Here is a 72089-nt window from a genome sequence, read left to right on the forward strand (position 1 = left end):
ACGCTTTCTCAAGTCATATAATTATTATTAAGACAGTAGGCAGAGTAGGATATACTAAGATCAATAGAACAAAATAAATATTCTGATGCAAGTGCATCTGGAGAGACATCACATAGTACCTTTAAAACTTGCAGTGCTGCCAGTGCCTGCCCCTGAACCTGATCCACTACTGCAGGAACTAGGACCTTGCCAGGAAGTGTTTTAACAGCTGCAGAAACCACAGGAGCAGGAACACCTGCAGAAGAAAATAAAATCTCTTGTAGTTCCGGTTTGGCAGCAGTACCATTCATGACACTTTCATGATTTTTCTCTTGATCATCTGCCGATGGATAATCTGTGACAGAGACTAATGCTGCTTCAGATAATCCCCGTTCTATTCGCTGTTCTATGGTTGATGCAGTACACTCGGATAAGAACTGTTCAGAAATTTCTTGCAATGAAGAATCTGTAATTTCATTTACAGGACCAAGTGTCTTATCCTGGTTGCCAGAATTATAGTTTGATGAACTATCATCATACATTGGTAACTTCTTAGAGCTGAAATCATAATTTTCACCAGTGTCAGGTCTTTCATCCCCAATATCAGTTTTAAGGTTTAATGAATTAGTATTAGAGTTAGGCAAGTTGTCTGGTTCATCTTTCAATATATTCATTTCAGATTCAGAAGTTGAGACTTCTGCACCAGAATGACCGTTGTTTACATCTTTAAAACAAGAAGCTATGTTAGAATCAAACTCAGATTCAGGTGAGATAAGTGAACTCAAACTTCCAGGAGCAACTGATGTAACAGTTAATGAGGAATCAGATTGGAAATCTTCTTGCAAGGAAACAACATCATTGACATCGTTATTGCTGGATGAAGATTCAACATCATTTTCTGCTAACTCATCAACATCAACACTGTCACCAACTCTGTTTTTGTTGAGAGTTTCTTCATTTTCTGTACATGAAGAAGAGTCCTCTTGGTTACCTGTTTTACCAGTGCGAGTTTCATCATCTGCATTCATAATGTTCTCTTCCTTTCCATCTTCACCAAGCTTATCATTTCCTGTATCAGAGACCAACAATAATTCTTGCTGCGTACTTAAGGCCTCCATTTGCGGCTTTTGTCCTATGAATTATAATATACAGATAAGAACACAGATCAACTATAATTGTTGTAAGAAACATAAGAAAGCAAAATTAGATTAAAGAATTAGGGACAGTAAAGAAGAGTATCTATACAAAGCCAAAGAAAAGTTTACAAATAAAAGGAAAACATTCCTCTAGTCACTCTCTCAACTACTTCAACATCAAGTTCGTTATAGCTGCATTATACAAGAAAACTACTTACTGGAACTGTTCTGCTTGTTTATGGACCATGCTGCAAAGGTGATTCCAGAGAGAAGGATGAATCCAGTAATTCCAATCCCCACAAATCCTGAAAGAAACTAATTCAAAACCATTACTGAATAACTGATGTAGGAAATCTCAAAACAAAAAGAGCATTCAAGCACACAAGTTTAAAAATTCTAAAACCATATAAATGTCAAAATGTCAAAATGAAAATGTTTAAATTGATTCTAGGAACTAAGTTATGCCACTAAACATCATTACACGCATAACTAATCCACACTTCAAGAACAAAAGGACCCTCCACATGGAATTGAAATCCACCATGTCATCAGAACCACATTAACAGCAAAATAGTGTCTTATCATATAGAACTAAGATAACGGCAACGCAATCCAACATGGGGCGAGAAGAATTTCCCAAATAATTCAAATCCTGAATTGCCGGCTCTCCTCCAAAAAGAACAAGGAAAAAAAAGAAGAAGAAAAAAACTCAAGATAATAGAAAACAACAGCTCCACAAGATATTAAGCTTCTCGTTTTCCCCTTCTACTCAGCAATCAAACAGACATCACCAAGAAAAATCGTAAAATCATGAGGAAAATTTGAGAAGTGCAGTAAGTACCTCCAACCCACTTCTTTCTCCACAAGTCCAAAACATCCTCCTGGGAATCCGATTCCGACCACCCAGAGAATCCATCAGCCGTCGACTCCGATCCAGCAAAACAAACTCCTGTGCAACCCAGTCCATTTCCTCTCTCGACTCTGGCGCCATTATAAACAATAGGGTGACAAATTACCCGGAGTCGAGGATCCAATTTCCTGAGTCTCGCCCGAACAAGAACTGAAGGGAATTTGCCACAATTCTTGCAATTGAGAGCGAGACGAAGCTGGAGAGAGCTGGGAGAACACGTGGAAGGAGTGGAAGCCATGAAAAATCCTACTCCAATAAGCAGATTGAGTAGGGTTTACAATCAAATGAAGAAGAAGAATGAACAGAAGGGGTTTGAATTCGGGTATCTATTGCGGATAATTGAAGCTTGAAATTGCAAAAATGAAAATTTTAGGTTGAATTACAGAAAAGTATGAAGTAAAATGTGAAGGGTTAAAGGGTCGAAGAAAGGGACGACTTTTTACTTTTCTTTCTATCCGAATGGAAAAAGATGGATGTTTTATTTGATGTTCCAACTGGAAGCTCGAAAAAGACAAATTAATTGGATTTTTTTTTTTGGGGGGGGGGTTAAAATTAGTAAAATCAGGGTGTTTTCTTTGTTCGTGCAGTCAATTTTATACTTCATAATATGATCACAAACATCCTTTCATAATTAATTGGAAATGTGTTTTCTTAACATTAATTAAATCCGGAGATTTTGTTTCAATGTTTGGTCGACTTATACTTAGTGATGTGAGTTGAATATTAACTTATTGAACCATTTTTAGGTTGACAATAGGTGGTTTAAAAAGAGGAAGAAAATTCCATTCCACCCCTACTAGAAAAATTATATTTTTATTTGGGTTAAAATTGTGAAATTACCATTTAGAGTTACCAATTCAAAAGTCGAGTAAATGAGAAAGAAAGGGTAAAGTAATTTTATTGACTTCTCTTCAAATATACATACATGTAAATAATGTAAATAATGAAAAATTACAAAATATAAAAAATATATATATATAACATAATATGATTATACCTAATATTTCCTGTAAACCCCGAACCTTATTTTTCCTACTTAAGTATGATAATTAGTATGTTAATTAAAATTAAGTAAAAGCCAATATTATGTTTGTAGGGAAGCCTAAAGATGGTTAAAAAGAAGGAAAAGTTCTAAATCTTGAGAAACAAGGTTCTCGAGTAGTAAGGTATTAATGACACTTAGTAAGAAAAATTAGGCTAAGTGTGGAAGCTAGATGCGCCATGCGTTGAAGGTTGTTGAACTGTGCGGCAACCTTGTGTCTTAAGGTTAGTTGAGTGCATGATGGCTGTAAGGCATGGAGTGAGTGATTAAATGTTGGTCGTGAGTTACCATGCGATAGGCGTGGGCAATGCGCCAACCAAAGCCCATGTGAGGTTAGAGGGGCAAGGATGCGCGCGGCATGGCAAGGGCGTCTAGGCGATAGGGCTACAATGTGCGTTGGCTAGGTGAGGCTGCATGCATTGACCGGATGAGTTATGTGGGCAGACAGAACCGTGAGGTGGTCACAAGCCCAAGTGATGTGCGCAAAAGACACCAAGGTATGCATTAACTAGTCGGTTGTGCGCTGAAGTATTACCATGCGTTGGTAAGTGATTGAATATTAGGCTTTCCGTTGAGGGTGTGCGTTGGTTAAGGGGATGTGCCATTCAATGGTAAGAAAATGGTGAGCCATGTGTTGGTTTAAGAGGTGATCACAGCTTAACCACCAACTTGAGTGGGCCAGCTGTCAAGGTTAGGAGAACTAAACCCACTTAGTAAGTGAGTTGTCAACCTAAGAATGATTTGTGGGCATACAGTCTCAGCTACATAAAGGAAGGTCTCAGTTTAAAGGGTTAGTTTGAGCAAAATACTCGTGCTATTGAGGTGATTTCAATGCCATTTGAATGAGGGTTGAGTATAGTTAAAGCTCCAAGGCTGCCGAAAGGAATCTCCTATGGATTCAAGCTGAAATCTAAAGAAAACTTCAAGAAGGTCAAGCTCTCGGATGAATCTAGGTCAGTGGTGAAATTTGAAGTTTTCTAGCCGAACCAAGAAGAATTCAGAGCTCAAACTTTAAGGTAAGCAAGCTAAGATGTTTTTAAACAAGTTTGTAAAAGGAAGTTTTCTAAGACAAGGCCTGAAAAATTAGTTATTCGAGCTCAAATTGTAATATGGAATTTTGGTTAAACAAGTAGGCAGCTGCAACCGTTGAGCAAGCAAGCAGCTCAACCCAGGCAGGTGCGGGCGCACGCGAAGGGCAGGTTAAGCGCAAGGCATATGCTGGGCTGGGCATAAGGATGTGTTGGTATCCGTTAGACCATGCAAACGTGTCTTGAAGCCGTGATCACAAGGGGGGGCGTTGTGTGGGTTATAGGTTGTGCGCAGGTTGCGAGTGAGGCTACACAAGCAAGTGTGTGAGGCCCTGAGCGCAAGGTTGCGTTGGGTATGCATTGGCACACGGTTGAGTAAATGCATGGGCCATGTGTTGGCACATGATTTGATGATTGTTGGCCACGTAGGCTAGTACCATCGTTGGCACAAGGATTTTCTAAGTGTTGAACGCATAAGGGAGGTATGCGTTGAGCTAAAATGTGAAGTTTTAAGTTAAATGTTAAATTGCTTTATGTAAGTTAGTATCACAAGGAGACCATGAGTTTTGGCTAAACATGTTATTTATGTCCACATGATTAACACCAATAAGAAAAGCTTATCAATCCTAGGAGGAACACTCAAGGCTGTGAGTGACAAAAATTAAGTGTTTTCTAAATGTTTTAGTAAACTCATGTTTTACTTAAAGTTCAAACTCATGATAGCTTATTTTTAAAGAATGTTACCAAAAAAATAGCTCTTTTAATGCATGTCTATCTTTAAGAAGTTTGTTAAAGCATGTTTGAGTATTTATGCTCTTAATGCTCATGATGCATGCGTTAGAAATCATGTTTATATGTTGAAGATGTCAAGCTTATGTTTCATGATATTATGCCTTCAAGGGTACATATTTTTAATGAATAAGTTTTATGTTGATTAAGTTAAGCTTGATACTGAAGGACTTGAAAAGGTATCTGAGCAATAGTACCTAAAATATGACAATACGTAATCGTTTCCACGTGCACGTAGGTAGAGTTGACGTTGGTTGTGTTGAGAATACTCCACACCAACTAAGGATCAGACTAAGCTATGTTTTAAGCTATGTTATGTTTTGAAAGTTTTAAGTATGAGTTTGCGGTAGTTTTCAGCTTTAAGCATGATGTTTATGATTTATTAGTCACTCATTGGGCTAGTAGCTCACTCATTTTAAATGTTTTTTCCTTCCCAGGTAATGGTCAATTCCTCAGAGTTTAACCGCACTGCTGCTTCACCACTCAAAGACTCCAGTTTAAAGAGAAGTTTTAGGTGTTTACTTGTTAATATTTGTACATAAGTGTTGTTCATGTTAGGGACAAAGCTAAGATGTTGGGATCTACTAAACTCTGTATCTGTTAATGATGTAAATATGTTGTGTGCTTAACCCTGGTTGTGTTATTTGAGATTAAGTACCTTAAACTATTATTTATGTATTCTAGGGATTTCTAAGCAGGTTAAGGATGTAGGTTAGACAGTAAGTGCCACAAAAGGGTTGGTAACTGTTGTCGTCATATTCTCTTATAGATTAAGAGGGTAATATGAGAGGGCGTGTGATATTTCCCCCTCAAGTTGTGTTGTACAAATTCAATATACCTAACTTAGATAATATTGAAACGCAGACCGAAGCTGGAAGTGCTTTAGTAAAAACATATGCTAGTTGATGTTCGTGTAAGTAAGAGCTTGAGAGAGCTATCAACAACTTTGTCTCTAATAGAATGACAGTCAAGCTCGATTAAAAGTATTATTGAAGACTTTTTTCAATAAAAGTGTTATTGAAATTGCATTATGTTATAAAATCCAATGAACGAATCCATGCTATAGTATGAATACTGTGACTTTATATAGAGACATAAAAGAGGATAGAGTTATAGTATATAGCCAAAAATGTCTATAAACATATGGATGAGATTGGGTACCTTGTCCTGAGAACACTATGGATGCGGCCTACTTTGTATACTAATACAAACGATGTGATCCCGAAATTGATCATGTGGAGATATACGATTAGGGGTATCCTATGCAAAAGAGTTTTTACATAAGACAGGACCATGAAATAGTCACTTTTCTTTATAACGACTGTTTAATATTAAAACTGACTATTTCAATTCGATGACCTAAGGTAACTCGATCTCAATCCCAAGCTAACTATGAACTCTTGTTTATTCAGGATTATCCTTTGATCTGCATAGGTGAGAGTAGTTCAACAACATTGCTCAACAAGCCTCCCATGTTCGGGATAAGACTGGATAAATAGCTGGGGACATAGTTCTGCAAGATGGAATTGTTGGGGTTAATGCCCTAAATCTCATAGGGTATATAGTTTGTAAACACTTGTATGAACAAACATTTTTTGATTTATGATATTTTATTCACTCCAGTCTATAAAAAATTTGATGTTTTAGTTGCATTAACCACAAACCAATAAACTAAGATCTATGGTTATCGTTGTAATTTAAATATGTATATGGAGACATATAAGTGGATCGTGTTTTAAGTGATAATCTAAATGGTTTGTAGTATATGGATAAGGAGGGATACCTTATCCTAGTGACACTGCGAGTATGACTCACTTTGTAGGTGTTACAAATGTTGTAAAGTGCTACAAAGGATCTGATCCTAATCATTCATGTATTAAACATTCGAGTGGGGATATTCTATACAAAGAAGTTTGTATGAGACCGAACCACGAAATATTTAGTCTCATTATATAACACCGTTCATAATTGAGACTTTCATTTCACTAGGATGACCATAATCCTGAGTGAGTTGTAAACTCCTACCTATGAGGGCGGTCCTTTGATTTGCATGGGTGAGAGTCACTAGATCGCTGACTCAACAAGCCTACCATTTTGGGAATTCGTCTGATTGGGGAGTTGGGAAATTAGCTACACAAGATGGAATTCACTCCTTCTCCGATGCAGGGGTAAGTAGATAAATTGCTCCCTTAAAGTCTGATTTTGAGTCTTGAACAATGTGGTGCCACACCCTCTCTTGCCTCGAGAGGGGTTTAGTCATAGTGTGATTATGATTTATTGTTCATTAGAGGAATCAATGATACTTAAGGAGTGAGATGTAACTACAAGGGTAAAACGGTAATTTGACCCAGTTGTACTTATGAGCGATTTGTGAATGGTCATCGTATTGTTGATTGGTTATATCTAATGGACATAGAAATATATCTGTAGTGCGAAGAATGCAGCTGTCGGTCTTTAATAGAGTGCCCGATAGTTAACGGATGGTGGATAATGTGATTAAAGAGTTTAGTCAGTTATTCACGTACTGTTGGAGCTTCAAGTTACAGGTTCATAAGGTCCCCTTGGTAGCTCAATGGACTCAAGTTGATAATCAGTTTTTGGGTTAATTTGAAATGCTCAAATTAATAAGAGGGAATTTGATTATATATGATATAATTAAATTGATTCAATTATATAATATAATTGATATAATGTATTTGATACATTATTGTTTGATTGGAGAAACTAGTATCTGAATATGATTCAAATATAATTTCTATGAATTAGATTCATAGTTATTAAATTTAATATAAATATGATTTATATTAAATGCCATAAAATAAAGAAAAAGAACTATGGTTTATATATTGTATATGATGCAATATTAAAACTATTAGTTATAAATATAATATGATAAGTTAGTTATCATATTTATTTATATTTAGTAATTATTTGATAATTAAAAATCTATTTCACTATAACTACCCTTAGTAGGTAGTTGTACGGTTTTATGGCAATTGTGGGATAAAATGAAATTTGATTTCAAAATCTAAAAGACGACTAATATTACACTATCGAGTTTACTAGACGATAGTTTGAGAGACTAAACGATCAAGTATCTAGTTTATACGATAAACTTCTTCTACACGATAGTTCATCGCTTATTCGATCATCTCCTCCTCCACTATAAATCCTCCCTCCAACCAAAATAAGTCAGAACCTACCACTCCTGGATTCTCACATCGAGAATACTAAGGTAATCTTGTGGTTGTATCCGATTGTTTGAAGATCGAGTTTTTACTTATTACTGTTTGAGGGAGATTGTCTTGCTCGTTGCGTTCGAGTTGTTCGTGTGTTGCTAAACGATCGAGGGATATACTTGAAGAAAGGTTTTTCAAAGGTATAGTTTCTCATCCTTTGTATTTAATTCAAAGCATGTTGTAATTTATGATTTAATGCATAATCTGTTTAAGTATAATTGTAAATATATGAGTTATTTCATAATGGAGTTTTGACGATCTGCTTTCGCTCATAGGTCCTCTATAATTAGAGTTCTTTTAGAACTATAATTAGAGTCCCTTCAAAAATTTACTTTGACCCGTTTTAGAGTTAGCAGATAGTTTGTTCCCTTAAGTACTGATTCCTGGTCTTGAACAAAGGGGTCCCGCCCTCTTATGGCCGAGATGGACGTGGTTTATAAGTTAGACTATAAACCAATGGTTCGATAGAGGATCAGTGGGAGCTTAAGCAGCAAGATGTATTTACAGGGGTAAAACTGTAATTTTGACTTAGCTGTAAAATACGAACGACCTGTGAAGGATCGACTTACTAATTATGGTTAAATCAAATGGACAGAAATATATCTATAGTGAAGAGAGTGTAACCATCGAGCTATAGTGGTATGTCTCGATGGTTAACGAATATTGATTAATTTGGGGTTAAAGTGTTTAACTAATTAATCTCAAATCATTGGAGCTCATGAACTGTAGGTCCATAAGGTCATTCTACTAGCTCGTAAAAGATTAAACCTTGGATTAGAAAATTGAGCGAAATTGAATTGTTCAAATTCAAAATTAGGGTTTGGAATTTGAAATGTTCAATTTCAATTTTAGGGTTTGGATAAATATATTCGATATAATTAATGTTTAAATTTATCGAAATTAAACGTAATTGGATAGTTTAAAATATTTAAATATTGATTACATGAATAGGGATTCATGTTTAAATTTATTAAATTAATATTTTATATTAAATAATTAATTAATTAATTAATTAAATTTTTAATTAGTTAATTAAAATTAAATCAATTTTTCATTTTTAAATTCAATTTTTAACACCTTGCCCACTATCTAAATGCTAATTAAAGTGTCAATTAGCTGATTAACTTAGTGCTTGCATGTATCAACTGATAAAAAGGTTTAATTTATGAATTTGAAGACTTATGCAACCAGTTTTCTACATAAATTGTGAAAAATTAATTTTTCACTCTTAACTCTCTTAAACCCATCTCAATTTTCTCAATTTTGAGTTTTCACCACTCAATCTAAGGTTGGAAATAGTAGAGAAGCTCCTCTTAGTGGTCTGCTAAGGATTTGAAGTGAATCTACAAAGGTATACACAAATGAAACTCTCTTTGTATTGAAACTATTTTAAGCATGCTTTTGAACTCAAATTAAGTGTAATTAGAGTGCTTAATGATTCTATTTGCTTCCACTTTATGCATGTTTATCTTATCAGTTTGGTGCGCTTGTGGAATATCATATTTGTAGCAAGATATACAACAATCTAAGTATCACAATATACAATAGATGGTTGAATACTAGGTATACCCAAATCATGAAGTAGAGAAGTTAACCGAACCAATTCACATGTTGTAGATGCAAGTGCCTTGTACTTTGCTTCAGTTGATGACCTTAACACATTGTTTACTTCTTTGATTTCCATGAAACAAGAGAATTTCCCATGAAAATATAAAAAACCTGAAGTAAACTTCCTTGTGTCAAGGCAAGATTCCCAATTCGAATAAGCGAATGCTCATAATTGAAAGGAATTTGTGGGCTAAATAAGAGTACCTTGACCTGGAGATGATTTTAGGTACCTTAGTAAAAAATGAGTTGCTATCGGATGAGATTTACATGGCCAAGCAACAAACTAACTAAGTTTGTTAATAACAAATACAATGTCAGGTCTTGATATGGTCAAATAGAGTAATCTTTCAATCAATCCTCTATATTCAGATGAATCAGAGAGCACATCCGCATCATAATTCTTAAATTTCACATGAAGATTCATTAGTACATAAATAAGTTTAGCACCAAGATGACCAGTATCTTCAAAAATTTGTAAAGTATAATGTCGTCGAGAAATAGAGATACCTTTAGAAGATATAACGAGTTCAAGTCCTAGGAAATACTTTAGAGGATCAAGATCTTTCAATTTGAAATGTTCATTCAATAAATGTTTGAGCTGATCAATGAGTTGCTTATTAACACTAGTGATGACAATGTCATCCATATACACCAACAAAGCTATAAAAGTATCTCCAAATCCTCGAACAAACAAAGAATAGTCTGCCTTTTATTGTTGAAATCAAGGGAGACTAAAGCATTAGAGAACTTTTCAAACCACTGACGAGAAGCTTGCTTCAAACCATAAATCGACTTCTTTAATCTACGAACAAGTTTTCCATTGTTAATAGACACACAAGCCTGATATCCAAGTGGTAAGTCCATGTAAACTTCTTGAAATAAGTCATCATGGAGAAAAACATTATTGACATCTTACTAAAGGAGGGCCAATTGTAAGAGACTGCCAATGTGAGGAGAACTCGAACAGTGACTAGCTTTGCAACGGGGAAAAAAGTTTCAATGAAGTATAATTCTTCCTGTTGAGTGTAATCCCTTTTCTATGAGGCAAGCTTTATACCTCCCAATAGATCCATTTGCACGATGTTAATTTTTATAAATCCATTTGCAACCAATGTTGTGCTTCATTGGAGGCTAAGGAACATCCCAAGTGTGATTTTCTTCCATGGGTTGGAGTTCAAGGCACATGGCTTATTTTCAATGGTCATAAGGGACAACTTGATGATAGAATTGAGGCTTATAGTTAAATGCTATGGTCAAGGAGAGGGTTCTAAATTCAGGTGAAAGCTGATCATTTGATAGGATAGAATGAAGGAGATACTGAGTTGGAGAAAAGAGTAATGAAGCACCAAGGTAAAACTACAATAATAGTTTTGTAAGTAGGAAGGGGGCTTGATAGATCGTAATGTTCTATGAAGGGGAGGTTGTGAAGGATTTGAATGGTGTGAAACATATAAAGAGTTTGAAAGTCATGAAAAAGAGGGATCATTTTGAGAAATGGGGGGAGAATGATCAGGATTATTAGAGGAGGATTTGGTGGAATTACTAAAGTAGGTAGGGTATTTGAAAGGATGGGGTTCAAATTTTGGGAAGAGGAATTGGTGATTTCAATGTTGATGGGATTGTTCAAAGGTGAAGATATTGAGATAGGATTTGGTGAAGTGTCCAATGGGTAATGGGGAGGATGAGTTGGGATGTCAATGTCAAAAGTTTTTGGTAGTACTAGAATGGGGACAAAGTCAACAGTTTCATATTCCAATGTAACTTTATGAAAAGGGAAAATGTTCTCATGGAAAATCACATCTCTAAAGATGAAAAAAAATGGTTGTTGGCAATATCAAATAGCTTATAAACCTTCATGCCTAATGGATAACCAATGAAAATAGCTGGTGTAGCCCTTGGAGAGAATTTTGAACGACCATTGAACAAAGTTGATGCAAAACACAAGCAACCAAAGGTTTTTAGTATTGAGTAATCTGCCACTTGAGAGTATACTAATTCATATAAGTTTTCTACTTGAAAATAGGACAAGGTATCTGGTTAATGAGATGCATTGTTGTTAAGACATATTCATTATAGAAATGTAGAGGGACTTAAGACTGGAAAAATAATGCTCTAGCAATATTCAGGATATGTTGATGTTTCCTCTCTACTACAAAGTCCTATTCTAGTATTCCCACATAAGAAAATTGATGCACAACTCCTTTTTGTAGAAAGAATTCAATAAATTCTAATGAAAAACTTTAATTTTCTTACTATACTGAGTTTCAACATATTCAAAAAAACTGGGGTACAATATGCAATACATAAGATTTGTTCTTCCGCATAAAGACCCAAGTGAATCTGTTATGATCATCAACTAAAATAAGAAAGTACTTGTCGAATATGGAAAATCTCCTCTTACCTTGTACATATGATTTTATTCCCTGTAATTTGGGTTTACTTTTATTCTTTCCATATGTACATTTTTTGACTGTTATAAGTTTTTCCATAATTAGCTATCATAGTTGTATATATAAAGGATACACCCTCTTGTAAAAACATCACAAGAAATATAGAAAAAGTTTTGTATTGTAACATGGTATCAGAGCCAACTCTATTAATCTTTTCTATAGGTTTCACGTCTGAAACCCTAAAAAAGAAAACAGAAAATCTCAAACATACCTAGTAGCTGGAATCAGTGCACCAGAAGAAACCTCCATCGATTCCTTGTGTGAAGCTTCACATCCGAAGAAAAATGCATCAAACCTAGCCATCAATCTGAAAATCTGAAGAACAAAGTCTTCGACCGACGAAACACAGCCAAAACATAGTCTTCGACTGACGACCAAGAACATGTTCTTCAACCGGAAGTCATCGATCGATGACCAAGAATACGTGGGTGCTGATTCCCAAAATCTCATCTCCGATCGTGAAGATTTTTGGACCATGGGTGGAAAATGAAATCGCGGCAGTCATAATCATCGACAAAACCTCGAGTTAACGGGTTAAGTTGCGTCAAGTCGTGCGAACGAAGTTGGGCCAAAACTGGGTCAACGTCTTCTGGGTCGGATCGGGTCAACGGAACCTCGAGTGAATGGGTTAAAATTGCACCGGGCCACATGAACGAAGTCGGGTCGAACCGAGTCTGAGTCTTCTAGGTTGGATCGTGTGAAATCACAGGTCTGGACAAATTTTGATCAGTTTTTTATTTTTTTTGTTTTTGTTTTCCTATTTCTTGCTTAATTAATTATTTTGCCAATCAACAATTTTTTTTATGGCATCCATAAATTCTAACAATACTGAAGGGACCGTACTTCCAATTACTAATCACAAATTAAATGGAAGGAATTACCTACATTGGTCACAATCAGTTATGATGTTCATATGTGGAAAAGGAAAGGAAGATTACCTATCAAGCAAAAATCCTATCCCAGACCAAGTTGATCAAAGATACAAGAAATGGAAAGCAGAAAATAATATGGTTATGTCATGGCTAATCAACTCCATGACGACAGAGATTGGTGAAGGTTTTTTTTACTCTTCTCAACTGCAAGCGAAATCTGGGAAGCAGCTCGTGAAACTTATTCTGACTAAGAAAATATTGCAAAGTCATTTGAAATTGAAGGCAAAATTCATGAGCTACGACAAGGGGATATGCAAGTCACTCACTATTTTACTCAACTATCTCGACTTGTTCAAATTTTTGCTTGGCCTTAATAAAGAACTCGATGAAGTACATGGTAGAATCTTAGCTATTAAACCATTACCTAACATCAAAGAAATTTTTGCAAAAGTGAGAGAAGAAAGCAGGAAGAAACTAATGTTAGGAGTGACTGCCAGTTCAAAATCTGAAGGATCAGCCTTACTTGCTCAAAACCTCGGTAATGAGGTACATACAAATACTCATGATAACCATTACAATCGAAACCAGAACTACACAGGAAATGAGAATCGGCAACAAAAACCAAGACCATGGTGTGAATACTGTAAAAAACCAGGACACACTAAAAAAGTGTGTTGGGATATTCATGGAAAACCTCCAGATTGGAAGCCCATCAAAGGTGCAAGAGACAGACGTGGAAAGGCCTATTAAACAAGTACATCATCAGAATGTAACGTCAACCCTGAATATAATGTGTTTACTAAGGAGCAGTTGGACCTTCTCTAAAAACTATTCGGTTAACCAAAACCTACTAAAAAAAATCAAAAACCAGCGTAGCAACAATGGCACAATCAGGTAACTTTCTTTGGCCCCTTAATGCAACCAAAGAAAATTGTAGTACTTGGATTATTGACTCTGGTGCATCAAACACATGACAGATAACATCTCACTTTACACATACTGTAACAATCAAATTACTGTAAAGATTGCCGATGGTACCTATTCTAAAGTAATGGGAATTGACAATATGTTTGTATCTAAAGATCTAGTATTAGAGAATGTGTTGCATGTCCCAAATCTTAAATGCAATCTTCTTTCCATAAGCAAACTAAAATTTATGAAAAACTACAGTGAAACTTTTTACTCATATAATTGCATATTTCAGGATTTGAATTCGGGGAAGATGATTGGCAATGCTAAGGAAACCTCAGGTCTCTACATACTAGCCACAAGTCAAGAAGTTAGGTCTTAGCAAATCTCATTTTATTTCTAAAGACTATTATGATAGTACATCTAGTACATCTAATTTTATTGTCTCTAAAGATAATTATGTTAGTACATCTACTTTTGTTGCTTCTAAAGACAATTATGATAGTACAATAATGTTATGGCATAATCGTTTAGGACATCCCAATTTTCTATATTTGAAACGAATGTTTCCAGATATTTTCAATAAAAGTTCTCAAGTGTTTCAATGTGAGTCTTGTGAAATGGCAAAGTTGGCTTGATCCTCATATCCGGTAAGTGCATATAAACCCTCTTATCCCTTTTCTATGATGCATAGTGATGTTTGGGGACCTAGTAGAGTTCATAATGTAACAGGAGCTAAATGGTTTGTTTCATTTATCGACGATCACACTAGACTTACTTGGGTGTTTTTAATGAAAGAAAAATCTGAAGTTACTTCCATATTCCAGAATCTGTTTGTCATGATTCTCAATCTCTTTAGCACGAAAATCCAAATCCTTCACACTGACAATGCTAAGGATTATCTTAACATTTCCTTGAAAAATTTTCTAAATGAAAAAGATATTGGCCACATGAGTACATGTCCTAACACTCCCCAGCAAAATGGAATTGCGGAGAGAAAAAACAGACATCTCCTAGAAGTTTCTAGAGCTTTAATGTGTCAAGCTAACACCTCCAACATTTTTTTGGAGAGAAGCGGTTCTAACCACCACCTACCTTATTAGTAGAATGCCCTCTCGAATATTAGGCTTCAAAACTCCCTTACAAAAACTTAAGGAAGTATTTTCACATGATAGATAATTTTCTCAAGTCCCTTTAAAAATATTTGGTTGCACAGTTTTTGTCCAAGATCATAAACCCAATAAGAGTAAGTTAGATCCTAAGGCAATAAAATGCTTCTTTCTCGGTTATGCTCCAAGCCAAAAGGGATACAAATGCTACTCACCAACTACAAAAAGGTTCTATACATCCATTGATGCAACCTTCTTTGAAACCCAACCTTACTTCAAAAAGCAAGACACCATTGAACCTTCCACCCTCATAGAAAACGAAAAACGAAGGAAACCAAAAACTAGATATCATTGAAAAGAGTGCTCCGTATGTTCCTTATATACATGAAATAGATATTCTCAATCAAGGCCCACTAGAAAGTAAGAAATATCCTATAGTCTATACTAGAAGGAAGAACACCTTTGAACATGCACCAGTACTCAATCAAAACCCAACCGAAATACAAGAAAATCATGTCTCCAACTCCACAGCTGAAATACTTACTGAAGACATTGATCTTCCTATTGCAAAACAGAAAGGGGTAAGAATCTGTACGATGCATCCCATCCAAAACTACCTGTCCTACAAAAACCCCTCTCCCTAGTTTAAAGCATTCACAACTACACTATCCCAAGTTTACATTCCGAACAATGTCTATGAAGCCCTCAAGGACATTAATAGGAAGCAAGCTGTATTAGACGAAATAAAGGCCTTGGAAAAGAACCATACATAAGAAATAACAGACATACCTCCAAGAAAGAAAACAGTAGGATGCAAATGGATTTTCACCATCAAGTACAAGGCTAATGGAGAAATAGAGAGGTTCAAAGCTAGACTCGTCGCTAAAGGATTCACCCAATCCTATGGCATTGACTATTAAGAAACATTTGCCTTGGTGGAAAAATTAAATACTATTCGTGTTCTGTTTTCCCTAGCTGTGAATAATGATTGGATTCTTCACCAATTAGACATAATGCATTCCTTAATGGAGATTTAGAAGAAGTGTATATGGATATATCGGCCAGTGTAGAATCTACTCAAACCATAAATAAGGTATACAAACTAAAAAAATCCCTATATGGCCTAAAACAATCCCCTAGGGCGTGGTTTGATAAATTCTCAAGAGTGGTAAAGGAAAACGGGTACTCACAATGTCAATCTGACCATACTCTCTTCGTCAAACATTCTTGGACAAGTAAAATAGCAATTATCATTGTCTATGTAGATGACATTATCCTTACTGGAGACCATGAAGAAGAAATAAGAAATCTAAAATTTCTCTTAGCCAAGGAATTCAAAGTAAAAGACTTAGGCAACCTTAAATACTTCCTAGGAATGGAAGTGGCCTGCTCAAAAACAGGCTTAAGCATTTCTCAAAGAAAATATGTCCTTGACCTATTAAAGGAAACTGGAATGCTTGGATGCAAGCCTGCTAATACTCCAATTGACACAAACAATCACATAATCAAAGAAAAAAATCACAAACTGGTTAACAAAGAACAGTATCAAAGGCTAGCTGGAAAATTGATTTACCTAACTCACACAAGACATGATATCTGTTTTGTAGTTAGCTTTGTAAGTCAATTTATGAACAGTTCAACAAAAGACAATATGCAAGCTGTATACAGAATACTCAGGTACTTGAAAGGAACTCCAGAAGAGGGATTATACTTCAAGAAATCTAAGAGAAGAAACATCGAAATCTTCACAGATGCCGATTGGGCAAGCTCAAAAATAGACAGAAGGTCAACTTTCGGATATTGCACCTTTGTTTGGGGAAATTTAGTCACCTGGTGAAGTAAGAAACAATCTGTAGTATCCAGAAGCAGTGCTGAAGCAGAACTAAGAGCTCTAGCTCAAGGAATATGTGAAGGAACGTGGCTCAAAAGCATTCTATCTGAACTTAAAATCAAATTAGAAGAGCCAATGGAGGTACACTGTGATAATCAAGCTACTATCAATATCGCCAAAGACCCAGTCCATCATGATCGCATAAAACATGTGGACATTGATCGGCACTTTATTAAAGAAAAAATTGAAAAGAAAAGCATCTCACTCAACTACATACCTACCAAAAGACAAATTGCTAACATACTAACAAAGGCCCTTTTCAAAAATATGTTTGAAGACTTAAAAATCAAGCTGGGCTTAATCAACATATATTGCCCAGCTTGAGGGGAGTGTTGAATATGGAAAATCTCCTCTTACTTTGTACATATGATTTTATTCCCTGTAATTTGGGTTTACTTTTATTCTTTCCATATGTACATTTTTTTACTGTTATAAGTTTTTCCATAATTAGCTATCATGGTTGTATATATAAGGGATGCTCTCTCTTGTAAAAACATCACAAGAAATATAGAAAAAGTTCTGTATTGCAACAGTACTTATGACAAGCATATGAACTATTGAAAAGTGACCCCAAATATCAACATGTAACAGGTAAAAAACAACAGGAGATCTATGATCATGAGACTCAAAAGAAAGTCTCTCTGTTTAGATATATCACAAGGATATGCATTATATAGTAATGAAGAGTCAATCAATAAAACATCTTTAAGAGCAGATAAACGAGAAATGGAAGAATGTCCAAGCCTGGAATGCCAAATGGTAGATGATGCGTAAAACAACATTAACAGAAGCATTGGGTACAGAATCAACAACTTAATATGGTTGCTTAAGGATGTATAAGTCATCACGTACCTGCCCCTGCCAATCATCTTTAAAGTTGGCTTTTCCTTAATATCATAGAAATTAGTACAGAATCTCACGGACAAAGTATAATCAGACATCAAAACACAGACGAAGAGCAGGTTATACTGAAATTATGGTACATAAAGGGCATGATACAATCTAATGGATAAAAGAAGAGCAATTGTCCCAGCAAAATGCATTGGAATGCGTGCATTATTAGGAAGAACAACAGAGCAAGGGGCTTCAAATCAATAAACAGATGCTTTTGAAAACGTGTGGAAGCACCAGAATCAACAATCCAGTCATCAATAGAGGTGGATGTAGAGCAAATACCTACCATATGTATGATAGAATCAACATCATTCTTCACTGCAACAAGTTTGGATTGAAACATCGTGAGGATATTATGACATTGAGTAAGAGTATCTTTGATCAAAGCAAACGTCAAAGTAGGTGTTCCATAGACATATTCGTTGGTGTTGTTGGTAGAAGCATGATTAGGAGTTGGAGCTTTATGAACTTGATTATTTGACCTGCCCTTCTAACGATATCCAGGAGGATATCCATGTAATATGTAGCACTTGTCAATGGTATGGGCAAAGATATTGCAATAAGTGCAAAGACTTTGGACAAATCAAAGACTAGAAGGTTGCATATTAACTGAATGAACTATTTTTAGAAGGTTGATATATATATATCATTTTTTTAGCACTAATTCCAAACAAATGCTTATTGTGTTTCACTTGATCTAGGAGCAACATTTTCACTGAGCAGTAAACACCTCTCAACAAAATTGATCTTGGAGTTCCCCTAAGGAAGTTAAGCCGGCCATGGCTGCTGCTTTTACGAGCAACTGTAGACCCATCAACTTATGGTTAACCTGGCTTTGAGACCATGGTAGCATGAATTAGCTTACATTCTTCAGTTTCATAGACTACCAAAGCCATAAAAAAAAGTGGATTTTTTTTTTATCCGTCTAATTTCAGCAATGAAACATACCTAAAAAACACAATTGAGAAACAAGAAAAGATTAATACATTTTTTACTAGGCAGTTCATACTTAAAATTGCTGGATCTCTTCCATGTTCAACGAGGCATCTCAACTATAGCAAATAAAATTGTGAATACAAAAGTTCCCGAATTTTATAATAATCCTCACATAAGGGCCCTTCAATGACAACTTGATGTGTGCCAGAACCACCACCCTGCATAAATTGAATGTACTATATTTAATGTTTATGCTTAGAAGCAAGGCATGAAAATGGTATTAGCCAAACAAAACCATCACAAGCAAATATGCAATTCGTTTTTGGTATGAAGCTGAAACATGGTTCAAATTCGACAAGCAATATTAAGGGCATATTTGGATAGACCAGAGGAAAAAAATATTTTTCAGAAAAGTCATTTTTATTTAAACTCTTTTGATTAAAAAATTGTTTAAAATACACTTAGAAAGTGTTTCAGAAGCTATTTTGAGTAATTGGCGGGCACTTCAATTTTTTCCAAAATTGAACACTTGAATTTTTGTTTATTTTCCATTTTCTTGAAAGTTCTCACCTTTTGACTTGCATCTGTAACCTTGCGTAGGGTGACATACTCGCCACATCTCAAAGCACCCCCAGCAAATTCAACCTGCAATGCATATAGGACGACAATATCGTTCATTTTTCTTACTAAATTGTATATTTAGTGTCTATAAATGTCAAAAAGGAGCTATTTGTTTCCTTCCCTTGGGAGGTCCATAAGCAAAGGTACCTGTATTCCCTTGCTGGCAAGAAATTGTTTGAAGTCAGCCATTTTTAAATCACCAACAAGAACAGATTTATGAGGCGAAGCAGCCTTTGAGAGGGGAAGCAAAGATAACGTTTCATTCTCGGTCTTCCCTACTTCAGCATCAAGCCAAGCGATTTCATAATCTCCTAGCTGTATTTGAAATTACGTTAGATATCATAGGGAAGACTGCTTGTACTAATACAAAATACAAGCTGATTTTGAGAGGAAATTTGCTTGGATGTCCAAAAGCTTTACCTTCTTAAACAGCACATTACTCATCAGCTTCTCTGAAAGTTGTACCTGAAATTCAAGAATTGGAGATTTTCTTAGTCTCAGTATATGAAATGATAACCTGAAAAGGAAATGAAGAGTGCCGACTATACCTTATATGCACACAAATCAGAAGTAACATCAATCGTTTCTTCAATTTGGGGGGCATAGACATGGGGACAGACATTTTTAAGGCAATGTTGCTTAAGATGCTCAGTGGCCTCTGCGGTTCCATGCACCAAAACCTTCAAATAACAATGTAAATAACTAGGCAAAATCAAACGGTCGAATTGTTGATTAAAGTAGTTTTTGTGGTAAAATGAACAATGTCTAGTGAAAAAGCAAAAAGCTATCGCAAGTACATGGGATGTGGAAATTTAAAAATCCGACCAACTCAAAGAAAATTTTTCAGAGTTCACCAACTTAGCTTAGCTAAACAGAACTTTCTTCCTACAAGCTATAGTTACAAAGGCACAAGCTTATTCATACACAACGCAAGTGCAGTTGTAAGAAAACACCATACAAGCTTCAAGGGAGCAACGTGGGAGAGTATTGATTTAATTGATCTCCCATCTGAACGGCCTTCAAAATCCATGTAATGCAATGAGCATTTAACTTGGACCTGGAATGGGAAATTGCAGAAACATTTATTGCTTCGGTCAATAGATAAATAACTTGATCGTATCATCAAATTGAACATGGGAACAAAGATGATTAACGGAAAGCATAAAATTCAGCACTTGAAAAAAAATGTGATTGATCAGGAAATATATATATATGGGTGACAAATACACAATCGTGTGACTTCAGCCAACCAATATAAACCTTAACAAAAATTTAAGAAGGTCAACTTACTGTCAATTCGTTAGATACAACTTTCGAAGGCTTCATATCCAGAATCAAGTTAGCAGCAGTTTCATCTAGTTTTCCATCCACGTCCCCACCAGCCTGTAAGCATGATTCTTGTAAATAAGCAATCCATCCAAAATGACAAATGACGAAGGGCATACAATTCAGTTTCATCCACAATGAAAAATGCTGGTTTCTCATCAATATCAATAATAACAGAACAACCCCCACCCACCAAAAGGAGGGGGAGAAAAAAAAATGGCTTCTCAACCAACCATAAGATAAAGAAAAGAAAAGGAAAAGAATCCCATTCTCAAAACAACCCAAACAGGATATTGCATTCCAAATGTTAATTAACAAAATATTTTTTATATTTTTCTATTTTCAAAACAAAACAAATCAGTTTCCTAAGTTTTACCACAAGAAAGACTTTCTATAAGAACCCACAACCTATCAACAATTTAACATTTCATTTCAATCAAATTATCTTACATGCATCGCTGCTTGGTCCATGTCTTCATCCTTAATTACATAATCGTCAGGATTGATTACTTCACCAAAGTCATCCCACGTGGAGGTGTTTTCATAAAAGGGAAACATTGGAGCAACGCTGGTTAAAGGAGGAACAAAACCATCAATTAATATGTCTCTGAACGCACCTCCATGTGAACCCCCTACTGCAAGATACAATCAGACAACCAATCAATTCCACTAAAAATTATTAAAACATATGTTAAGGAAATTTCAATTAAAAAGAATAATGATAAATAAATAAACAAACTTTTATAGGCATGTATGGAGAATTGCCACAATAATTACTAAACGCCCATTAGCCAAAATACGAAGAAATGCAGGGAGATTTTACAATAAAGTGAAAAAATGGAAATTGATTCAAAGCAAATAAAAAATCACAGATCATTTGAAGATTGTAGTGAAGATAAGGATCCTCTTTTCTAGTGTCACTGAAATGCATGTATGTTCAGAGGACTGAGAAAAGATAATGAGACCTTAATAAAATACCCGGTATTGTCCAAGCAATAGAGAGACCCTAAGTTATAGATGGGCCTCGGGAAAATTATAGCATTTCTACACCATGTTAAAGAATACAATCTTCTCCATTAGCATTTAAAGCTAACCAAAAAAAATCGAAGTAGAAACCTGATCCATCAGAGCAGCAAGTAATAACTCGGTGTTCTGTGTTTCCATGATAGAGTTTGGAAAAATATTTTGCTAAATATTTATGTAACCAAATTAACAAAATCCCACTTTCACTTAAAATATATTTTCCAATTCATGTAGATAGAAAGGATGTTCATAACTTCCTTACTGAAGAAAATTTGCACGTGTCTAGAAAACTGCAGTTATCAATCATCATACCATCTGGTGCTACATTACTGCTAGCATCAATGATCATTGGATCACCAGCATCATTATCAGTTCCATGAGATGCTTTAGATTGTTCCTCCTTAAGCAAACTAGCCTTAAGAGCTTCCTCCTTTTTCCTGTTTTGCTCTTCTTCATAAGCAATAAGCTCATCTCCAGTCAAAGGGACTCTCTTAGACACAGTTACCTTAACAGCTTTGGGAGGTGGATCTGCTTGAAGCATGCGGGCCAAAGTGCCAAACTACATTTTCCAACTGATGGGGTTATGCATTCACAATATAGTAGAAGTTATAAGAGTTTAAAGAAGCATGCAGTTGAGCAAGTACATACAGAAGGTGAAAAAAGAAAGAAAGGAAAAAATACTGCTTCAACTTCCAAGCACAGTCATATCAGGACATGCTCAAGACACCAAGAGTATACTTAAGACTACCAATGAATCACTGACTATTGTTAGAAAAACTATCTACTAGAAAATTGAAGCAAAAGGAGATTAAACATATCCTAGAACAATAAACAAAGAAACTTTCAATACGATTAAATGTGTTTTAATTTTCTATGAAGAACCTCTATTCCTATGGAATATATTTGAAAAATGGTAACAAAGATGGATCGAACGCATTTATGCAACTGTAACAAATAAATTTTGGACAACAGTTACTAAGTTCCAAGTGAAGATAAATAGAAAATCAAACAGGAAAAATCATTAGAGTCTGGAGTGCTAATCAAGTAAACAAGTTACTAAAAATACCTGGCCTCTTTCAGAAAAAAGGACGAGGTTTTTGGCATCCATTGCCCAGTCAACAAAAATGTCATGTGAGTAACCAGCTTCCAAACTAGCCATTGATGCTAGAACCACCTATAAGAGACCCCACATGAACGCCAATTCAATTGAACCTCAAGCAAAAGGAGGCAAATGTTAAGCAAAATTAACAATTTGTGGCAATGAACCTTTGGACCATCTGGAGCATTATCAAGTTCACTTTTGTTGATTAGAAGGGTAACATGCCTGCAAGATTTAGAACAACAGCCTGATAAGAGTTCCTAGTTCCATTTGTATCACTTCACACGGCACTCTGCTATACTAAAATTTATTTTAGTCTATCTCAATTTCTTTAATCAAAAGTAAATACAGCATGTTATCAAGTGTGAAATATGTCACGCTTGAACCCTCAAGACAATGGGAGTTACTGGTAACTACCCCCTGTTTCTTAACTCCTTTCTTTTTAAATGAATTAGTTTCCTATCAAAAGACAAAAATCTTAACCCTTGAAAGTATACTTACTTGAGAAGAAAAGCGTTGTTCCGTGTGTGTTCAAAAGACTTTGCTATTGTATCACTCATCCACTCTAGGAAACTCTTGATATAATCAATTGTGCTGGATGCAACGTAGGTTAAAAAGAAAATGGGATAATTTAAACTTTCCTCTTCCCAGTACTGCAATAATAACAATCAGACAGAGAATATTACTACTTAATTAATACAACTAAAAACTTTTAACTGAAAGAGAAGAAAGGACAAAGGATTTTTATCTTTCCCCAACTAACCCATTCCAAAATTTGAATAAGCTCCAACACTCGCCCAGCAGTATCAACAGGAAGTAAGACATTGCCATTAGCTCTTAAAGTCTTCTGAATAGTATCTATGTTAATCAAAATGGTAACATTTATCAACAATTCTTGGCAAAAATGACTAAGCATCCTTAACAAAGGATTTTTAGAATACACATTTTTGCTACAAGTAGGGCATGGAGGAGGATAATGAGGCAAGAGGTGGAAGCTCAGGCAGGATTCTAAGTACCTCCAAATTCTTTGTCCTTTTGCCGTCTATAAGGCTGATTATTTAGAGCATTATAAGCATCAGTTATCAATACAGCAGGTCGCACGAATGACTCTAGAATTGTTCCGTTCAGATGCCTGATAGTTAGTTAAATAAGTATTGTGCATTATACTTTTGCGTGAGTGATCTTTACACAAATGATGTTGCTTGTAACAACAGTTAATATACCTTTCCTTGCGGTGGTTGAAGTCAACAGCATATATAACATCTTCTCCATCCTTAGTTATCTTCCATAGGGTTCCCCCCAAGAGATGTCCAGCCACATGAGGTGCAATAACTATTCCCTCTCCTTTGCCTGTCACAAAATATTAGAGAAGAGAAGGAGAACCGGGCGCGGGGGGGTGGGGGGAGGTGGGGTGTGTTGGAATTAGTTATGTACAACCTAAGTATTGGTAAACAAACAGTAAGCACTAACCCTCTTCCTGAGTGCTAAACGGAACAATATTTGGCTTTTGGTCTTTACTTTTCCTTTGTTTTGAGATATCCACTTCTTTTGTTGAAAATATTGAGGGGCGTTTGAAACAGGGACTATCCTAAGACTATAATAACTACCTCTTACTACTGTAAATACTATTTTGTAATCCCAATTAGCTACATTCAACACTATTTCAAAACTCCGATTTGCTACAGTTTTTACTATTTTACATTCATCATTTTTTATTCTTTGCTATAGTGTTTGCCATTTCCTTCTCAAACTAAAACAATCTACACCCCAAACACAAACTATTATAACCCAACTATAATAACCAACTTTTTGCCCCAAACGCCCCCTGAGTGGTTTCAAGTCAGCCCTTGTTTTGTTAAGCTGTCTGGCTTCCTCCATATTATTTTATTGTTCTTAATGAAAGCTTTGTCTCATCTAGCAAAGTGAAATAGATTTTAAATTGGAGCCTCATTTAGTAGATTTGTAGTTTCTGTTAGCCTATTGCTTTTGCTTCTTTTGTATTGAAGCTCTCCTTTATATTGCCTTCATGTATTTTTTCACTTATTTTCAAAGAAAGACGGTTTCTTCATCAATAAAATTTACAGAGTATCTCATCGCTACACGAACTATGGAAAATGAACAATTCAATCTAAGTAGTGGGCCATGTTAATATAGGTTAGATAGCTTAACAATCCAACACTAATTGGAGTGACATTCAAACTCGATTGTTATATATATATATATATATAAGTTTAATATCAAACACTATGCAAACAAGCTCGAGCATGAGGATACAACAAAATAAGAGAGCAAAGAGAATTTATGTGAATAAGAAACAAAAGCTTTGAAGTACAAAAAAGTAAACAAAAGGAGGGATGATAAAGGAGTTCAAATATTAAACGCTTAAGTATATCAATGGTATGGGCATATTTTACACCGAATTTCCTTATCATTTAAGAAATTGAATAATGATAAATACTTTACTCTGGTTTTCCATTGCTTTTCTAAGCTTTTGTTATAGAGTGTAGCATCTTTGGAAGCATGTCATTGGCTTCTTTAATTTCCCATAGGACACATATCTTAACTCCTATATCATACCATACATTACAGAAAAAGTATTTCAGAAAACATGTTGTTGCCATGTGCATGTCCTATGGTTCTTTCTCTTTTTTTTTTCCCCCTTCTCTTTCCTTTTAGCTTGAAAAAGGACAGTCATTTGTAACATATCACGTCATAACATGTTTGTGCTTCCGAGATGAATGACTGAATGGCTTTCCAAGAATCATAAGGTGGGATCATTGGTATAGACAACACACAATCATTAGGCAACCAAGAGAAAGAGGGATCAATTAGCTTTGATCTAACAATAAACAAGATCAAGAATACCCACCTGAAAGATGATGATTCTGGGAGTATGTTAGTCTGGTTACAACTTGGAACGCAGAATCGATATCATCCAGTGTAAATAAATCAAACTCTGATACTTGCTGCAGAGGGGAAAGAGGACGTTTTCATATGGCAACACCCAGCATCAAGACAGTTAAGAAGAGCCAATCGAATGAAAAGCTAGTGTAAACTAAACACCAACTAGGAATCAACGGTAAATTTGTGATGTAGAGATTATTATTCTGATTTGAATAACAAAATGAAATGCCGGCAATAGATTAGCATCACCGTTCTAACAAAATACAAAAGTTGGATCTGCTAATGATTCCCCACCCCCCACCCAACCACAAGTAATAAAGAAAAATAAAATTCTTTGGGACAGCATATAGCAAAAATTTCAAAGGTCCAAGCCCACATATAAACTGGCGAGTGAAGACTGACCTAGATAAGTTAACTGCATAAATATCATACTTAAACTAACAAAAACTTGCTAGGTCAGTCATCACTCATATAATTGTAGGAATCTACCCCTCAAACAAAAAGACTCCTTTCTTTACTGCACTCCAAACTTCAGGGCACGCAGACAAGCTTACTAGATCAAGATCTACAACTTGGTCCTTGAGTAAAGAAACTTGAGGGCCAGTACTTTTTCAAAGTCTAGCTAAATAGTGTAGTGGCTTGTTTTGATTTGGTTAATTAATAACGTTAAGAACCAAATTACAGGAAAAACCTTTACCTTCCTCGCGATGAACTGATCATACATTGTAAGAAGACCCAATCGGTACACGGGTTCAGTGGAAAAAACTGGAGCAGAAAGTCCAAGTTGTTTCATAGCATAAGGAAGAGCACCGAGGTGAAGTGTATCAGGATGTGATATCAAAACTGCATCAATCGTCGATGCCACCCTGAAATACCACATTACGTATTAAGGGCGAGAATTAAACAAAAATAAAGAACTTGTAGAGCTTGTAGCCCATTCGCTGAGAAGCCATTTAACCAATGAGTTACTATTCATTCTTATCCTTTTAATCCACAAAAATTATTCGATTCAAAAGTAAGTAGAACTTCCAATGAAGCATTCCAGTGATTTTCTCAGCAACCTAACACGTTTCAAAACCGGCAAAAACAGCTAGGGATCACTAATTTCCTAAAGCAGCCAGTACCAGTATAGTAATCTTTCAGATTGCATTCAGCAGCTTCGATACAAGGAACTTAAGAATTCAGCTCAAACAAAGAAAATTACGAAGAAATACTGAGAAAGCGAACCTGGATAAAGGTTGAAGAAGAGCAGGATCGAAGTGGTCGTTCCAACCGCAGTCGATAAGGAAGTTGAAACCGTCAACAGAAACCAAATACGATAAAGGATTTTCATTGTACACCCCGCAAAGAGGTGTCACTTGAACAGAGGTGCCCATTGCTATGTAGCTCCAAGCTCTCTGCAACTCCCTTGTTTTGGAGGAGGAAGGAGGTATTAGGGAAAATGGAAAATGGCGGGGCGGTTTTTTTCCCTTTTTTCTTTTCTTTTTTTTTCCTCTCTTTTTCCCTATCAAACGGCACGGCGTCGTTTTCTTTTCTTTTCATTTCTCTTCTTTTGAATTTTGGAGTCTATGACCTTGATTTGTACTTAATAAAAATTATGTTTAAATACTATTTTTATCCTTGTAATTTGGTTTCGGTTTATTTCAATCTCAGTACTTCGAACATATTTATTTTGATTTCTATACTTTCAATTTTTGTTCATTTCAATCTTTATACTTTCAAAATATTAATTTTGGTACTTACACATTTATGTTTGATTCATTTTGGTCATTATACTTTTAAGAAATGACTATTTGGTCCATTCATTTTTCATTTTTATAGTTTTGAAATGTTTTTTTTTTTTAAAGTCCATGGACCAAAATGACTATTTTGAAAGCACAATGACCAAAATAAACAAAAAATGAAAATATAGGGTAAATGAACCGAAGCCAAAAATTTTGGGACTAAAATAGTATTTAAACTTAAAAATCACGTAGCTAATGAAAATAATGATTTATATCACTGGTATATAGATGTGTTGGCGATCACAATTATGTGGTTCGAACTGAGGTTTTTGTACGGATGACCTCCTTGCAAGTGTCTTTATGTTTTTTGACTCACCCCTCACAAATGTATGAAATCTTTTCTTTTCTTTCTTTTTCTTTTTCTTTTTCTTTTTTTCTTTTCTTTTTCTTTTTTTTTTTTTGCTATTGCGTTATCTCTAATGTGATGGTCATCCCTATCGCAATTAAAATAAAATCACAACAAACTATGAGAAAATTGGAGAAAACATAACCAGCTTACGCATTTTGTACCTTATCACGTTAAGAATGACCATGTATAGCCCTAACACGATAATTATCTCTATCACAATCTCTCTTTTTTCTCATAAAAAAGTGCAATAAATTGTGAGAAAAATGGAGAAAACACAACAAAAAAATTTTATCGCGATAGAAATGGTTATAACAATAAACATTCTCATCCATAACGTGATACGTTATGAAATGCGAGAGTAAAATATGACGTAAGCAATAGGTTAGATTTCATACGTTTGTGAGAGGAAGTAAAAAAAAACATAAAGGTCAATCTACTAGCAATGGGGGAGAAAACATAGCATGTCGCAACAAAAGCTTGATTTGAGGCGTCAACAAAACACTGACGTCTGTTCCAAAAACAAAAACCCCTTAAAAAAAGAATAGTGGAAGAAGAATAAATCGTTTTTTTATTGAACATATTTGCTCATTTTGACCACTTTATCATATTATCATATTTTATCATACTAATTTCTACTCTATCTTCTCGGAGCTCATTCTCTAGAGAACTCCATTTTAAGCATTCTGCTAGATTCTTTCCAATCTTCTTATTTTATGATCTCATTGGAAATCATATAAAAGATGATTTCTATTTAATATAGCGATTTGGGCAAGTATTTTATGATTAAGAAGCGACAGCCTCTTGTACAGACCGTATATGAACCTACTATAACTGAAGTCTACCTTATTGGATCATACTGCATTTATTTGAGCGATCCACAACTACTGAAAATTTCTTTTTTTATCTACCTCTATCCTGATAAGCTGAAGCCAAAGCTCTTATTTTTTGTTGAGTAATTCGAATAAGTCTTGAATAAGCCCCTCGCAAGCTTGATGCAGATAAACAAATTTTTGTTCTACGTCTCCCAGCTAAGATCATTTGGGAAAAAGGGGAGAAAAAAAATCGTTCAAAACATTATCCGTGTTATTTATTTATTTTAAAAAAAGGGTCAACGTCCATCGCGGCACATCTGTCTTAAAAATTACATCCATCTTCATTCATGCACGAAGACTCTAAAGTTTGAGATTTCTCAAATTTGATTCAACTTTCATTTTTATCAAGTTTTTAAGCCTCTGTTTTTTACTTAAAATCATTAGGAAAATTTGCGAACTGCATCCAAAAGTTCCCAATGGCCAACTAAAAAGAAAGAAAGGAGAAAAAAAATTCCAAAATCTTGAGTATTTTTTGTGAAAATCAAAAGATAATAGTGTTTAATATATATAAACATTAGGGATGCATACCCATATATCAAATGTCCCCAGATACATCATCGAATTTTCAAGAATTCTCTTTCAAAAGTGGGAATGAAGTCGACGTGTAATAATTTTCTTTTCCCCTCATCATCCACACCAGAATTGTAGCATTTGACCCTTTTCACTAATGAGTTGGGCATTTAAACAGAATTTTTGTAAGGCGTTCAATTTCATACAAATGACAAATGTTTTCAAAGGGTAAGCATTTGATACAGCAAATGACTTTACAACTCATCTTCATGAACAAAAGGGGGGCTTGCGCGGAAGAGGTGAGTGATTCAAACTACTTCTACTACTTTATCGTTGGGGTTCAGCGAGGGACCTTCCCATAACTCCACAAAATCCTTCCTTATCCAAGATATGGCAATAACAGGTCCTAATGTAGAAGGCACCTGAAGATACCATTACGAATACAAGCGTAATTAGCAGATAAGTAACCCAAAGGTACGATTCAGAAAGTACACATAACAACAAACAATAGTTCAGGATGTAAAGCAATCCAAGGATCTCTCTCAATCTCGTTATCAAAATACCCCAAAAGCTACGGTTAGAATACCTCCTAACAAGAACACTCAAAAAATGCAAAGAACAGAAAGAATACTAAAGATAGAATTATATATTGTAATATCCATGAAGAAACTACGACATATATCATAGCCTTTCGAGAGGGCTAGTCCTCCCAATTTTCCCAAAAGAAATCTCTACAAAATTCTTCACACCCTTGCTTCCCAACCCGCTCCCTCTATTTATAACTAAAAGTCCTAACAAACTTACTACCTATTTATTAATATGCTCCTTCTAATAACCATACTAATATTCTCTATGAATAATTTTATTATATCTCTAGCTAGGCTCTCACAGCTAACTAGAAAAAATCTCGGTTATAATGTATTGTGAAGTATCGATAGCAACAATAACTGGATGTAAAATGATCCAGGGACTCTTTCATATTCCCAAAAGACAAAAGACCTAGGATAGGAAACATATCAGATATAATGTGTTAATATATTGAGAATGTAATATTTTGGGAGGAAAAAAATTGAGAATGTAATATTACAATTGCAGATGTGGATATTCGCATTTTCAACAAGAAATCTTTCTATGTTTAGGTTAGCGTTAATGTATTATTTTATGAGGGAGAAAATTTACAAGAACAGTAACTCAGGATGTAAAAAAATCCCAAAACTCCAAGCTCTCTAAAAATGTCATTTAACTAACTTGATAACTTCAGAAATGTGGAGGAGAACAGAGAAGCAGAAATCTTTTTCCAATAACCTAACCATTATAAGATACATGAATGAAATAGAAAAGATGAAACGGCAATACCAGATATAATAGAGCAGGTTGAGGTGAGTGAGTCAAAATGCCAGCTGCTAGAGCGGTCACCAGCCCAATGGCATATCCAGGCAGGGCATACCAAATGTACTTGTGGCCTCTTGTGTGGATATCCAAGAGATTGACTGTATCCCTACTTTTCCGGTGGTCAAAACAAAGAACTAGAGCTAGAAACATGGCAGGAATTGCCTACGATGAGAAAGAACCAACGTTAAGAAAACACCTTAGAAATATAATAGAACTGATCACCATCACATAACAAAATGGAATGGAATGGAATTCACAACGAAACCTTCTACAACATTGTATAAAGTTGCTAGGGAATGTTTAAACTGCCAATTGTACCCACACAATATTTTCTACCTCAAGTTTTTAAATAATGCAAAACTATTTTCTTCACCTCCTACATTCATCAGATCATTGCCCTGGGTTCACCGTTTCCAAGATCAAATACTATGTTGAATCCTCAAGCATCAAAGTCACCTCAGAAGGTTAACATCCAAAACAAGTAGCACAAATTTTATTGAGAGCATAGCTGCCATCACATTCAACGAAACAAGAAGAAAATATTTGATAACAATGTCACCACAGAAATAAACCAGATGTGACTAAGTGGCTGGAGTCTTCCCCTTACTTTTGTATATCAATTATTAATGAAGACTATTGTTACTCATAAACTATAAATACAAATATTAAACAGTTAGATATGACCATATAACATTAAAAATAAAATAAACAAACAACAAGCTAGACACCCTAACTTCATGCTCAGTGCTCATCGTAGGCTGGTGGCTTATGTGCAAAAAGACGAGACATCACATTCCTCTCCTCTAATTCCAAACAACCTTTCTCAGATATGTAAGAAGTCCTCCTTTCTTCTACATTTGGTAGACACCCTTTCAACATGCAAAAAGATTCTTTGGACTCAATTCATTATCAGATTTTTTCTTTTCTTTTCTTTTCTTTTCTTTTCTTGAAATAGGTTAGAGAGAAATGGAAGAGTTCTTAAGGATGATGAAAGATCCACTGGACACTTTCGGGATGTTTTCCTTTTGTTACTCCGAGGAAACATATGCTCCTTTTTGTACAGTTTAAGTTTTCCTTGGTATGCATTTAGACTTACATCCCCTCTGTAATGTCATATTTTCAATGATATTAGATATTCCTATTGAACTTGTACATATACAGACAAATGTATGTAATTCAAATCTCTTCATTTTTTTTTCTTATCAAGGATATATGCTTTAACCAACTGAGCAATTCCCAAGTTTGCAGCAATTCTATAACATGAAACCCTAGTTTTGGGATATTTCATTAACTCGGATGAAAAGGATTGTTTCATTTTATAGATAGAAAATCTTACAGAAATAGATCCCTAAATATCCAGATGCAAGCAAAAAACAAACACTTCAAATAATGATATAATATAGCATATCATTGAGCTGCAAGATTTTCTGACCTTCATTAAGGGGTTGTCTGGCCCACCAACTTCTTAAGTTGGTGTAAACATCTCAACTTTAATAGTAAACACTATTGAACTTGCACATTTATCATGTAACTCCATCTTCCCATTTTTTTTATACTTTTCACATTTACCAAGGAACTTTATCTTCCCCTCTATTTGTACTTTCCACATTTACCAAGTAACTCCATCTTACTTTCTTAATCTACTTTTCACAATTATCAAGGAACTCAATTTTATAACTCACCCTAAACACAAATTTACTAACTCCAATATCTTAACCCTAGACGACTTATCAACTCCACTCAGTGGGCCAAATGTCCACTAACATTGTAATTGTATTTTAACAACAGGTTGCTAATTTCATGAGGTCTTTCTAATGAAAGATGAACATACAAATGGATTTGCAAAACTGAAGAAAACAAGAATATTAACAACTGTTGCTGGAGGAAATTATATGAATAAAGATAATGCAAGGAAAATACAATTGCATACCATATCACCAAGACCAAGCATCATGAAATCAGTGGCACTTTTTCCTGGAAGGACTCCACCAAGTAAGTTCCTTGGAAAAACTATCTTGACAGGTAATTCCAGCTTCTTAGTTATCAATTGCAGCCCAGGAAGACTCAAACTATTAGCAACTGTGTGAACAGGATTTGATGCTTGCTGAGTTGCTACAGATACCATTACATTTGCCCCAAAGAATCTCTCAGAGAAGAAGACCCAGAATATATCATATACAAAGAGACAAACTAGGAGCATTGCACATATTTTAACATTAGGGAGACGTACATGGCTGACAAATGCAACACATATTGAAATTCCTAACAAATTGTTTAGTATCCAATGCCCAGAAACAAGCCAAGCTGCAACTAAACCAGAACATGCCAACAACAATAACCCTTGAATACGTGTAAATGACTTGGAACAACACCTTGATACGTAGGGATCAGCCAATCCAAACTGAGACTTTAAATAGGCCATGTAAGGAGATAAACAGAAGAAGAGGGATGAAACAGAAGCAACTGCTGTGAATGCAGTAAGAAGTTGGGACACGGAAGAAAACAGGTAGAACATCAAAAGCAAACTGCAAGAACTCATAACTGGGATCATTAGCGCTTGGGATCTGTCTAAGGTAATAGATGCTTCTGAAAAGTCACGGTTTCGCTCCATTTCCTTCCCATAATTTAGGGCCCGGAAAGCAGATCCAAATGTAACAGCCACTGCAGTCACAATGAGAGTGGCAGGTGCAGGCTCCAGCAAATATAGAAGTTTCCATAAAGACTCCATAATGACCTAATTGCAATTCTTCAACTTTTTTCTCAATTTTAAAACTCCTAAAATTGTAAATTTGGCAACCAAAGTTGCATTCTTTCTCTGATGTAAGCCTGACCAGAGAAATTCATGCAACCTGCAAACCAAAAGCAGTCGTTAATTAACTAAGGAAAATACACACACACACAAAACATACAGCAAACAAAACCAAGAGTTATCTTCAAAACAAACATGAAAAAGAAAGAAAGGTCCTGCCTGCACGACCATTGGATTGATACCAGAGGATAAGTGGAAATTTTCAAACTATAAGCTGAACTGGCTTGTTATAAAACCTTAAGCTTAATTGTTCGTCAAAAAAATTATTGACAAGCCAAGTATTGATGATTGTAGATAAAGTGTGAATAGTACAATAGAATTTCCATAAGAAGGTAGATTAAATAGATCCATACAATACATCAAGAAATTTCTTCTTAACTCAAAAATCTGTTGAAACTTGACTCAAATATGAAGAACCATTTAAATCCTCGCTTTCAATGATCTACTCTTTTAAGGCCTCAGGGAAAATAGTACTTGCATACGCGGATATGCAATAAAAAAATGTTATGAACTTTTTTAAATTGAAAATGGAAAAGGAATAATCAACTTTCCAGAAATATTGTCATCATATTCATAGCTTTGTAATTCAAATGAATAGCTCTGACAATCAATCCAGATAGTATCCATTCAACTCGCAACTAAATCAGTAGACAGAATGCAATATGGGATCAACATTAAGATGAATTAGCCCAAGAACCGAGAAATTAACAAACACAATCTATGGTTACATCAACTACCAACCGTCGTAAGGCTTCAAATATTAATTTCTCGAAACAAAACCCCGGTTTCCTTGGTAGCCAGACAAGAGGTCGACAGGACCTGGAAATGCAACTCCCATTATGTTTCCAATTGAAACACCAGTCAATTGAGAATATTTATCCACAAAATAAGATATATCTAGGGTGAAAAAACATTACAACAATACAATCCTACGAGTATTGTAGTGATAACAAGCGCAGACGCAGAATCATATACGAAAATAATAAGCGATCATGGTTCTTGAAAGCCAAGAAGATTGCCAAATTAGGGTTCGTCGAAATCGGAGGATTAACGAAGAAGACTAACCTTGGACTTTGAAGCTGTTGAAACTCAGGACCCTCCCTCTTGGCCACTCTGAAGTCTGATCAAACAAATCTATTTGCTCGAAGTGGGAAGCTAAATGGTAAAGGAATTTTATTTCGCTAAATTACAGAGTAGCCCTTCTTTGGATGTAATCACGATGTATTTTTATTATTTTTTTTTTTAAATACTTAATGGATTTTAGTGAGGGCGTTTTTGGTAGAAATTTTGAAAATATAATTTTTTTTAATATTCTGAAATATTTTGAAAACAAAGGGATGGGATGAAAACATAATTGTATTTTATATTTTTTTTTTTTGTATATTCAGAAATTAAATTTCAATTTAAATCATTTTTCTGTTAATAATATATTTATAAATTTGTTTTATGTTATATAAATTTGAGCGATGGTTCAAATTTTCTTAGATTGTATTAAAAATAAATTATAATTATTATTTTATAACGTCTTGTAATATTTGATATATCGTATAATGCATATTTTAATTAAATAAAAATAATGAGTTTATAATATAAAATAATATATTTCTTATCGTTTTTATCTTGTCTGACATAACTTTATATTTTAAAACTTTAAATTCAAAATATGGATATATTGAAATGTATACTGATGTTAAGGATTTGCTTTATTTGGATGACATAATTTGGAAATAGTTTTCAGAAATATAATATGAATTGCCCAATAAAAACATATTTCTCGGATTTAATATGAATTGCCTACACTACCCATAATTATCCAATCAATGTTTGACATGTGGAAACTTTTGTTTTTTTTTATTGAAAAAAATATCTGTATTTTTTAACTTTTTAAATTATGCAATTAAAGATGATGCATGAAAGAGTGGTATGTACCAATTAAGGAGGATGCTTGAAGATGGAGGCAATCTAGCATGTACCAATTATAAATTAAAAATATAGGAAAAATATTATTTTGATCTTTAGGTCTTTGATCTAGTTTTTATTTAGTTTATAAGTTTCAAAGTGTTATATTTTTACCCATAAGATTTGAATTTGATTTTTATTTAGTCTCTATATTTCAAAATGTTACATTTTTACTTTTGGTTTTTTAGTTTTGTTTCGACGTGGTCCATAGGATTTCAAGATATATACTTGTAAAATTGAGTTTTCATTAGATATTCACTTTAAATCCTTAATGTTAATATTAATATTAATAAAAAAATTTAAAAATATCAAATTAACTATAATTAAAATAGTTTTCACTTATTTTTCATCTTTCTTTTTCTTTCTTTTTTTTTTTATTACAATATCTAAGGAGGGAGAATCAAATATTTGATTTTGAGATTGATAAGACAAACATTATGTCAGTTGTGTCTATTTTGGCTTGATCTCTACTCGTTATCTAAATATTAGCTTCAAATACCAAATTGAACATTATTTATAACTTGGGATTAGATGGTACAATATCAAAATTTAGAGGCTAAGTGAAAACAAAACTTAAAGGTTAATTATACATATTGAAAACTAATGATCGAATTAAAATTAAACTTGAAGCTTGAGAGTAAGAGTATAACATTTCAAAACTAAAGGTGTATTCGAATTAACCCTTAAGGTTGTGTTTGGGACAAGAAATATCTTAAGACTATAATAACCACAACTTAACTTGCTACAGTAAATATTATTTTGTATTCTCCAATTAGCTACAGTCAACATTATTTCAAAACTCTCATTTGCTATAGTATTTACTATTTGGTACAATTTCTACTATTTTACATTCGATTATTTTTTATTATTTTGCTACAGTGTTTACTAGTTTATTCTCAATCTAAAATAGTTCACATCTCAAACACATACTATTATAACTAAAACTACAATAATCTACACCACAAACACACACTATTATAATCTAACTATAATAACTATGATTATAATTACCAACTTCTTACCTTAGACGCCTCATACTTTATTTAAAAATAAGTAATTTAAAAAAAAAATTATTTGACACTACTCAAAATAGCCTTTAGATGAATTCAAAATTGATTTTAAATAGTTTATCATAAACAGAATAAATAAATAAAAATAATTTTTGTTAAGAACATCGATTTCTTTAATTTAGTCAATCAAAGGAACTTTAAGAGACCAAATGACAACTAGATTCAAAATCTAGAAATTAAAATGGGTTTTTTGTTTTTTGTTGTTTTTTTCCTTTCCAAAAGTATACTGCGAGGATAAATGGCAGAGTATCGCATGTGATTCTATTTCTAATTTACCTTCAATTCGGTTCGTGCATAAGGAATGATCTTTCCCAATCGTCTAAATGTTTTTAGAAATATGGGTAGGATGTTGATGTAGAATGATATTTTTAATGAAGTTTTAGAAACACAAAAATGACAAAAGGATATTGAAATTAATAAATTCGCATTTAACCAAGTTAAAGTTTCTTAAATTTACATTAGTGATGGTCGAATGTAAAATTTTGGATCAATCATAATTGTCACATAATTTCTCAAATTGATAACAAAAATGATAAATTATCAATTTAAAGACTAATTAAAAGTCGACTTGTCCTCATCAGATTATTCAACAGAGAATTTGAATATATAACAAGTTTCAATTAGAAAAATAGCAAAACCGAACTTTAATAAGATTTTTAGCAAATCCATTGTGGAGCTAAACTTTTTTAATTCTTTATTTATGCCCAATCTGATCCGTGCAATTGTTGACGATTGAGTTATTAACATTTATATATACAATATAATTATTAACTATTGAGTTATTGGTTTTTATCATAATCTGATTAAATAAAAACATTTAAACGAATAATCCTTTATAGTTTTTCTCCCTAAATATTTCTCTCCAAATAAACCTCAGATTTTGATTAATATATTTTTCCATTTAAATAAATAATCTCTCATAATTTTTCTTTGCAAATATCTCATATGTATCTCTCTCTTATTTGTAGATTGATTCGGAATTCAGATTCGGCCTAGGAAAATTTTCAAGAGGTCACCCAACATAGATTGCTCCAAGCTACGCTTAATTTTGAAGTTTCTATAATTGAGCAACCGAAAAGGAATGTGCATCTTATTAGTATAGATAGTAACTTTCAATTCTTTGAAGCATTTCTTAACAATACTTTCATGTCCTCAGGATCCCTCTCGTTCGGATGTGATACCGGTTCATTCATGTACCCCTCCTGAACTTGGGTCGTTACAAATGTAATACAATATTACACTGTATTTGCATAATATTACAGTGTATATGCGTTGAATTAGCTTCTTCGAATTTGATTTTGTTTGTGATGTATGATTTTATCAGGTTTTATGTGCAAGGGTAATTTAGATATTTGTTAATTAGTATTTTTTTTAGTTTAAAAAATCGTTTTTCTATTTTTATGATTTTGAATTTTTTTTGCAATTTTTCAAATGAAACTTAAAAATTTATTATTTATCTCGTAAACCCTTATTTAATCAAATAAACTAGTTGGATTTGATTGTAGGTCTTAATATTTTGGGCCCATGTTCAATTAAGGGGGAAAAAAAGCTCTTTTGGCCCAAAAATCCAATTTGTTTGGCCAAGGGGTTCGTGAATGTCGAACCAAGTCCAAGACCACATTGTACCATGAAAACTCTATAAATAGAGAAATTCCTCTTTATTTTGAGCTAAAAAATTTAAGTTCCAAATAGATCTTAATTATAGATAATTTTTCAACTATTAGAAGACTTCTTAAACTTCTAGAAACTAAATTACTCTGGAAGATTTAAGTCTTTTGAAGATACAAATATTGTTTGAAGACTTTAACTTCAACAACCTTCGCAACGCTCCACATTCCAAGTAGAGCGTATATATTCAAAAGAGAGAATACAATGGTCAAAAGTTAGAGATCGAACCACGACCGCATAAATTTATGTAAATTCAAATCCAACTCCTCGAACCACTTTTTAATCTACAAATCTAGTGCAGAAAAAAATGTTCATATATTTGCTGTATTTCGTAAACATATTATGATATAATTTAAATATTAATTCATATCTAATGTTTTTCGAATGGATGGACATATGAAAATATGGATAGAAAATTAATACATTTGATTATATACTATAACTTACAAGATTTGTTTGTGTTCAGGCAGTTGACTTAACAAGAAAGTATAAATTATTTTTAGTAAAATAAACTCAAAACATATAAATTGAAGTTGTATTTAACTTTATTAGACCATTCACTACTCTCAGTACTAGATTTCTGTTTAGATTATATATACACATATATGTTTTGGGAAAAATCACTTTTTGTAATTAGCTGTAGCGTGAAATTTTAATCATGTTTTTTCTTAAAGAGAAAAAAACAAAGTCAAAGCATTTAAAATATAAAAGACAGGGACAGTGCATAATTGAAATGAACTAAATACAAACCTGTGGGGATTAAAATGACTTTTCTTTTTTAGTTTACTTACCGGTTTTGTTTATGAGCTCCATAGTTTACATTTCCATCAAAACTTTGAAATTTTGAGATTTAAACGGGATCGAAATTTTGAGAATATTTTGTTGATTTTCCTATTTCGGTGATATTAGTTTTCAATTTTGTAGGACTGATTACTGGGGTTGAAAATGGGTTGGGGCAAGGCGGATTCCCCGTCTCCGCCTCCGATGGGGAATTGATTACCCCATCCTTGACGAAGAATCCCCATTTTTCCTTTGTTGGTGACATTTTTAATTTTTTTTTTAAAAAAAATTTCTATAGTTTGAGTTTGGACATTTTAGTTGAGTTTAGACTAGGCTAAATGTAAAAAACTAAAATATCTAATATATATGTATTTAAAAATCTAATCGGGGCGGAGGCAGGGTCAGGATCCTAAAGAGGTACTCGGTTTGATCCCACCGGAAATTCTCACCCCGATCGGAGCAAGGCCCCTCAGGGACCTGACTTCGCAGGGAATTTTGCCAAGCCTATTGATTACACACAATTCTATAGTTCCATAGTTCATTGTCATTTTCGACAAATGATCAAACCTTTTTATATGCTACTTTTTTAGTTTCCAACTTTTCTCAAATTTTAGCTTTATTTTTTTACCTAAAATTTTGGTTTTAAGAGATATCGAATTTGGAAAACCATAAAAAAATAATCTATATTTATTTAACCCCATTCAAATTGTTTCATTAAATTTTCACATCACATTCACCTCAAAATTGAATTGATGTGAGTTTTTTTTTTTTAATTTTATTATCCAAAATTTTCATATTTTTCACATCATTTAAAATTATTTTAAAATTATTTTCCATTTCTTTTTTAAATTTATGCTCTCGCATAAAAATTTACACATATATTTACGATAGACATCTAAATGTTGTCTTACTTTATAGAAATCGTGATTAAAAATGGTTATTATAGTCTAATTAAGCTATAATAAAAGTTTCATTAACTAATTATAACAAGTTCCACCAATTTTTATAATTTTTCTTGAAATTTTCGTCGATATCGATATTTTCATAAAATCGGGATCTCAACATTTCCATCGACATCAATATTTCGAGCCTTAATGAGCTCTTATGTGTTGTTCCAAATCTTACATTATTAATTAAAATTTTAGATCCAAATCAATTCCATTGTGTTTTAAAAAAGAAAAAAAAATCTTTTTTTTGCACAAGTACAATTATCCAAACTCGAACCCAAGCAACGACACATGTGTGGGGAAAGAGCCTTTACTACGACTTAAACCACTTTTACAAGCCCCTTGGAGATCTCTCACATTTGATATTTATACCCTCTTCCTAGTCCTTAAACTTCCAATGTGGGGCAAGAAATTCTCTCTCAAATATGAACGTGCTATGGTCATAGGCCTTGGTAATTATCATTCATTCCTAACATTCTGTTTGAGTTTAATTAGTTGTTCTTAAACTTTAAAAAGTAGCTAATAGATTCTTGAACTTTTAATTTTTTTTTCCTGATAGGTGTATGAACTTTGAAAACATCTAACATATACTTAAATTTTTAATTATATGTTTAACAAATATCTTGACATGTTCAAGAATTATAAACTTAATGAACCAATGGGACGTACAGTTAAATTTTAAGTCAAATAAAACATAAAACTTTCAATTTTGCGTCCATCAAATTCGTGAAATTTTAAGCCAAAGTGTTTAGTTTAATAGTGATGGACATGCACTCAATTTTGTAAAGTTGGAGGTTTGATCTTTCATTCTCACCATTATTGTAATATAGAAAAAAAATTAAAAAAAAAAACTTCATTAATTATTTTAAATACCAAAATTGAAAACTTATAAATAACTAATTATTAGGTATAAAATCATAAATTTTGACATTTATCGACACTTTTTTTTAAGAAAATCTATTAAACACAAAAGTAAAAGTTGATTATAGGACTTATTAAACATGTTATGTATCATATAAACTTGTTTGACACGAAAGTAGAATTTTATTAGCCAAACTTGTAATTTAATATAAGAAAAAATAATTAAAAAAAGTAATGGGAGATTTTCAAATATATAAATAAGAGAAACTATTTACACAAAATAGATTTTTTTTTTTTTTTTTTGATAGAGAGTGATAGAAACTGATAGAAGTCTATTATTGATACTATTGGTGATAGAAACTAATACAAGTTTATCACTGATAGACGCTAATATAAGTCTATTTGTGATATAAACTGATAGAAGTATATCATCGATAAAGGACAATAGAAGTCCACCAATGTCTATTAGCGATAAAAACTGATAGAAGTCTATATTGGTACTATAATAATAGAAAATTGATATAAGTTTATCGCTAATAGACATTAATAGAAATCTATCAGTATCTATCAATATTTTTCTTTTGCTATTTCTATAAATAATTTGACATTTTTTTCGTGAAAATTTTCCAAAAGTAATAGCCAATTCGAGTATATACGAATAAAAAAGCTATCAATTAATAACTCAATCATGGTATTAATTATATAAGAAACCTAGAACGGGATTTAACATGCATGAACATGGAGGACTAAAGTCAACTTGATTGGCTGTCACTCTACTCTTCCTTCTATTATTATTTTCCAGCTGGAGAAAAATTATTCAACTTTTTAGTTCACAAGTCCCTCTCTCTTATTATAATTATTTCCTAACTTATTAAAGCAAACTAATTTTGAAGATTATTAAAAGGTACTTTATTTTTATACGAAAATTATTCACGAGGAATGGATTCTAATTTCCTTAAATTACAAAAATAGCATAAAGACTCAAAATAGGGTTAATAATAGACAGGTTTGCTAAAAAAAAAAATTTGCTTTAGCAAAATCAAACAAGAATCTATAAGTCTTCGTTAGACATGCTAGAAATAGCCGACGGTGAATAACTGTCCATTATTGAATTAACAATTAATTAGGTTGGCAGGGGAAGATTTAAGCGTTTGATGGATACAAATGGTAAGCACCATTAAACAAATTTATTGTTGTCACATGCAAATCATACTCTTTTTTCGATTTGAATTTTTCACATCAACAATATGCACAATAATCTTAGTTTGATTATGAGTTTTTATTCTTAAAAAAAAAAAAAAAAACAAAAACAAAAACAAAATTAAGCGATCCAATTTAAAGTTTTACCAAAGTTATTCCTTCATCCTACTTTTCTTGAGTCGAGAAAGAGATATCTTTTAACCCAATTATTTATTTTCATTTATAAACCATTGTAAATTAGATTTTGTTTTTAAAGTTTCTACTAACTTTATATAGAAGTGATTTTAATTTTTAAAATATCAAATTTAGTTTGGTGGGGATAATTCGGATATTTAAGTTTTCCTTCGATAACTATTTGTTTTTTAAAAATTGAGCTTATTTTTCACAAATTATTGACTATAATTTCTATTAAAATATTCTTTTAAATAAAATTTTGAATTATTAGTTAAATTTTAAAAACAAACTCAAGTTTTATTTTATTTTTTTAAACTCGAGTTGAATTTTGAAAACTCTCATAAAATGTAGACGATAAAATAAAGAAATCAATATATACCGAAGTAGTTTTTAGGCTTCATTTTAAAAAAATCAAATTCTTATAAAAGAGACTTAACTTTTAGGTTACGTGAACAAATATTGTTCATTTCGAAAAAGGAAAATAAAAGTCAACAAATAATGTTGTAACTATAGTTGAGTTATTTTGATTAGTATTCAAATAATGTTAATTTCCACAAATTTTTCCTTGACGAGAAATGTGTGGATTAGGGGTTGAGTTGGGTTCGGTTGAGTTGAAAGACTTTTTAGACTCAACTCAATTGTTCGAGTTGTAAATTTCTTCAACCCAAATAACCTTTATTAAAAAACCACTACAAGAATTTTGGGCTTTAATGTCGGTTGAAAAAAGTGAAATCAAATGTATAATGTCAGTTTTTTTTTTTTTTAAAAAAACTGGATCTTTAATGTCGGTTTTAAACTGACATTGTAGGGGTACCTTTAATGTCGGTTTTAAACCGACATTAAAGACCCGCTTAATTTTTCCCTCTTCACTCTCCCCCTATTTTATTTTTCCTCTCATTCTCACACTTCCATCTTCAGACCCTTTTCTTTCTCATTTCTCTCTTCCAAACCCTTGCCAATGGGTAGCGTAACCCGCGTCGCCGTGGAACCCGTGCAGGTCTGTCGTGGTATAGATTTGGCTTCCATGCAGGTCTGTTCGTCGTGCAACTCGTGTCGCCCGGATCTGAAGTCGCCTGGATCTGTGTGCCACCGTTCGTCGTTCGATCTGAAGTCCAGATTTGAAGATCTGAAGTTCGCCGTTTGTCGTTCATCCAGATCAGTATGCTCTTCTTCTCTTTCCTCTCTTAAACTCACAGCAATTTTTGTTCTTATGTTACGCCTCTCAACTTTCCTCTTAGTGCTAGACGATTGTGTAGATATGCGCGGATGCTGAACAATCGTGTAGGCGGGCACTAGACAATCGTATAGTAGATGCACGAGCGCTAAACGATAGACTACACGATGGCGCTACGCGATGGTCATGAACGCTAGACGATGAACAGATGTGCTGATCTGTGTGCCGCCATTCGTCATTCGATCTGAAGTTCGCCATTCATCGTTCGTCCAGATCAGTATGCTCTTCTTCTCTTTCCTCTCTTAAACTCACAACAATTTTTGTTCTTATGTTATGCCTCTCAACTGTTTGTGTAAATGTCTCAATGAAAGCCAGCTGTAGTTTTACTTCAATATGTCTATCTGCTCCTAGATTTAGGCCTACTTTTTATGTGTCTATGGCCTTTGAAATTCTATTTGACTAATGGTTTTGTTGTATATGATACATTTGTTGAAGTACTGGCAAGAGGCGTTGCCAAGAGTTGCTCATGCGTTGGGTATGCATGAGCAAGAGCAGTGAAAGCGAAATGTTGAGTGCAAGGCACTAGGTAGATGATCGCGTAGCAAATGGGTAACGCTACACGATGAGGTAGGCGATTGTGTAGACAGGCGCTGGACGATCGTGTAGCAATGCGGGGAGCTAAACGATGAGGTAGACGATTGTATAACAGATGCGTGGAGCTAACCGATGCACTAGACGATTGTGTAGATATGCGCGGGTGCTGGACAATCGTGTAGGCGGGCGCTGGACGATCGTATAGCAGATACGTGGGCGCTAAGCGATAGACTACACGATGGCGCTCCGCGATGGGCATGAGTGTTAGACAATAGGTGAAATGCTAAGCGATAGGCGACTGCGTTAGATGATAAGGCGTCAACGCTAAACGATGGAGGTAAACGATAGACTATGTGCGAGATCGTTTACTAAACGATTGAGCTACACGATGGGCTATTGGAGCTAAGCGATAGATGTAGGAACTAAACGATTGATTGGCTTGAGAACATGTGCATTATGCTAATTAAATACACTAAAAGAATGTTTGACACAGTTTTAGTAAGTTTTAGTTGATGACTCAGTTTTAAAAAGAATATTCTCTAATTTATTCAACTATTGAGTTTTCTTGTTTTGCAGGTGCAACAAAGGAGTAAAGATTTGGTATCGCAACCTCTTTATGCTTTTTCTTGGGGAACTCTAGTAAAGAATTTGGTCTTGAATGTACCATTTATACACATTCCCAATAAACACGGCTAGTTGAATATGAATCCTGATCACATTTTTACTTTCAATCCTTTGTCTTCAACCTTTTTTGTTTGTGATCCTTTGAACAATAGTGGTCAGACAAAGATGCCTATAACTAGATACTGTTGAAGCTAGGCGGGTCTGTTCAAGAAGAATTATGAAGGAATCCATACATACCAAGTGGAGGGGGACAATAAACTCATGATGTTTGTATTACTTGTAATTTTTGTTTTCAAGGGCTGAATTATTGTACAACCTTTTAAATTATAATTTTATAGCAGAATTTGTGGATTAAATGTAATAGATTTGCAATCCATACATAAATATTATGTCATAGCCACAACGTTCGATGATGATATGTCATGTTATACTTTTTGACAAAAAAAAAAAAATGGATTCGACAACGGAATTTAAAAAAATGGACAATAATTGATAAAACGGACAGATTCTCGGCTTTAATGTCGGTCGGAACCGACATTAAAGACAGTGTTATTAAAGCCCTTTAATGTCGATTTAAGACCGACATTAAAGACAACCGACATTAAAGGGTTTAATAACACTATCTTTAATGTCAGTTGTCAACCGACATTAAAGCCCAAAATTCTTCTAGTGAATGAACCCCAACCAAACCCAACCATGAAAAATTTGGGTTGGGTTGGTTCGGTTTAATGGGGTCACTTGTTTAAAATTTTGTTTTAAAAAGAAGCACAACATAAATATGTTAAAATCTTATTGAATTATTTTTATATATTGAATGAAGATTAACAACTTAATTTCAATTTATATAGTGAAAATTTTCTTTATAAAGTGCAAAAAACCTACTTTTAAGAGTTGTGAATAATAAATTATTAAAAAAATATTAAAATTAAATAAAATTAAAATCAATATAAAACTACTTTTAAGAGTTTTTTGAGGTGTGGATGACTAAATTTAATGGAGGCAGTTGGACATATGTCTAACTTCAAAATGATTTTCTTTTTTTAAAAAATATTTAAATACAATTTTTATTAAAAAAAAAAATGTCTAAACATAAATTTTATTTGAAAATATGGGAAGATATACCCTTCCTAACAACCAACTGATGTACATGTACAATATTGCAAGAGAAATTGTAGGATGTATCTAAATCGGGGGGTAGCCATTTTTATTTTATTCCCATTTTGCTCTCCAATTACATTGTACTCAAATATGCACGCCTATTTTAGTGTTGTTTCAAAACCCGATTTTGATTTTTCTCGATTTTAAGAGCTTGTTTGATAATTTTTTCGTTTTTTGTTTTACGTTTCATGTTTTTTGTTTCCCGTTTCCTCTTTTATGAGAATAAAAAATGATTTTATCTTGAAAAAAAAAAAGAAACATAAACATAAACTTTTTTATAACTATTTCTTATTTTTTTTACAATATAATATATAAAAAAATATATGTCATACATTAAACATTGAAAAAATATATATATCAAAAGTTTATGTCATATAATATAAGCAAGTCTCGATGACAACTAAATATAATAACAAAGTTGTATCAAATCTTTCATATGTTGCCCAAATTTGATCGGTACAGTCATCTCTAACTTGAGTCATTTGTCTTAAATGATATCAAGTCAAACACAACATAATTATATTATCATGTAAATCTCGTTGTTGTAAAATGTTAAAGTTAAGTTAAATGAATATCTTAGTCAACAAAATTTATATATTATAAAATTTTATTCGATTTCAAATATACTAAAAATATTATAATTAAAATAATATATAAACATGCATATTGTAAAAATTAATACTCAAAAGTTGTAATGCAATATATATATATAATATAGGAGAATTTTAAAATTTAAAATTTAAATAAAATATAAATATAACATAATTTTTTTTGTAAATAGCAAAATTAATAAAGAAAGTAAATAAAATATAAAAGATGGAAATAAATATAAAAAATAAAAATATAATAAAATAAAAGTGCAAATGTTAGGAGCTAAATTTTGAAATATAAAAAATTATTATACATATTGAAAATTAAAATAATATATAAATTTAAATATTGGAGAATTTTAAATATTAAAATTAAATTAAAATATAAATATAGCAAAATTATTTTTGTAAATAGCAAAATTAACAAAGAAAATAAATAAAATATAAAAGATGAAAATAAATATAAAAACAAAATAAACAAAATAAAAATGTCCAGTTTGGAGTTGAACACAACCAAAAGTGAAAGGGTGGTTCGATAAGTAAAAGAAATAGAATTATATAATGTAGTTTCTTAAATTTGGTCCTATTTTCAGAAACATTTCTCACCTTCTAAAGACAAAAAAAAAAAAAAAAAAAAAAAAAAAAAAAAATATATAGTTATCAAATAAGTCAAATTCTTAAAGAATTGAGAAATAGGAAACGGAAAATAATAACATTATCAAACAGGCCCTAAGACATTTTCTTTGAATTTTTCGTGATGGACATTTTATCTATTTTTAAAATCTAAAAATAGTATCTTTGTAATTAATTAAAAATGTTTTTATTTTATTTATGCTTATTTTTTAGATTTTGTAGGTTTAGAATTTTTGTTTCTTCTCGGTGCCATGGTTGGATTTTTCATGCTCTCAAATCATTTGGTCTCCGCGTTTTGGGAATTTGATGGATTTTGTAGGTTTTGTGTTGCAACACCGATCAAGTTGGATTTGGTCGATTATGATTAAATACAATTGAGAGTTTTAGGTCGTTCATTGTAGATTGCTGATGGGGAAGGTGAAATTGGAACCGTCGAATGGTGGGGTGACCATGAATGAGGGGTTTTGGTTTTGATGGAGGAAGATGTTTGGGACATTTTAAATGAGATTACTTTGTTGTCATTGTCTCTATAACCGCATTCGGTGAATTTTGAAGATCCACAAAATGATTAACATCATGATGAAGATCGTGGAGATTAGTTTACACCTAGAGATGTCCAATTTTTCTGGGTCCCACCCCGAACGGGGCGGAGATTAAAATTTTCCCGTGAGCTAAATAGGGACGTGATTCCCCATCCCCGGCCCCGCCCCGTTCCCCGTCCCCATCACGATTAGCTCTTACATATTTATTTAGTATAATTATCTAATATTATGTTATTAATATTATATAAATATTACAATTAAATTTTAAATTTGATTATTTATTGGGAAATATAATGAATATGTTTAAATTGAATGTATAAATTTAGATTATATATGTGAATAATTTGATTTATATTTATTTCTTTCTACTCAAAAAATTAATTAGCTTTTTTAGGCCAAAATTTGATTAATTTATCTTTAAATTCAAATTGTCATATAAAACTAACCATAATAAATAATTTAGTGATAAAGTTAATTATCTAATTAAAATTTTCTCATATTAGTGATTTAAATTAATTGATTTTTTACAAAAAAAAAAACGTAACTGGAAAAAATTCCCCGCGGGGAACCCGATCCTCGCGAATTCCCTGCGGGAAATCCCCTCCTTGATCCCCGTGGGAAATTTCACGGGGATAGGGAATGAAATGGGGAACGAGGACGGGGATGGGGAATGGCATCCTCGGTCCCGTCCTGCCTCGCTCAGTGGACATCTTTATTTACAGCAAATTAAGTCTTAAGTGAAGGTATATGATATTTTTTATAGTGGTGACTCAGCTTTTGGTATACTGAGACTAGGAGTCAATATCTTTTAGTACAAGGTATTTTTGAATATAAGGTAGTAGCATGACTTGATCTAACAAAAATTTTAGTTATTAAGTACAACTCATTCAGGATTTAGATCATGTCACCAATTGTCATCCTGGTGAAATGTAAGTCTCTATTAGGAATGACGTTATATAATGAGACTAGACATTTCGTGGTCCGGTCTTATATAAGCTCCTTTTGTATAGAATACCGTCGCTCATATGTCTCTACATGAATGATTAGGATCATATCATTTGTAGCTCTTTACAACAATTGTAATCTACAAAGAAGGTCATATTTGTAGTGTCATCGGGATAAGGTACCTAGCCTTATCCATTTACTACAGACCATTTGGGTTATCACTTAAATATGATCTATCTGTATGTCTCTACATACATGTTTAAGCTACATGTGATAACTTTGGATGTTAGTTTATTGGTTTTGGGTTAATGCTACTAAATATTGAATAAAACATCTCATATTTTATTAAATAAGTAAAATGTTTGTATATTTACATTTACAAACTACAAGATCCATGAGACTTAGAGCATCAACCCCAATACACAGATATAACCAATCAACAATAAGTCGACCATTCACGAATCGTTCATAATTACAACTAGGTCAAATTACCATTTTACCTCTGTAGTTACTCCTTAAGTTTCATTGATCCCTCTAATGAACAAATAGTTTATAGTCCAACTATAAACTAATTCCTTTTGGGCTAGTGAAAGAGTGAAGCCTCAGTTTTCAAGACCCATAATCAACTCTTAAAGGAGCAATTCATCTACTTATCCTAAAGACGGGAAAGAGCGGATTTCACTTTGTGTAGCTATGTTCCCAGCTTCTTACTTGAACAAATCCCAAAATGATAGGCTTATTGAGTTGGCGAATCTGACCACTTTTACCTATACAGATTAAAGGATCATCTTCATAAACAGAAGTTCACAACTAACTCAGGATTAAGGTCGAGTCACCTTCAATTAACGGCGTTATAAAGAGAGACTAGTCATTTAGCGGTCCGGTCTTATATAAACTCTTTGTATAGGATACCTTCACTCGCATATTTTCACATTAATGATTAGGATTAGATCGTTTGTAATACTTTATAGCTCTTGTAACAATTACAAAGTAGACAGTATCCATGGTGTCACCAAGATAAAGTGTCACCAGGATAAGACACCCAACCTTATCCATATACTACAAACCATTTAGGTAATTACTTAAACATGATCGACTTATATGTCAACCACATGCATGTTCAAGTTACGTAAAATAACCTTGGATACTAGTTTACTGGATTAAGTAATGCAATCTAAATGTCAAATAAAATAACACCTTATTTTATTAAATAAATAATTTATATATAAAATCTACAAACTATGAGAATCAAGAGATTTAAGACACCAACCTCAACAATCTCCCACTTGTCTTAAAGCTAGGTGTACAATACAAAGTGCAATACATGTAAAGTACACAATACAATAAACTGAGGCATACATTATACCCAGTAACATCTCCTACTTGCCTTAGACAAGATGATGCATATCCCGTATATTGGTGTTGATGCCTTAAATCTCGTAGGGTCCTGTAGTTCATAAACACCTGTAAGAACAAATGCTTTGTTGTTTATAATATGAGATATTTTATTCATTTTAGTCTATGAAATATGGGATATTTTAGTTGCATTAACCACAAACCAATAAACTAAGATCCATGGTTATCGTTGTAACTTAAGCATGTATGTGGAGGTATACAAGTGGATCATGCTTTAAGTGATAACCTAAATGGTCTATAGTATATGGATAAAGGAGGAAAACCTTATCCTGGTGACACTACGAGTGTGACCCACTTTATAGGTGTTACAAATATTGTAAAGTGCTACAAATGATCTGATCCTGATCATTCGTGTATTAGACATGCAAGCGGGGATGCTATATACCAAAGGAGTTTGTATAAGACCAGACCATGAAATGTTTAGTCTCGTTATATAACGCCGTTCATGACAGAGACTTTCATTTCACTATGATGACCATAGGTAACATGATCTTAATCTTAAGTGAGTTGTGAACTCCTGCCTATGAGGGCGGTCATTTGATTTGCATGGGTGCAAGTGGTCAGATCGCCGACTCAAACCTACCACTTTGGGGATTCGTTTGATTGAGAAGCTGGGAACTTAGCTACACAAGACAAAATTCACCCATTCTCCAAAGTAGGGGTAAGTAGATAAATTGCTCTCTTAAGGGTTGATTTCAGGGCTTGAACAATGTGGCGCCACACCTTCTTTTGGCCCGAGAAGGGTTTAATTATAGTGGGACTATGATGTATTGTTCATTAGAGGAATCAATGGTATTTAAGGAGTTAGATATAACTACAGGGGCAAAACGGTAAATTGGTCCAGCTATACTTACGAGCACTTTGTGAAGGGTCATCGTACTATTGATTGGTTATATCCAATGGACACAAAAATATATCTGTAGTGTGAAGAGTGCAGCTATTGGTCTTTAGTAGAGTGCTTGACAGTTAATGAATGGTGGATATTGTGATTAAAGAGTTTAGTCAGTTATTCACGTACTATTGGAGCTTCAAGCTACAGGTCCATAAGGTCCCCTTGGTAGCTCAATGGATTCATGTTGAGAATCAGTTTTTGGGTTAGTTTGAAATGTTCAAATTAACAAGAGGAAGTTTGATTATATATGATATAATCAAATTAGTTCAATTATACATGATATAATTGATATGATGTATTTGATACATTATTTGATTACAGGAATTAATATAAATATGATTTATATTAATTTCCATAAAGGAGAAAAAGAATTATGGTTTATATATTACATATAATGTAATATTAAAACTATAGGTTGTAAATATAATATGATAAGTTAGTTATTTTATTTATTTATAATTAATTAGTTATGAGATAATTGATTTTTCATTTTCTCCAATAACCACCTTAGTGGGTGGTTTTAGACAGTTTATGGCAACTGATGGATAAAGTGAAAAATAGTTTTTAATTTCCATGAACACATGACACACGCATCAAGTGATTGTTTTCATATTCGATAGAGTAAACGATAAGTCATCGAGTTTATTATACGATAGTTATTTGCATACTAAACGATCGAGTTCTAAAGTATATATGATAGACTTCTTCTTATAAACGATTGGTTGTCGCATACTCAATCGTCTAGTTCCTCCATCCCTCTACCCAAATCCATACAGACCCCACAAGTCCTAGATTCTCACACCGAGAATACCAAGGTAGCCTCGTGGTGGTGTCGAGTTACATTCGGTGGTGATCGGGGATTTTATAGAGGATCATTGCGTTCGTGCTATTGGACGCGTTACTATTTGATTGAGGGAAATACTTGAAGAAAAGGGTTCTTCAAAGGTATTGTACTCGATCCTTTGTATTTAATTTTGAAACATGCTGTAATTTAGTCTATGATGCATAACTATTTCTATTTGATTGTAAATGTTTATGTTCTTTCACAATGGACTTTGGAACGATTTACTTCCGCTCACTGGTCTCTAGATTTAGAGTTCCTTCACCGTAGACCCAGACTCTATAGGTAACCCTGAAATACTTTAACATAAAAGCCTTTGTATGGATCAATTGTTGGGATTGGTGTCCTAATTCTCCTAGTGGTCTCGTAGTTTGTAAACTTTTTGTACATATGGTTATTAATAAAATAAGTGTTATTTTATTTGCATTTACTCATATCCAATAAACTAAGATCCGTGGTTATTTCACGTGACTTAAGAATGTATGTGAGACATACAAGTGGATGATGCCTTAAGTAATAACCTAAATGGTCTGTAGAATAAGGATAAAGGAGAGATACCTTATCCTGGTGACACTACGGATACGACCCGTTTTGTAGATATTTACAAGTATTGTAAAGTGCTACAAATCGTCTGATCCTGACCATTCATGTGGAGACATGCGAGCGGGGTTGTCTTATACAAAAAGTTTGTATAATACCGGACCACGAGATGATTAGTCTCTTTATATAACGCCGTTTTTTGATTAGTATGAGTGAGTGTGGCTAGATTGCCAACTCAACATGCCTATCTTTTTGGAGATTTGTCTTATTAAGGAGTTGGAAACTCAGCTACATAAGACGGAATTCACTCATTCCCTGAAGCAGAAGTAAGTAGACAAATTACTCCCTTAAAGGCTGATTTCGGGTCTTGAACATAGTAGCCGTACCCTCTCTTTGGAAGAGAGGACTTAATCATAGTAGGACAATGACTTATTGTTCATTAGAAGGATCAGTGGTACTTAAGGAGTTAGATGTAACTATAGGGTAAAACGGTAAATTGGCCCAACTATATTTACGAGCGATTTATGAAGGGTTATCGCATTGTTAATTGGTCATATGGACACATAAATATATCTGTAGTGTGAATAGTGCAATTGTCGGTCTTTAGTGGAGTGACCAACAGTTAATGGATGGTGGATCTCGTGAGTAAAGAGTTTAGTCAGTTATTCACGGACCTTGGAGCTTCAAGCTACAAGTCCATGAGGTCCCTTTGGTAGCTCAATGGGTTCAAGTTGAGAATCGGATTTTGGGTTAGTTTGAAGCGTTCAAATTAACAAGAGGAAATTCAATTAATGTGATATAATTGATGTGATGTGTTAGATACATTAATTGGAAGAATTAATATAAATATGATTCATATTAAGTACCATAAAATAGAAAAAAAAACCTATGGTTTATATGTTTCATATGATGAAATAATAAAACTATAGGTTATAAATATAATATGATAATGGTTATCATATTTATTTATAATATTTAATTATATGATAATTAATTCTTTTTCTCTAATAACCAATTTGAGTGAGAGGTTATTAGAAGTTTTATGGTAACTGTGAGATAAAAGGAAAACTGTTTTCCAAAATTAGTAGTTAATTCATTTGAAAAATTCTCACGGAAAAAGGCTATCAAGTAAAAAGAGTTTTACTAAGCGATAGTCGTTGAGAGTATACACGATCGTTTAAGAGTTGACTATACGATAGTTACTCGTTGATCGTTACTACACGATCGAGTAGCAAAGTCTATACGATAGGCTTCCGTTTCCTAAACGATCGAGTACATCATCTATACAATAGACAATGTTCATATCTCCCACTTACTTGATCATCTACTCGATCGTATACCTTTTGTCTTCCTCAATCCAAGATCATACAGAGCCCACAACTCTTGGATTCTCACACCGAGAATACCAAGGTAACACTTGTGGTGGTGTTCTAACTCTGTTTGTGGATCGAGTTGGACTCAATTGGGTTCGAGGAGCATCAAGTTGTTCGTACTGTTGGTGTTCTATTCATTACGTTCGAGTGCTGTGATTGGATGCATTGGAGATTGATCGAGGGACTATTCTTCAAAGGTACACATACTCCATCCCTTGTATTTTCTTATAGCATACTGTAATTTCTGATATGCATAATCTGTTCGTTTCCGTTTTAAGATTGTAATTATTGTGTTCTTTCTAAATGAAATTTGGAACAATCCACTTCCTATACTCATGGAGATCTCTGTATCGATCACCTTCAATTAGTATTAGAGCCAGGTTGTTCTGATATTGAACATCTGATATTCCAAATTCCATTGTTGTATTGAATTTCTTCTATAGACGTGGTGGGTTTTAAGTTTTCTACAATGCATTTAAGAGTTAAATGTCTTTGTGGATGTGTTGATGGATGTTTACGGGATGATTGCCTCTGTTTAAAGCTTTCTTTAAGTTTATAAATTATTAATTCGTAAGGGCTCTTGCGTTTTTGGGCTTGATTAACAAGCAATCGAGTCTGTATTCAAAGTGTTTGAAGTTTTTTGTGTCGTTCATGATGAAGTTTTGAAGCATGTGAAGGAAATTAGAATTGAGGATTTCCATGAGCAGCGAAAGGATCGTTCCAAATTTCAGTCATATATGAACATTACAATTATAAATGGAAACATACAGGCTATGCAGAAATCGAAATTACAACATGCTTTACTAAATGATCAAGGGAAGAAATTAACATACCTTTGAAGACTCATCTTCAACTCCCTTGATCACAAACACTCATTCACAGCAAGAAGGCAACCACAAACGCTCGAACACTTCGACCGCTACATTGCACGATCCACAGCAATCTCGAACACAACGATTACCCGGATCACGATCACGGTGAACGCAATAAACGACCTCCACAGAACTTCAACTAATGTCGAGTTGAGTATGACACCACCATAAAGGTTACCTTGGTATTCTTGGTGTGAGAATCCAGAAGTGTGGGCTCTATGTGAACTTGGTTAGAGGCAGAGACTCGAGAAGAACAATCATGTAAACGATTGAGTAAGTGGATATGTCAAAGCCTATCGTATAGAATGATGCCCAATCGCTTAACAAAAGCTATGTAATCGTTTAACTAATCGGCCAGCTGAGGGTCTATCATATAGAAACACTTCACGATCGTCTAGTCTCTCCAAGTTATCATTTAGTAAATCTAATTTACTTGACAACCTTTTCCGTGAGTAATTTCCAAGAATGGAAATCTCTTTCAACATCATTCTAAATTTAGAAAAACATTTTTCCTTTTATCTCACAATTACCATGAAACTACTAATAATCTCCCACTCAATTAGTTATTAGAGAAAAAGAGATAATTATCGAATAATTAATATTATTATTAATATAAATGATAACCAACTTATCATATTATATTTATAACCTACAGTTTTAATATTTCATCTCATGAAACATACAAACCATAGCTCTTTTTCTACTTCATGACACTTAATATAAATCTCATTTACGCTAACCCTCCATTTGATGTATCTCATACACCACACCGATCATATCATATATAATCGAATTACCTCTTGTCAATTTAAACATTTCAAATCAACACAAAGAACTGATCCCCAGCTTGAATCCTTTGAGCTACCAAGAGAACCTTATGGATCTGTAGCTCGAAGCTCCAACGGTGCGTGAATAACTGACTAAACTATTTAGTCACAGGATCCACCATCTGTTAACTGCAAGGCACTCCACTAAAGACCAACAGCTGAACTCTCCTTACTACAGATATATTATGTGTCCATCTTAACCAATCAACAGTGCAACAACCCTTCACAGATCGCTCGTAAGTACAGCTCAACCAATAACCGTTATGCCTCTGTAGTTACATCTAACTCCTTAAGTACCACTGATCCCTCTAATGAACATAAGTCATTGTCCTACTATGACCGAGTCATCTCTCCGAAAAAAAAGTTGTGGCCACTATGTTCAAGCCTCATAATCAGCCCTTAAGGGAGCAATCTATCTACTTACCCTTGCTTCAGGAAAGAAGTGAATTCCATCTTGTGTAACCGAGTTCCCAGCTTCTAAATCAGACAAGTCTAAAAAAAAGGTAGGTATGTTGAGTTGACAATCTAGCCACTCTCACCCATACTAATCAAAGGACCACCCTCAAAAGTAGAAGTTCCCAAAACACTCAAGATTGAGGTCATGTCACCTATGGTCATTTAGGTGAGATGTAAGTCTCTAACGATGTTATATACAGAGTCTAGTTATCTCATGGTTTGGTCTTCTACAAACTCTTTGGATAAGACACCCCTGCTCACATGACTTCACATGAATGGTCAGGATTTACCATCTGTAGTAGTTCACAACACTTGCAAACCTCTACAAAGCAGGTTGTATTCGTAGTGTCACAAAAATCAGGTATCCCACCTTAATCATTATACTATAGACCTATTTAGGTTATCACTTAAGACATGATTCACTTGTATATCTCATATACATGCTTAAGTTTACATACAATAACCATGAAGCTTTGTTTATTGGATATGAGTAAATGCCAGAATGAAATAATACTTATTTTATTTGTAACAATGTGTATATATTACAAACAATGAGACTCCGGGAGAATTAGGACACCAATCCCAACAATTTCCCACTTATCCTAATGCCTCGGTAGACTAATGTACAATAAAATATAAATACATGTACAACATACAATAAACTAGGGTATACCCTAGTATCATCTCCCACTTGCCCTAGATAAGATGCCGCATGTCCTACAGACCCAGACTCTCCAGGTGACCCTTGAACACTTTAGCCGTGAGAGTCTTTGTAAATTGATTGACAACGTTGTGCTCCGATGCGATCTTCATGACTATCACGTCACCGCGATGCACAATCTCCCTGATCAAGTGGTATTTCTGCTCTATATGCTTACCCTGACGATGACTCCGAGGCTCCTTCGAATTTGTCACAGCCCTATTGTTATCACAATAGAGAGTGATAAACAAATCCATATTTGGAACAACTTCCGAATCTGTAAGGAATTTCCTCAGCCAAACAGCCTCCTTAGCTACTCCACAAGCAGCTACGTATTCAGCTTCCATAGATGAGTCTACGATGCATTCTTGCTTGATGTTTTGCCACACTACAACCTTTCCATTCAGAGTGAACACTGACCCGGATGTCGATCTATGAGAATTTCGATTGGTCTGAAAGTCAGAGTCTGTGTATCCTGTAAGGATTAGATCCTTATCTCCATACAAGAGCATGTAGTCCCTCGTTCTTCGAAGATACTTGATGAACATCTTGACCATCTCCAGTGATCAAATCCTGGATTGGACTGATACTGACTGAAAATCCCTACTGCATAGCAAATGTCGGGTCTGGTATACAACATTGCATACATTAAGCTTCCAACAGCTGAAGCATAGAGAATCCATCTCATCTTCTCAACTTTTTGAGGTGTCTTAGGACATTGATCCTTAGACAAAACAATTCTATGTTTGAAGGGTAACAAACCCCTTTTGAAATCCTGCATCCTGTACCTGATCAATATTTGATCGATGTACGATGCCTGAGACAAGGCTAACCTCTTGTTCTTACGATCCCGAATGATCTGGGTCCTTAGAACATACTGTACCTCACCCAAATCTTTCATTTGAAACTGGGTAGCTAGCCACTTTTTAATGTGAATCACATACCCTACATCATTCCTAATGAGTAGGATATCATCCACATACAGTACCAGGAAAGCTACCGAGTTATTAATGATTTTCTTGTAGACACAAGGCTCATCAACATTCTGATCGAAGCCAAACGATTTGAATGCAATGTCAAATCTAATGTTCCAGATCTAGACGCTTGTTTCAGCCCATAAATGGACCTATTAAGCTTGCAAACTCTTTGCTCTTGATTTGGAACTACGAACGCCTCTACTTGAGTCATATAAATGGTCTCCTCAAGATTATAAATAAGAAAGGTAGTCTTGACATCCATTTGCCATATCTCATAATCATAAAATGTGGCTATGGACAGGAGTATGACAACAGGTGAGAAAGTTTCCTCATAGTCAACTCCCTCGACTTGGGTATAACCCTTTGCCACGAGTTGAGCCTTAAAGGTTTGAATCTTTTTATCTACACCTCTCTTTCGCTTATAAATCCACTTACACCCAATAGGTCTTACCTCATCAGGTGGATCCATAATCTCCTAGACATTATTGAAGTGCATAGACTCCATTTCTTGGTTCATGGCTTTAATCCATTCATCCTTGTCAACATTCTCCATTGCTTTTTTAAAAGACAATGGATCCTCGACCCCATCATTAGAAATGACGTTTTGGGTGTCAGTCAAACTCGTGTAGCGATCCGGTGGGTTTATAACCCTCCCACTACGTCGAGGCAGTCTCAACTCTCGAGCTAGTTGACTAGATGCACCGATCTCAACAACTTTTGTTGATCTGTCAGTCTGTTCAACAACTCTTGTTGAACCCTCAGTAGTTTCAGTCTCACTAGAAATCTCACGTAAAACAAGCTTACTTCGTGGCTTATGGTCCCTCATATGGTCTTCATCCAAGAAGATAGCATTTGTAGAAGCAAACACTTTCTTCTCACTCGGATCATAGAAGTATCCACCCCTCGTTTCCTTGAGGTAGCTATTGGATGGATACCATCACGCAACAGAAGAAATCAGGATCCATAAGCATTCTAATTCATTAATTTTGGTTGAAAAGAAACATGCTAAAAACATAGTATAATGGGTTTCATGAACATACCTTGGCCGAACCTACGAAATTTGCTGCAAAATCCCCCGAATCCTTGTGTAGACCACCACAAGATCTTCCCTACTATCTTCTTGGTGCTCTAGATTGAGTTGTGTGACTCAAAATAAGCTGGAATAAAAGAGAATGGAGAAAACTCACTGAACAGAACCCATTGAAGAACACCTTCTTCATCCGAATTTTTCAGCAAAAATTCAGTCGATTCTCCTATCCTTTCTTCACTCCAATCTCTTCAATATATTGTAGACTATCATGCAAAGAGATGTGCTGCATGAGATGCAGCTCATGCTTGGAGTAAACTAAAGGAAAAGTGGTGGGTTCTTTGTAAGCTACTTGAAGATGACTTGAAAAAACCCATTTTTTCAAGTTTTTGTGATTTTTCAATTTCCAAAAATCCATTGTGATTTTAAAATAAAATTTTATTTCAAAAATCAAAATTTATTAATTTTAAAAATTAATTTCAAAAATTAATTTTATAATAAAATTAACAAACAATTATTTAAACAATTTAAATAATTCTAATTAATTTAATATCTAATATTAAATTAATTTTTACACAAATTCATCTTCATATATTTAAATCATATTTAAATATATTTTCTCCAATTTCGTTTGATTTTAATTTGAACGTTTCAAATTAACTTATCACACTATTCTAGAGCTAATCCATTTCCGAGCTAGTAGGAGGACCTCATGGACCTACAGATCATAGACTCCAACGATCTGAGATTAATCACTTAAATTCATTAAACCGATCTAACCCCCATTCGTTAACTAATGGGTCACTCCACTAAAGCCCATAGTTGAACTCCCCTCACTGTAGATATATTATGTTAACTCGATATAACCATGATTAGTAAGTTAACCCTTCACAGGTTGTTCGTAATAACGATTGGGTTAAATCTCTGTTTTACCCCCGAAATTATCTCTTGTTCCTTAAGTTCCCACTGATCTCCTAATGAACAATTGTTTTGTGATCCAATCACAAAACCGAGTCCCTCTCATTTGGAATGAGAGGGTGGGATCCCTTGTTCAAACCCAGAATCAGCACTAAAGGAAACAACCTCTCTACTATCCCTAAAGCGGGTAGGAGTGAATTCCCTCTTGCACCCTATGTCCCCAGCTATCTATCTAGTCTTACCCCTGAAATGGCAGTCATATTGAGCCGACGTTGTTGAGCCAACCCTCACCTATGAAAATCTAAGGGCAATCCTAGATAAACAGGAGTTCATAGTTATCTCAGGATTAAGGTTAAATTACCTAGGTCATCGCTTTGAAATAGTCGGTCTTAAATAGTAAATAACGTTATAAAGTAAGAGTGACTCATTTTATGGTCTGATATTGTACAAACTCTTTTGTGGGAAACCCCCACTCCTCAGTCCAACATGAACGAATTAGGATCACTTCGTTTGTGGCACTTTACAACTCCTTGTAACAACTACAGAGCAGGTCGTATCCAATAGTGTTACTAGAATAAGGTACCCAACCTTATCAATATACTATAGATCATTTTGACTATTTACTCGAACCTGATCCACCTTTATGTCTCCACATAAAGTTCAAGTACTCATCCAATAGTCAAGAGACTTTTAGGTTTATTAGATTTCTATTCAAGCAATAGATCTATTCAATAACACCTTTATTGAATTTTCAGAATAAGTTCCATTGTTTAAATATCACGAGTTTTAGGACATAAAACCCAATAAACTCCCACTTGGACTAAAACTCCAGTGGTAACTTATACATTCGATATATAAGACTGAGTTTTTGAGTTTTTATAGAGAAATACAATAAACTAGAGCATCCCATACCCATATTTTACCATTTGGTATCTCTATACCCGATATTTCTCCCACTTGCCCTAGGTTATCTGTTATTCCTAGTCCTACTAGGTAATTCTCAAACACTTTAGCCGAGAGAATTATTGTAAACATTTTAGTATACAATAGGCTTTAGATAAAACTATAAGGGGATTGCATCTAAATCTCAATAATGGCCAGGAAGCACACTTTCCTCCCACTACATTGAGGTACTCTCAACTCTTTGAGCAAGATGCATCTGACCTGTCTCAACAACTCTTTGTTAACAGTTAGATCTAGAAATCTTTAAACTTTCTATACTTTGATCTAGCCATTTAGATATATGAATATCTATAAATAGATTGTAACAATTTGATTCTTAACAAAGGTTGCTAGAACAAATATAATTTTTTAGAATGAACATTTCATTTATCACGAAAATATATACAATTTGTTCTATACAAGTTTTAACAATTAAAAATAAGTAGCAACTTCTCCCACTAGATGAGCTGAGCAAATGGTCCCAGGGTCAAGTTAGCCTGGTTACCTTTTCTCTGCTCTCTTCTCGACAAGATATTGAGGGCAGTGTCTCCTCCAGTGCCCTTCATCATTGCAGTGGAAACATTTCCCTTTGCAACGTTATCCTTGTCTTTCAATCCAGTAGGCTTCTTCTTCCCTTTCCCTTTGCCTTTCTTCACAAGAATACTCTTACTCTTTGAAGAGGAAGCAACTTCAGGCTTGGAGGACATTCCTCACTTCTTAGTAGTAGTAATATTAACTTCTGGTATTAGACCCTTTGTTCTCAACATTATCTGGTAAGCCTGTAGCTCATTCAGTAGAGTAGTCAAATTTTATTCATTAATGCATTCAAAATTGCATAAAACTCTTCAGAAGAGATTCTAGAATAAAACCAACTTGACTTCTCTCGTTCATGATAGCACCGTTTACTTCTACCATATTAAAGTGGACCATCATGTCTAGGACATGTTCAAACATTGGTCCCCACTTTGATGCGACTGTTGTAAACGTGCTTAGTGGCATCCGCCATAGAGATTCCATAATCTCTTTGGCAGTACTCATATCCTCATGCTTCTCTTGTCAACACATCAGATAAGCTGGCGAGAATATAAGCACATGCTATATCATTAGCCTTGACCCACCTGTCATATACATCCCGAACATTTAGGTTTGTGTTAGAGCTAGGAATGGGAGGGCAATCCTCAGTTAAGACAAACCGTAAATTGTCTATCACAAGTATCATGTTCAAATTTGATTTCTAATTCACATAATTATACCCAATAAATTTATATGACGCCAACACTTGTATTAATGAACTTTTCATTCTGAAATTAAATATCCAATCAAGTTTTAGCAATTTTAATAATTTACCCAAGATTATTCGTTTGCAATGATACTACATCAAGAAATTCTTGACTAAATACTACCTCCAGAATAACTCATATTCCGATAGTCATTTAGGTACCGCTTTTGGTCAGATATTATTAACACTTAATAATTCAGTAAGTGTAGACCCACCATTTTCAGATCTTATAGAACAGATAAGTATCACTCTGAAAGTAGAAAATAGTACCCAAGACGAAACTATAAAACCCTATTCATGTTACTGAAGCCTGGGTTGTTCCGAATCCTATGTTACAACTCTCCATGGGGATAGCCGTCGTTAAACGACTTGCAAAGGGCCGTTTAAAGCTAATCAGCAGGCGCAACATAAGAATCTCACGGTTCAGACTAATGGAGGAGAACGTAGGATATGTTGACACATTTTCTTCACCCACTTACTATGAACTACTTCCTCCGTTCACCTTGGTATTGACACATACATCCGCTCTCCATAGGGAGGTCACTCTTAGGGTGACATGAAGCATCATATAAATCTCACGGTGTGAACTATGTGGAGACGTGGCAGTTGAAATCATACACTTGATTTCTATTTGAACAACTTCCTCTTATTCACCCGAGTCTAAATTTAAGCTAAAAAATACTCTCCGTAAGGAAGTCACTCATAGAGTGACATGAAGTACCACTTAAATCCAGACTATGAACTCTTAGGGATGCGAGAGCTAAGAATAACATACCGCGTATGTTATTTATCTCCCGCTAAAGTTTTCTAATAACTCTATCATATAGAAGTTATTCACTACCATTGAAGCGTTCTAAAGTTTGGGTAACTTTGTACTTATCCATTTATAACTTTTATAAATGGACTTAAACCTATGATGTCTAGGTGATAAACCCTTTTATTACATCACATTGCTCACGGATACTGATGCGTTATTTTATGCGGTGATATAATGAAAGGAAATTGTGGTGATGAGAAATGCGTTGTGCAATAAGTTTTCTCAGCAGAACCCAAGTATAAATCCTGCTGAGTTTCCTGGTAAGTCCAGGGTCGAACTCAGGGACTAAGGAAAACAATATGCGGTAATAATTTTTAAGATGACTTTGTGGTAACCAATAAATCAAAGAGTTGTTGGGTTGTTGTTTGCAGTATAAAATGTATGCGACGGAGTTAAGAAAGAGTTGATAATATGGAAGATGCGATGAATATGTAGGGGAACAAGTTGAGAAAGGGTTCAACTAATATTTCCTAAGATTGCATTCATGTTATGCGATCATGCAACACACATACAATAGCAAATCATCTCTTAACGCAAATATTACAGCTTCTAGTTTAGAACACATGCGATATATGCGATAAAGTCTATAGGACCTACACATAAGCCTCTATTCTTGTCTATGCGATGAAGATTGACACTCACACATACAAGGTGACCGCATAATACTATAACCTATCTCTAGGGTGCATGCGATGCATGTTAGCAAACAGAGCTCATCTCTAAGTCCCTATCTCTTGATTACGCAGATCTAATCTTGCTCTCTCGAGTCTAGATTTTAACCTAGCTCTCTCAAGTCTTAGGTTCTTTCTTTAGACTCTCTTTCGAGTAGCTCTAAAGGGGTGTTGGGCGCAACATAAGACAAGATGATCGCATGAAATGAAGATCCTAGGTCATGTTAACTATGTTCTTCTCAACCCATTCGATAAATTTAGTTACTCATGCGTGCTTTTAAGAGAGTGAACAGATGTAGATAAGTAAGTTCCATTTTATAGATATGTAATTGAAATACAGAATAACAATGCGGAATAAGAATAAAAAGCCTGGTAGCAATCTCTTGCTTCCCAAGGCTTTACACTGTTCTTCTCTACTATGCTCAAAAGATAATCTTGCTCTCGAGAGAGTTAGCACTCTCTCTGTTTTCCACACCTCCTGGGTTCTCTCTTGAGATGACCAGGGCGATCTTTCAGTTTCTCTTCCCTTCTTTCGCTCCGCCTTCCAAGTATAAGAAACTATGAACAATGCTACTTCTATCTAAGGGAAAGCTATCTAATTGTCAAACTCTTTCACTGAAGGTGGCCTCTGGTATTTATAGAGCTTCGGGGTGAAAAGCTTATTCTCTCTTATGGTTGCATTGATGGGATGACATTAATTCTCTATCTGATGCGCCAAATATTTGTCACCAAAAAGTTGAGTGTACTTGCTACAGTAGTTCGTTAACGGCTTGTCAACTTTATTCAGAATCGACCGTTATCAGCTTTCTGTCCCATCGTGATTTATTACGCTTTTGCCCAAGATGCGCCTACCAAGTTGCGTCAGCTCTATGCGGCAATCTTCTTAAGCAGATATTTGCGAGCGTAAATGACCGCATAGCCTTGCGGTAACGCAATCTTTTGATGTGCTCAGCCGTTGATTTCTTTGGATCGCATTTTCCGCCTTGCGTCAACGCAAGTCTGCACAAAAATACATAAGTTAACTGTTTTAATGCGATGGACGTATGTGACCACATTATTGTGAACTTAATACTTTTTGGATGCAATCTTGTATATTTTTATCAATGCAAACCTGCATTGTTTTATAACTTAGCACTGTAATAACGTGCATTTCTATCCGTTATCAAATACTCATAAAACTGGTTACCAATGCTCAATTATTCAGCCATAATCCCCAGTTAGGAGGTGTTTTGTAGACCGTCAACTTAAATACCCCCAACCTTCTACGGGATTAGATATTGGTTGAGTTTGTAACCATAGTTTTACAAGTTTAACAACCTATTTTAACTAATTAAAACAAGTGGTTAACCTACGTGAGCATGCAGCTGTTCTTCGTTATGGATTTTAAATGTCTAACCAAATTTTATAACCACTTATAAAACTTTAGACATGCTAAATATCTACAACATCTAGGCATTCAATATCTAATATAACACTTATATTAAATACAAGAAACCCTAACATTCATACTATATATTATAACAGATTATAACATACTTTCAATGCATGTTGCATGCTTCCTATGGTGGATTTTAAATCTAAATGGCGTACTATATGAATATACAAGGTTTATTTAATTATAACATACATCCAATGCATAAATAATTAAACACGTACTGATATGGTTTTAGTTTTGGTAAAAACAAGCAAGCAAAAGCCTAACTATCACAAAAACAGCTTCAACACTGCTCGAACTGCTCCAAAACCGCTTGAACCGGACCCAAACCATCTAAACCAGACCAAGCGAGACTGAACCGGACCAACCACAAACCATTTGAAGCTGAACTGGACCAAACCTCAAAAGAACTGGTCGAACCGGTTTATCTTGCTCTCGCTCAAAATTTCACCAAGTCTGATCGTTTAGCATTGACGACCATCGTCATGCGATGGGCTCGATCGTTTAGCGCTTGCTTGATCGTTTAACAACTAACATCTATCGTTTAAAAAAGCTACACAATCGTATAGTGTTTGCCTTCTATCGTATAGTGTCTTCGTCTAGCGCTGGAGGATACTACATGATCGCTTAGTCTCAAACATTATCGCATAACTCCATCGTTTAGCACCTCGTCTTGATAATTTAGTGCATGCTCGAGGTAAGTGATTTCCTAATGCTATCGCATAGCAATTGATGCATCGCTCAGCTGCCGCTCATAGATAAACATTCGTGTAAGCGATCGCTCAGCGCCATCGCATAGCTCTTCGCCGCATCGCTTAGCTCCAAATCAAAGGTAAACGATCGTGTAAGCGATTGCTCAACACCATCACATAGCTCTTCCCCTCATCGCCTAGCTCCCACCCAAAGCTACACGATTGTGTAGTGCCATCGCATAGAAAAACAACGCATCGTTTAGCTCCCGAGGTAGACGATCGTCTAGCGCACAACATCTAAACGATTAACGCTCGAAGCTAGACGATCGTTTAGCTTTTCCTTCATATCGTCTAAATTAAAGCTAAACGATCGTTTAGCTACTGAGGCTCAAGATCAATATGAACATAGGCTGATCGTCTGGAATCTCAACTTGGCCCTTTCGCTTGTTTCTTCGAATTACAGCTTAATTTCAACTCTAATAACTCCAAATAAATTAGACTCTTGGGAAGACATTAAAGCTCATCAAGCAAGAGCCAATTACAAATTTAAATGGAAAATCTAACAAAAATTAAAGGCTAAAACTTAGAAAACCATATCATTACAGCAATTTTATATTTTCATACAAAACACCCACCAAACCAGAATTAATCAGAACTGACTGCTTATAAGATCCTCTGATACCAGTTGTTGGATGGACACCATCATGCAGTGGAAGAAATCAGGATCCATAAGCATTCTAATTCATTAATTTTGGTTGAAAAGAAACATGCTAAAAACAGAGTATAATGGGTTTCATGAATATACCTTGGCCGAACCTACGAAATCTCCATTTCTAGCTGCAAAATCCTTCGAATCCTTGTGTGGACCACCACAAGATCTTCTCTACTATCCTCTTGGTGCTCTAGATTGAGTTGTGGGACTTAAAATAAGCTGGAATCAAATGGAATATGGAGAAAACTCACTGAACAGAATCCATTGAAGAACACCTTCTTCATCCGAATTTTCAGCAAAAATTCAGTCGATTATCCTCTCCTTTCTTCACTCCGATCTCTTCAATATATTGCAGACTATCATGCAAAGAGATGTGTTGCATGGGATGCAACTCATGCTTCGAGTAAACCTAACGAAAAGTGGTGGGTTCTTTGTAAGCTACTTGAATATGACTTGAAAAAACCCATTTTTTCAAGTTTTTGTGATTTTTCAATTTCCAAAAATCCATTTTGATTTTAAAATCAAATTTTATTTCAAAAATCAAAATTTATTCATTTTACAAATTAATTTCAAAAATTAATTTTCTAATAAAATTAATAAATAATTATTTAAACAATTTAAATAATTCTAATTAATTTAATATCTAATATTAAATTAATTTTTACACAAATTCATCTTCATATATTTAACATATTTTCTCCAATTCCGTTTAATTCTAATTTGAATGTTTCAAATTTACTTATCACACTACTCTAGAGCTAATCCATTTACGAGCTAGTGGAGGGACCTCATGGACCTACAGATCATGGGCTCTAACGATCCGAGATTAATTGACTAAACTCATTAGACCGATCTAACCCCCACGCGTTAACTAATGGGTCACTCTACTAAAGTCCGTAGTTGAACTCCTCTTACTGTAGATATATTATGTCCACTCGATATAACCATGATTAGTAAGTTAACCTTTCACAGGTTGTTCGTAATAACGACTGGGTCAAATCTTTGTTTTACGTTCGAAATTAACTCTTGTTCCTTAAGTCCCCACTGATCCCCTAATGAACAATTATTTTGTGATCCAATCACAAAACCGAGTCCCTCTCATTTCAAATCAACATTTAAGGGAACAATCTCTCTACTATCCCTAAAACGGGTAGGAGTGAATTCCCTCTTACACCCTATGTTCCCAGCTATCTATCCAGTCTTACTCCTGAAATGGCAGTCATATTGAGCCGATGCTGTTGAGCCAACCCTCACCTATGAAAATCTAAGGGCAATCCCAGATAAACAGGAGTTCATAGTTAGCTCCGGATTAAGGTCAAGTTACCTAGGTCATCGCTTTAAAATAGTCAGTCTTAAATAGTAAACAACATTATAAAGTAAGAGTGACTCATTTCGTGGTCCGATCTTGTACAAACTCTTTTGCACAAGGACACCCCCACTTCTCTTGTCCAATATGACTGAATTAGGATCACTTCGTTTGTAGCACTTTACAACTTCTTGTAACAGCTACAGAGCAGGCCGTATCTAATAGTGTTACCAGAATAAGGTACCCAACCTTATCCATGTACTATAGATCCTTTTGACTATTTACTCGAACCTGATCCACCTTTATGTCTCCATATAAAGTTCAAGTTCACATCCAATAGTCAATGTGCTTTTAGGTTTTTTAGATTTCTATTCAAGCAATAGATCTATTCAATAACATCTTTATTGAATTTTCAAAATAAGTTCCATACTTTACATACCACGAGTTTTAGGACATAAAACCCAACAGTAGCCTACAAAGAGGCAAACTTTCAAATGCGGTTCCAACTTCTTCAGGTTAGTCACAAGCATGTGTGCCGGACCCCCCCCAAATCCTAAAGTAGCGTAAACTACCTTTATGGCCTCTCCACAACTCAAAAAGTGTTTCAAAACACTTTTGAGGGAACGTTGTTCAGGATATAGCATGTAGTCTCCACTGCAAAACCCCAAAACGAGTCTGGAAGATGATCATAACTCATCATAGATCGAAGCATGTCCAACAAGGTTCTGTTTCTCCTTTTTGATACACCATTCTGCTGAGGTATACTTGGTGTCGAGAGTTGGGACATAATCTCATGTTTTATCATATAGTTCTAGAATTGGAGGTCCATATACTCTCCATGAAGATCAGATCATAGTGTTTTTATCTTCTTATCTAACAAGTTTTCAACTTCAGCCTTATATTCCTTGAACTTTTCAAGGGCTTCAAACTTACGTTGCATTAGGTAGAGATACTCGTACCTTGAATAATCATCTATGAAAGAGATGAAATATTCATGTCCACCTCAAGCTTTAACATTCATCGGACTACAAAGGTTTGAATGTACAAGCTCTAGGCCTTCCTTGGCTCTGTAACCTTTTATAGTAAAAGGTCGTTTGGTCATCTTGTTTTCGAGGCATGATTCACACACCGGCAAGAAGTTTTCTTCTAAACTCTTTAGAAGTCCACTTTTCACCAACTGCTCAATCCTATTGAGGTTGATGTGACCTAACCTTAGATGCTAAAGATAGGCATTTTCCTTAGGAGAAACCTTTGGTCTTTTAGCTGTTATTGCCGTATTGAAAATTTAAACTTTAAACAGGGCTTTTATGACTAACGACCTTAGTACATATAAGTTACTTTCCATCAAACCAAAACCAATCTCCATTCCATTCTTGAAAATAAACCCTTTATTCTTAGAAAAGGAGACGGTATACCCTTGTTCAATCAGACGAGAAACCGAGATTAAGTTACTCTTGATATGAGGAACTAAAAAAGCATTATCCAATAACAGATAACGTTTCTTGTCCAAAAATAACTTCAGCCTGCCTACAGTAGCAGCTGAAACAACCTCACCAGTACTGACTCTAAGAGTCATCTCTTCCTGTGGAAAGTGGCAACGTTTGTCAAGAACTGAATCCTTGGGAAGAGGAACTGACTTGGTTGGTAGCACCTGAATCTAGAATCTAGGCAGAATCATCATTCTCTACTAAACATGTCTCTAAGACCAATAAATCAGACTTACTGTCTTTAGACATCCTTCTCTTTTGGAGAGTAGTGGGATCTGGATTAGAACCTAAATAAGCTCCAAGTTCCTTGTCAGAGAACACATCACTTCCATGAACCTTAACAGAGTCAGCAACAATTGCTTCCTCTTCTTGGAGTTTAACTTGGGAACTGACACTACTGGTTTTGTCATCCATCCCTTTGTGCTTGAAAAATAAGAACTGACATTCAAACAAATCTTGCAACGAGTCCATGATCTCACGTGAAATGACCATGTTCTCAACCCTTTTGGCCAAAACATTAGGTCTGCTAGCTCAAATGTGAAGTCGGGCCAATGAATTAGCCTTCATTCACACCTCATATGCATTACGAACACTTTGCGGTGCATCAAGGGTTGGGACTTGAGGACATTCCTCAACCATGACAAATGCGAGGTCGTTTGCCACGAAATATGTCAAGACTCTTTCTACTGTAGGTAATCGGCCAAACTAGAGGTATTAAATGGAAATACTAACAAGTTGCTGAAAACAAAAATACATTTTCCTACGTTAGGTTTTAAGCAAATACCCATTGAAAAAAAAAACATACAACATCCAATAAGGTTTTGCAAAACTAACATGAACCCCAAGTGACATCTAGTTTCACAATGACGCTTCAAAGGTTTAAGACAAAATTTGCCGAAGGGAGGTAAATTATCCCTCATCTGAATTGAGAAGTTCTTAACTAGTCATTAATACCAGAACAACTCTTGCTCCTATAACGGCTAACCATCATTGATTTGGTTAAGAGATCGTTAACTTACTTAATAATCTCCGTAAGTGTGACCTGCCATTTTAAGCCCTAAAGATCTGCCCAAGCAACCAATCCAAAGGGAATACAGAATAATCCCACGGTGTGAACTAATGACAGAGATCGTAGAACATGTTAACACACACTCTTCATCCACTTACTATAAACACTCTCTCCATCCACCTTTATATTGACTCATGCAACACCATCCGAAGGGGGATGCTCCCAGGGCACCACGAGGCCAAGCGTGAATCTCATGACGTGAACATTCAGGGAAAAACATGAGTGGAATCATTGACATATCAGATACATCTCTTCCTCCCACTGAGTATTTTATAACCTAGGGTTTGTTTACTTAGAAAAAACATAGTAAAGAATTTTAACTAAGTGACTGGTTAGGTTTGCGCAAGAGTAACTTTTTCCTTGGATAGTTGAAACAACTTTTGATCATCATCCATTAAACTCTTTAACGGAGTCTTTGACCAATTGCCACATGCTTGTAGAAAATCTATCTAATTCACCTTTCGAGGTAGGTTCCTAGGTAGGGGTGTTCCGTTTCCGTCAGCTTAAGTATCCCAGCCTAGACAGAACCTGCCTTAGACAAAAGGTCCCTTATAGATAGCTTTAATATAATTTTAATTTTTTATGCCAATCAATTTAATCCTATTAAACTGATTTCAAAAGATTAAACTAGGTAACTAATCCCATTAGAACCATTGAACTTAGGTCCATCTCAATCTAATTTTAAAACCCTTTTAAAAACATGAGTTTACCCGAAGTCCGCATGTAACTCTTTCTTATACTATAATGCTTATAATATAAATATGATGCATAATAATGCTCACTACATGCACTAATATACTCTTATGTTTCATGACGCATGCACATGCTTTCTAGTAATTTCTTCATACAATATTATAACACTTATAATACATGATGCATGAGTAATTGCATAACCTAAGGTGGGTTTCAAACTATATGTCAAACACTTTGCCATATAAACACCATACATCACATGTATAATAAACAAATGTCGATGAATCGGGAAAAATTGCCTCAAATCCTTATGAATAAAAGCTAACTATTACAACAACAACGAGTCTTCGGTTTAAACAGGCGAACCGGGTCTTGAACCGTCCAGGCGAAGCAACGCGTCTCCACTAATCGTGTACCAAATCCCTACGATCGTCTACACAAAAGAACAAACACTTTGCTCAATCGTTTACCTACACTTCCAGAGCTAAACGATCATTTAACAACGATGTGTACCTTTTACTATGCGATGAAGCATGAGGTATGTGATCGCGTAGCGCGCTCCGCAACACAAACTCTATACGATCGTCTAAACAACTACGATGCGGCGAAGCACCATCGTCTAAATGATCGCTGAGCGAGTGCCTTTGTATCGTATACTGTGTGATCGTGTAGGTAATGACTATGCGATGAGCATGTTGTTAGAGTATATCAGCAAGCAACGAAAGCAACAAGGATCAAAGCACTCTAATTCATTAATTTTGCCAGTAACTAATGCATGCTCATCAATCACAAGAGGGTTTGAAGTTATACCTTTGTATAACTTCTTCAAATCTTGATTCTCAGTTGTAAACTTCTCCGAATCTTGTTGTGAACCACCTCAAGATATTCCCCACTATTTTCTTGGAGTTTTAGATGAGTTGTAGGATTCAAAAACATCTTGAATGAAAGGAAATTTGGAGAAGAATTCACTGCTACAACCCTCTTGAAGAACAACTTCTTCAACACGAATTTTTCAGCAAAAACTCTATAGATGCATGCCTCAATTCCACTCCAATCTTCTTTATTTATTGTAGGCCTTTCATGAAAATAAGATGGTTTCATGAGATGCAGCTCATGCTTGGAGTTATTGAAGCCAAATATAAGTGGGTTTGGTATGAGCTAGTTGAAGGTTTAATGGAAAAAACCATAGTTCTATTTTGTATTGTTTTTCCAACTTTTTAATTTTTTTTACCAAATGATTTCAAAAATCAAATTGTTTTCAAAAATTGAAAATATTATTAATTTTGTAAAATTTCATAAAATGGAACTATGGTTTTTTTTCTTTTCTTTTGGAGAGTCTTTTATCTTACTTAGGAATTTATATTATGTACCTAAGATGAAAAGAAACTTAATCTCCATTTCATGTCTGCTAGAAAATATGTACAGAATATTTTTTGAATCTAACGAAGTGTTTGTTTTTTCAAGAGGTGTTCATATTTGTTTTGCAAAACTAAAAAATAACTTGTACATATTAAAACCAGCTGAAACGTATGCCATTCTAAATACAGAGATGTTTAAAATGGCTGAGACTCAAAATAAAAAACGGAAAATTTCTCCTAACGCCTAACTTTGGCACCTTCGATTAGGGCACATCAATCTCAATAGGATTGAGAGATTGGTAAAGAATGACTTTCTAAGCGAGTTAGAAGAAAATTATTTAACGTTGTGTGAATCTTTCCTTGAGGGTAAGATGACTAAAAAAACCTTT

At 34.4% G+C, this 72089-nt stretch overlaps 4 protein-coding genes across 8 annotated transcripts in view; 1 reads left to right on the forward strand and 3 right to left on the reverse strand.

Annotated features, from left to right (window-relative positions):
• The window catches only part of LOC120081550 (uncharacterized), a 5675-nt gene extending 3073 nt beyond the window's left edge, over window positions 1–2602 (reverse strand). Inside the window, exons 1-3 of one of the 2 annotated variants that reach the window (XM_039036536.2) lie at window positions 1957–2602; window positions 1334–1420; window positions 120–1111 (exon numbers count right to left, since the gene is read on the reverse strand). In XM_039036536.2, coding sequence (XP_038892464.1) covers window positions 120–1111; window positions 1334–1420; window positions 1957–2263 — 1386 coding nt within the window. In that variant the 5' untranslated portion in view covers window positions 2264–2602. Of the gene's footprint in view, window positions 1–119; window positions 1112–1333; window positions 1431–1956 lie in introns of both variants that reach the window. The other variant, XM_039036544.2, reaches the window with a different exon arrangement.
• Window positions 2603–13083: 10481 nt separating this feature from the next.
• Window positions 13084–13803, forward strand: LOC120076493 (uncharacterized). Its single transcript, XM_039030342.1, has one exon. The coding sequence runs from the start codon at window positions 13084–13086 to the stop codon at window positions 13801–13803; it is 720 nt and encodes a 239-aa protein (XP_038886270.1).
• Window positions 13804–18477: 4674 nt separating this feature from the next.
• On the reverse strand, window positions 18478–27284 carry CPSF100 (cleavage and polyadenylation specificity factor 100). Of its 3 annotated transcripts, none has more exons than XR_016532508.1 (19): window positions 26993–27284; window positions 26463–26631; window positions 25731–25827; window positions 24085–24211; window positions 23878–23993; window positions 23625–23719; window positions 23363–23514; window positions 23029–23086; window positions 22829–22936; window positions 22075–22321; window positions 21190–21374; window positions 20704–20796; window positions 20372–20470; window positions 19962–20093; window positions 19834–19878; window positions 19561–19728; window positions 19363–19437; window positions 18843–19010; window positions 18478–18685 (listed from the first exon to the last, which is right to left on the reverse strand). XR_016532508.1 is itself a non-coding variant. In XM_039043854.2 (18 exons), the coding sequence occupies exons 1-18, from the start codon at window positions 27139–27141 to the stop codon at window positions 18909–18911; spliced, it is 2217 nt and encodes a 738-aa protein (XP_038899782.1). In that variant the 5' UTR covers window positions 27142–27284; the 3' UTR covers window positions 18818–18908. The 3 variants fall into 3 exon arrangements, 1 of the variants encoding a protein (XP_038899782.1); XR_016532509.1 differs by having other exon boundaries at window positions 18478–18689; XM_039043854.2 differs by lacking the exon at window positions 18478–18685 and having other exon boundaries at window positions 18818–19010.
• Window positions 27285–29238: 1954 nt separating this feature from the next.
• SPPL1 (SIGNAL PEPTIDE PEPTIDASE-LIKE 1) lies at window positions 29239–34699 on the reverse strand. 2 transcript variants are annotated; one of them, XM_039040046.2, is made up of 5 exons: window positions 34547–34697; window positions 34223–34300; window positions 32603–33521; window positions 30637–30834; window positions 29239–29702 (listed from the first exon to the last, which is right to left on the reverse strand). In XM_039040046.2, exons 3-5 carry the CDS (start codon window positions 33398–33400, stop codon window positions 29589–29591), a joined length of 1110 nt encoding a protein of 369 aa, XP_038895974.1. In that variant the 5' UTR covers window positions 33401–33521; window positions 34223–34300; window positions 34547–34697; the 3' UTR covers window positions 29239–29588. The 2 variants fall into 2 exon arrangements, with proteins under 2 accessions (XP_038895974.1, XP_038895971.1); XM_039040043.2 differs by lacking the exon at window positions 34223–34300 and having other exon boundaries at window positions 34547–34699.
• Window positions 34700–72089: the final 37390 nt, after the last annotated feature.

This window comes from Benincasa hispida, chromosome 1 (assembly GCF_027475165.1).
Source record: "Benincasa hispida cultivar pf3 chromosome 1, pf3_genome.v1.1, whole genome shotgun sequence".
Classification (NCBI taxonomy): domain Eukaryota; kingdom Viridiplantae; phylum Streptophyta; class Magnoliopsida; order Cucurbitales; family Cucurbitaceae; genus Benincasa; species Benincasa hispida.

What these genes read in the sequence shown, in the direction of transcription:
- LOC120076493 (XM_039030342.1), top strand. Translation starts at nt 13,084, where the DNA reads ATGATGTTCATATGTGGAAAAGGAAAGGAAGATTACCTATCAAGCAAA.
- CPSF100 (XM_039043854.2), bottom strand. Translation starts at nt 27,141, where the DNA reads ATGGGCACCTCTGTTCAAGTGACACCTCTTTGCGGGGTGTACAATGAA. An exon ending in TTCAACCACCGCAAGGAAAG is followed by an intron (nt 23,994 to 24,084) that starts GTATATTAACTG and finishes ACTAACTATCAG; the next exon opens with GCATCTGAACGGAACAATTC. An exon ending in TTGTATCTAACGAATTGACA is followed by an intron (nt 20,471 to 20,703) that starts GTAAGTTGACCT and finishes TTCCCATTCCAG; the next exon opens with GTCCAAGTTAAATGCTCATT.
- SPPL1 (XM_039040043.2), bottom strand. Translation starts at nt 33,400, where the DNA reads ATGGAGTCTTTATGGAAACTTCTATATTTGCTGGAGCCTGCACCTGCC. An exon ending in TGCTTGGTCTTGGTGATATG is followed by an intron (nt 30,835 to 32,602) that starts GTATGCAATTGT and finishes TTCTCATCGTAG; the next exon opens with GCAATTCCTGCCATGTTTCT. An exon ending in AACCTGCTCTATTATATCTG is followed by an intron (nt 29,703 to 30,636) that starts GTATTGCCGTTT and finishes TGGTATCTTCAG; the next exon opens with GTGCCTTCTACATTAGGACC.